The following is a 72,089-nucleotide window of genomic DNA, read 5'->3' as shown; positions in this document are numbered from 1 at the left end:
ATTGGAGTTTTATTATTTGGTCTGGTTTTATTTTTGTTGGGGGTAATTTTGGATTTGTCAAAATGGCATCATATCACATTCTTTAGGGTTCACCGTCAGGGTCTCTCTCTGTGATCAAGGCCTATGCACTAGCTCAGAGTTATGAACTCCTAATCATGGCCTTCATGCCATGAACCCTATTTAATCCTGCAAGCATTTCTCAGTCAGTTGGATAGGTTGATCAATTGGTATATGTCCTGCAAAAGGGAACCTATAGACTGTTACGGGAAAAGAAAATTACATTGTTTCTCAATCTTCCTGGCCTTGTTCTTTTCCCCATGACAATGTTATATGACTTCTCCCATCTCCCATTATTACTCTGCTTAGACTCTAGAACCAGGCCCTCTTCCACTATCATATCCTCCCTTCTGAACTGGATCCTCAGGTCCTAGACTCCCGAGTCATACCTCTGCCAGCCATTTTCCTACTGTAACTTTGGCCTCTAGGGGCTTTACAAAAACACAGCAAAGCTCAAACATCACTTCCTTTGGTAGGCCTTCCTCTGCCATCTCCAACCCAGCAGTCATAACCTTCCTCCTTAAGATAACCTTCTATCTCCTCTGCATATAACTTTTATTACCTGTTTATTGACATACCGTCTTTTCCACTAGACTGTAAGCAACTTGAGGTCAGGAATTAATTTTTGCCATTCTTTGCATCTCTAGCACTTCACACAGTCTGACACAGTCAGCTCTTAATAAATATTTGTTGATTGATTCATTATAAAGAATGGTGCTATTGCTCATCAGCTGCCTAATAGTCTTAATTCTGAGTTTAATTGGACCATTTTCTTCCTTCACAAACCTCTTGCCAGACAAAATAATGCTTCCTCCAGTGCATCTCCATATAAATCCACTCATTATAGTCCATTCCTAGAGATGTAACTCAAGTCTCATTCCTAGATACTATGTGACTACCAGCCTATTGTTGCTGTTGTTCAGTCATATCAGTCTTGCCCAACTCTTTGTGACACCATTTGACATTTTCTTGGCAAAGATATTGGAGGGGTTTGCCATTTCCTTCTCCAGCTCACTGTACAGATAAGGAACTAATAGAACTAGGGTTAAGTGGCTTGCCCAGGGTCACAGTCACACAGCTAGTGTTTGAGGTCACATTTGAATTCAGATCTTCCTGACTCCAGACTCTATACTCTATCCGATGAGCCACCTACCTTCCTCCTGAAGCCTATGGTAATTTCTCCCTATGTATTGTTTTCCAGTCTAAGCCTCTTAATCATGCATTTCATAATCCTATTGAATATCATCACTTTTCAAACTTATCCTGGAATCTGTATGAGATACTCAGAACTTGATGTATGGCTAGATCAGAGGATTACTGTCTGCTGTTTGTTGTGTTGTTTGTTTTTCTACAAACATATTTCCTCCATCTAATTGATGATACGACTTATGACAACCCAAGTTGAACTTTCCACTGCAATTAATCAAATGCGGTTACTATGCTTTCAGAACAAGTTGCTGTTACTTCCTAGTCTTCATATTGGAATTTGTAGAATCTTTGAAAGAGTGAAATTATCATTTGTATGAAGATGACTCACAGACTTATGTGCCTATACTAATTTCTCTCCTCATTTCTAGTCTACAATCACCAACTCCCCAAAGGACGTTACCCACTGAATGTTCTATCAGCATCTCAAACTCAGCATGTACTCATCATCGTCCTTCCAAGACCCAACACTTCTCTTGAATTCTTTATTTCTGTTGAAGTACCACCATCCTTTCAGTCACTCAAGTTAGCTTCCTCGGAGTCATCTTCATTTCTTCCCTGTCCTTTAACCATTCTATACTGTCAATCACCAAGATTTGTCAAATTTACCTCTATAAGACATCTTTATCTATCACCTTTCTCCACTCACATGGTCACCACCCTAGCTCAGGCCCACATGTTCTCTCACATACACTCTTACAAAAGCCTCCAAATTATATTTCTAGTTTCCAGCCTCATGCTCTTCAACTCCTCACTCCACACAGATTCCAGAGTAATCTTCGTAAAGCACAAGTGACCAGGTCACTTCCCTGCTAAAGCACCATCACCACTATTCCCGTACCTTAAATGACAAACTCATTTCTTATATTAATCTTTTATGGGTAATGGTTATCCATTTCTGGCCACTCCAATTATTCCAGAAATTCCCAGCCTCCCTCACCACCATGATAAACATAATGCTGACTGAATAACTGTATAATATATTATCAAAGCTGGAAGGAACTTTAAAAATCATTGGTTTGCTAGAAGGGATTTAAAGATAACTGGTTCCTAATTCTCCTTTTCTACCTGAGTCAACTGGGAATCAAAGAGATGAAATTATTTGTCAAAATTGCCAGAGACCAAAATTGGCAGAGCCAGAACAAAAGCTGGGGAGGTATTGAACTTCAATGTATTTTACTCAGTCCCCTTTGATTAAACTACCAGATGGAGTTCCATTATCCCGATTCTATTTAATGAGAAAAAATTGGCACCAGACATCCCATGATCACCCTGTTGGTTTTGGACATCTAATTCCTTGGAAGGAAGAAATTCCCAAGCTTTTTTTTTTCCCTTTATGATTTCCAGAGATAACTGTCTAACCCTCAACTCTACCTCTCTGTAGGTGGCACTGTTAACTTGTAACATCAGCGGTATGTAGCTTTTCCTAAACTGCATCAACCCTCAAGACCTCACATCAGAAAAAGGGAAATAAAATATAAGACCTGGAGCCAGAGGAGAAGTGTCAATTAGAAAGAGTAAAAAGGTCATAGGGGTTGTGAGGGCAGCATAATAACTATGGACTATTAGGTCCACTGGTCCATTTCTTATTTATTTATCTTGTTTGCAGATTGGGAGAGGGGCAGAGTTAGGGGAAGGCAATGCCAGAGGTATAATACATAGATATACATAATTTATTTATGTAAACAAATAGCAGATACCTGCTTATTGATCAGTCAAGTCAATTAGCACCTACTATTTGCCAGGCACTCTGTTAAGCTCTGGAGAGAATGGAAGAGAATATTTAGAGGACAGGATTGTTTCTCTTAACAGGTTGTGAGCTCCTTGAGAACAGTGGCTGTCTTTTGCCTTTCTTTGTAACCCTAGTGCTTAGTATAGTGCCTGGCACTGTGAGTCAAGGTAGGGTGAGAAATTCCTTCATAATTGAGACTATAAAAGAGACAATGAACCAGCAAAAGAAAGGCCAGATTTCACTCAGAGATATGAGGATAAAATTACTTTTTCATCCATCTGATGTACTAACCTCCATTGCTCTTATTTAGGATGTGAGGGAGGAAGAGAAGGAACGTGTATGTCCTGATCTAGCACCTCTTTAATACTGTTTGGAATTCTTCATCACTTTCTGCAAATATATGGTTGTTGCCATCAAGAAGCCTAGGATTCAGTTCATAATGGGTAAATGGTCAAAGGATTTGAAGAGAGAAACTGAAAAACAGAAAATATAAATTATAATTAACTTTTATAAGTGTTCAATCTCACTAATACTCAAAGAACACATTGAATTACTCTACCTAATACCAACTAAGTTGGTTAAAAAAATAAAAACAATGAAATCCAGTTCTGGAAAGGCTGAGGGGGAAAAAGACATACAAATTCACTACTGGTAAAGCACCAAATTGTAGAATCTCTTCAGAGAACAATGTGGTAGCCTATAGTAAAAGCTATAAAAATAACCTTACTATATGGCTGAATAATTGTGTTATTTGAGGGTATTTGTGTATCTTCCATGCCCTCCCACCCCAAACCCCACACACAGGTCCTCTGATGTCTCTTCAAGGCATTGAGTTGTCCCTGGATTTCTGAAAGTTACACTAGCAGGGAACAGATAGTGAATCAAAGTTTCTATCATGCTAAAGAGGCTTGCAATATATAGCTGGGAAAAGATTGAATCCATTTTTTCAAAGACCAGCCTATTTAATCCAAAAGAGACACATTACCAATAGGCTGGCAACCTAGTGATATAACGTTTTTGACTATGGCCAACCATGAAATAAAGAAAAATTAAACCACTGAAAATTGCCCTTATTTCTACATGCTCCCCTTTTGTTTCTATATTGATAAGATAGTGGATCACAGTTTTTAGACCATCAACAAATTTTAAACCTCTGATAATCTAAATATGGGACAGCTAGGTGGCACAGTAGATAGATTACCAGGCATGACATTATAAAGACTTATCTTCCTGAGTTCAAATCTGCCCCCACACACTTACTAGCTGTGTAAACCTGGCAAGACATTTAACTCTGTTTGCCTCAGTTTCCTCATTTATAAAATGAGCTGGAGAAGGAAAAGGCAAACCACTCCAGTATCTTTGCCAAGAAAACCTCAAATGCAGTCATGAAGAGTCAGACATGACTGAAACAATTGAACAACAACAACAAACCTCTAAATATGAGATCCCTGTCAAATGACCAACTAGTGGACATACTGTGGGAAGAATTAAATCATCGATCCTGACATTCTTGCCATAAATGAAACCAGAAGAAGAAAGTTAGAGTTAAATGGAAGGATAACTCATAGATACTTTTAGGGAGGAAAAAAGAGTCACTGATAGAGTAAATTCTATCATATACCCCCAAATTGTAAGAAATATTATTTTGTTGGATATTGGTCAACATATATTTGAATAATAATGATAATTATTTGCGAAAGACCATGATGAAAATAATTATAGCTTATACAACAACATTCATTGTTGAGGATGAAGTGGTAGAGGAATTCTGTGAAGTACTTAATAAGACCCTTGATATCAAATGAATAAACACTCTACTTGATCACTTCCAATGAAAGGTGGTTCAGGGAAAGACATGTGAGAGACTAAAGAACTATAAATTGTACAGAAATGTCATTCCTCTATATCATGATCACTTTATTAAAAAAATTCATGCACTTGAAATAGCAAGAACCAAATCACATAAAAAAGACTAAAATGGACTACATATTAGCAATCAGAAAAAAAAAACTAACTGTGGATAGAGAAGTTATATAAACTCTCTATAAGTCAGATCATTAATTTGTCAGAGCTAATATCAGAATTTACGCTACTAGTAATAAAGAGAGAATTGTGTGAACCAAAAGGACTCAGGTTGTAAAGTTGCTCCCATTTTGAGATTTGTTTCATTTTCCTGTAAATTACACCTGCTTGTTAATCATGGGAATTTAATGACATTCTGTTTCATATCTGGGAGTGTCTATCTGCTTACTTCCTCCCCCCTCCCAATTCCCAAAACTTGCTCATCTCCCTTTCATCTCAGATATCCCTAATCTTTCTTCCAATTAGAGATTATATTACCTAATCTTTTGTCTCAATTTATATTGTTAATTGTTTTTTTAAGGCATAAAAATCTATCTCCCCCTTAATGTGGCTGAATTTGCCAAGCTAAAGAAGCTTGGTCCCAATTTGTTAAGGAGTTGGCATGTATTGCTTAATAAATTGATGTGCTCAAAAGTTCAAATCTTTGTTTCCTCAATTATTTCAGATTTCACTCATTACAGTCTGTGGCAAAGCCAACCAGGTTGAGATAGGTCTCAGACCACCGGTATGGGCTTTCCAACTCTTCACAGAAGATTGCCCCTGCAGTTCTACTCCCTCCACAGCCCAATCTCAAGTTCTTCGGAGCTGAGCTAAGTTCCCATATTGTTGGGGCAGGTGTTGTCATAACCCCCCTTCACATTGCTGCCCCCCACTACATACATATAAACACACAAACATACACACACACACATTGTTGAGGGAGGTATTTCCTGGGAAGTCCCTTTGAAGGAACAGGTACACTTCAGTTAGAGAAGAGTGTACCACATGAAGAAGGGGCTAGAAAAGGTGTTCTAAAAATGGTCAGCTTCACCCAGCCTGGCCTGCTTACCACAGAGTTGAAGATTCCAACCTGCAGTTGAAACACACAAAAAAATGTAGAAAAATTTTTGTAGTGTAGCAAACTGGGGACAGGAACATGATGAAGACAGTCAGCCCTTCTCATGCCTTCCCATGGTCTTTTCCTTCATCAGTCTGAAGTGGAGTTAGCTTCTTCCACCTTTCTTTTCAAAGCTGAAAGCCAAAAGTGTGAGAAATGGCTTTAAGTTTAAGAATTTCAGAAAAGACTGAAGTTCTCCCACTCTAGCCAACTCCATCTCACAACTTATACATGGCAGTGCATTCATCTCCACTAACACATAATACTAGGTTTTGGAACTCAGATTACAATGAAAATAGAAATCCTGAAATTTCCCTTTTTATCTAGCTAGTATTCAGATCTTTCAAAAAAAAAGAGGGTGCTACTTTTTCTAGAATAACACTAGATCAGAGACAAATGCCCTAGGTTTTCTGGACTTAGTTTCATTGGAAATGTATTCAGGGCTCAAAGATTTGAGGCATCTTCCTCAAAGTCTCATAGTTCCATTGATCTTTTCTAGAGCATCTCTTGATCTGCTCCTATCTAGAAGCCTTTTTGGAACATCTACAAACAGACAAATAACCAAACACAAACAAATAAACAACAGCAACAGCAAAGCAGCATCCCCGTTGACTGATAGATCATTTCAGTGGTTTTTTAACTCACTCCTCCTAAGGCACTTAGCAAACTATGTAAATTAGATATAGGTAAAAGAAACAAAGAAACCAAAATGAGTTGTACCTGTACCTAGAGACTTAAAGTTTCTACTAAAAACCATAATAGCAACTAGCACTTATATAGGGTTTTAAGGTTTGAAAAGTGCTTTACAAATATTAATTCATTTTATCTTCTCAAGAAGCCAGGGAGCTAGGAGTTATTAATAGGTCCATTTTGCATATGAGAAAAATGAAGCAGACAAAAGTTAAATAATTTGCTCATGTGTGACCAGATTAACTGTGTTTTGCTCTTTCCAAATCCTATCCCCCTTTATTGAATTTTCTCCTTTGACCCAGTCCCTTTTCAAAATTGTTTGTTTTTGATTACCTCCTCCCCCTGTCTGCCCTCCCTTCTATCATTCCCCCTTTTTATCTACTTCCTCCTTCTTTCCTGTGGGTAAGATACCCAATTGAGTGTGTATGGTATTCCCTCCTCAGGTCAAATCCAATGAGAGCAAGATTTACTCATTCCTCCTCACCTACCCTCTATTCTCTTCCTGCAGAACCTCTTTTTCTTGCCACTTTTATGCAAGATAATTTACCCCATTCTATGTCTCCCTTTATCCCTCTCTCAATAAATTCCTCTCTTATCCTTTAATTTGATTTTATTTTTTTAGATATCATCCCTTCATATTCAACTCACCCTGTGTCCTCTGTGTGTATATATATATATATATATATATATATACACACACATACACCTACATATATACATACATAGACATACACATATGTATGTACACACACACACACACACACACACACACACACACACACACACATATATATATATATATATATATATATATATATATGCATATTCCTTTCAGCTACTGTGATACTGAGGTCTCATGAATCATACATGTCATCTTTGCATGTAGGAATGTCAACAAAACAGTTCAACTTTAGTAAGTCCCTTATGATTTCTCTTTCTTGTTTACCTTTTCATGCTTCTCTTGATTCTTGTGTTTGAAAGTTAAATTTTCTATTCAGCTCTGGTCTTTTCATTGAGAAAACTTGAAAGTCCTCTATTTTATTGAAAATCCATATTTTGCCTTGGAGCATGATGCTCAGTTTCTCTGGGTAGGTGATTCTTGATTTTAATCCCAGCTCCATTGACCTCCAGAATATCATATTCCAAGCCCTTTGTTCTCTTAATGTAGAAGCTGCTAGATCTTGGATTATTCTGATTGTGTTTCCACAATACTCAAATTGTTTCTTTCTGGCTGCTTGCAGTATTGTCTCCTTGACCTGAGAGCTCTGGAATTTGGCAACAATATTCCTAAGAGCTATCTTTTTGGGATCTTTTTCAGGAGGCAGTTGGTGGATTCTTTCAATTTCTATTTTACCCTCTGGCTCTAGAATATCAGGGCAGCTCTCCTTGATAATTTCTTGAAAGATGATATCTAGGCTCTTTTTTTGATCATGGCTTTCAGGTAGTCCAATAATTTTTAAATTATCTCTCCTGGATCTATTTTCCAGGTCAGTGGTTTTTCCAATGAGATATTTCACATTGTCTTCCACTTTTTCATTCCTTTGGTTCTGTTTTATAATATCTTGATTTCTCATCAAGTCACTAGCTTCCACTTGTTCCAATCTAATTTTTGAGGTAGTACTTTCTTCAGTGGTCTTTTGGACCTCCTTTTCCATTTGGCTAATTCTGCCTTTCAAGGCATTCTTCTCCTCATTGGCTTTTTGGAGCTCTTTTGCCATTTGAGTTAATCTATGTTTTAATGTGTTCTTTTCTTCAATATTTTTTTTCAGCATTTTTTGGGTCTCCTTTAGCAAGTTATTGACTTGTTTTCCATGGTTTTCTTGCATCATTCTCATTTCTCTTCTCAATTTTTCCTCTACTTCTCTAACTTGCTGTTCCAAATCCTTTTTGAGCTTTTCCATGTCCTGAGACCAGTTCATGTTTTTCTTGGAGGCTCTTGATGTAGGCTCTTTGACTTTGTTGACTTCTTCTGGCTGTATGTTTTGGTCTTCTTTGTCACCAAAGATTCCAAAGTCTGAGACTGAATCTGAGTGCATTTTCGATGCCTGGCCATGTTCCCAGCCTTGAGTTTTTCAGCAGGGTATGACTGCTTGTAAAACAAAGAGTACTTTGTTCCAGGCTTGAGGGGATGTGCTGTTGTTTTCAGAGATATTTCTATACAGCCCACTCTGCCACACCAACACTCCTCTTTCCCCAAGAACCACCAACCTGGACCTGATGCAAATCTTAAGCAGTCTCTGCACTCCTGCTCTGATCAGCCACTTAATTCCTCCCACCAGGTGGGTCTGGGACCAGAAGCAACTGCAGCTATAGTTCTGTAGCTGCACCACCCTCGCTGCCCCAGGGGTGGTGGCTGAACCTGGAACTCTTTTCACTCTGTCCCCCACAGCTTTTCCCACTAATCTTCTCTGTTGTCTTTGGTGTTTGTGGGTTGAGAAGTCTGGTAACTGCCACAGATCACTGATTCAGGGTGCTAAGGCCTGTTCTGCCTGGCTCCTGGTCTGGTTCATCCTGACCCCGCCCAGGCTGAGCTCCTCTCCCCTCCACTCCATGCATGATAGATCTCATCCAGCCACCATCCAGGCTGTCCTGGGCTGGATCCCTGCTTCCCTCTGCTATTTTGTGGGTTCTGCGGTTCTAGAATTTGTTCAGAGCCATTTTTTATAGGTTTTTGGAGGGACCTGGCAGGGAGCTCACGCAAGTCCCTGCTTTCCGGCTGCCGTCTTGGCTCCGCCCCTTCTTGGTTCTTTTAACAATTACATTTGGCCTATCAGGTTTCTTTTATCAGAATAATGAGCATAAATTAACAAGCAAAAGCCAAGAAGAAATATGGACAAAGCTAATCAGACAGGAGAGAGTAAAGGGAGAGTTCTAATTGGCCAACAAAAGATGCCATGAGGGTGGCCCAGGGCAGACAGAAGGCATCAACAAGCCACTGAAATGGGTGAGGGGACAACCAAAGAAATAAGGGATAAGTATACAAAGAGGGATGGTTGAGTACTAAAAACTTGGCTCCCCAGTTTTAGGCTTTTGTCCAAGGCTGCTCATAGCTCTAATCTCTATGAATTCAGATTTATGCAAGTTTTCTTTGTGAAATCTTTTTGTTTCTTTTACATTTACTTCTTTTCAGTGATGGCTAACAAAAGATACCTGGTAGAGACTCCAAAAGAACTGAATAAAAGAAAGAGGTAGGGGGATGGGATTGTCATGGTATTTAAAATTCAAATGTGACAGAACTGCCTTGGGAACAGAATTCCACAACTCAGAAATATTATAATATTTTATTGCTTTATTCTAACCTCACACCTTTCATCTGTGAAGCTCAGGGCACTTTTGAAACTTTAAAATTAAACATTTGGATTAATCCACCCAATCCTCTAAGGTAGTTGGATAGAAAGTTAATAAAGTATTTTGAACATAGACGGGAAAAAGGAAGGAAAGAATTCATTGATTCAATAGCTTATCTGCCCCTCTTGATATTAACCATGATTTGCCATCAACAATGTTTCTCTATAACTGAGATTTTGAATTCTAGCTTTGGACAGGATCATGGTATCCATATTGACATAGAGCTGAAAAAGACTTAAGAGATCTATTCTTATTTCCTAATTTCACAGATGTGGAAACTGAAGCCAGAGAAGTTAAGTGATTAGTCCAAGGTCACCCAGGTAGATCACACAGTAGCAGAGGCAAGACTCGAATTCAGGTCCTCCACCTGAAAATTCTGAATTATGCTCATTAAATCATACTAAAAAAAGGAAGAATAGCCAGCAACTGTCAGCAGATAGTAGGAAGCTCTACTGGAGTACATGTTGAACATGGCAAGCTGTTATTTATTTCAAAAATTAAATTAGGTCCCCACCTTGGCTTTCCTTTGATGCTTTTTTCTGGCCCAATTTCATGTTCCCATTCTAGAGTCTTCCTAATGCTAGACAATTTAGAGCCACTGTAATCCATAAGAATCATTCAATAAGCATTCTTAAGTATGTACTCAATTCCAGGCAGGTGAGTGTCATGAAGAAAGCAATGTCTTAGGAAGGTAAACTTGAGAATGAATTGTGGACTGGAGGTGGAGAGGGAATGGAAAGGGATGGATTAGAACACTGCTGCAATGAGCTAGCATTCAAATGATTATAGTGAACCATGCAAAAATCTCACTTGTCTATGTTCAGATCTGCTCTACAGAAATGAGTTTGATCTTGAAATCCACACCCCCTTGTTCTGGAGGCCATTCAGTTGACCTTCCATTCAGAAAATCAGATTAAATACTCAAAATAAAGGAAAGTCTGCTCTGGTATTGAATGTTATCCCTGACAATTCTTTGAAGGATTTGACAGCACAGCTCTGTAATCTCAAATCACCCATATGAAAGCCACTCATATATTATCTATGGTTCAGTAAGGGCAGAGGAATGGGAAAGGTAAAAAATAGAGGTTTTATTCAGACAAGAAAAATATCAAATTTAACATTAAATGTTAAGTTTTTCTATGAATTGTTCAATTAATTAAATAGAATTTATTAATGAGCTCTTACTGTGAGCTTAATTTAAAGACAAAAATGAAAACAGACTCCTCCCTCATGAAGCATACGTTTTTATCAGGCGAGATAATATATACGTATATAAGTGTATGTATGTAGTTCAAAATAATGCAAGGTAATTGATGGGAGATGGTACTAGTAATCAGATGGTTCATGCCAGGTCTTATGTAGCAGGTAGCACTTGAGTTGATTTTTGAAAGAAACTAGAGGGGCACAGTCAAGATGGCAGAGTAAAGGCAGGGACTCACTTGAGGTCTCCCCCAAATCCCTCCAAATGGCTATAAAAAAAGATTTTAAAGAAATTCTGGAAGAGCAGAACCCACAAAAAGACAGAGTGAAACAAATTTCTATCCCAAGACAACCTGGAAGATAGTCAGGAAATCTCTGTTGCAAGAGACTGAGAGAGGAGCACAGTCCAGCTCAAGCCATGCCAGCATAGACAGGGCCCCAGCAAACTCAGAGCAGGCCTCAGGGCATTGAATGACTGGCAGCTGTGGTGGTTTCCAGACTTCTCAACCCACAAACACAAAAGACAACTTAGAAGGTCAATAGAAAAGGTCTGTCAGACCTGGGTAAGAGAGGAGCACAGTCCAGCCCCAGCCCCAGCACAACATCAGGGCAGTGGCAGGGCCAGTGGATGGTTATAGAGTTCTCAGCCCACAGATGGCAAGGGGATCAAATAACTGATCAGAAAGAGATTACAGGGGTCTCTTTGCCAGCACTGAGGCAGGACTCTGTTGCTTTGCCCATACTTAGATCTGGGTGGCAGTCCCAGGTAGCAGTCCTGTGGCAAGGAAGAGCACTGGCATAGCAGAGTTTGTGGCAGCAGTGGAGTGGGAACCTCTTCATGGTTCCCGGAGAGAAAAGAGTATCTGTGGTTACTCACAGAACAGACTACAGGCCAGGAGAGGAGCAAACACCTCTCCTCAGATCATATTTTGGAAGAACTGAAGAGTTACAAGTCTCTAGAAGTATCTCTGAAGACAGCTGCACAAACTCCCTGAAGCTTGGTACAGTAGGCCCTCCACACTGGAAGCAGAGTCTTACCTTAGCAAAGAATTAAAAAGCCAAGTAATTGGCTAGGAAAATGAGCAAACAACAGAAAAAAACTCAGACTATAGAAACTTACTTTGGTGACAAGGAACATCAAAACATACACTCAGAAGAAGACAACAAAGTCAAAATTCCTGCATCCAAAGCCTCCAGAAAAATATGAATTGGTCTCAGGCCATAGCAGACCTCAAAAAGGATTTTGAAAATAAAGTGAGAGAAGTAGAAGAAAAATTGGGAAGAGAAATGTAAGAAAATCATGAAAAACAAGTCAACAACTTTCTAAAGGAAACCCCCCTTCCAAAATACTGAACAGATTAACACCTTAAAAAATAGACTAGACCAAATGGCAAAAGAGGTCCAAAAAGCCAATGAGGAGAAGAATGTTTAAGAAGCAGAACTGGCCAAATGGATAAGGAGTTCAAAAAGCTCACTAAAGAAAATAATTCCTTCAAAATTAGAATGGAGCAAATGGAAGCTAACGACTCTTTGAGAAATCAAGACATTATAAAGCAAAACTAAAAGAATGAAAAAATAGAAGACAATGTGAAATATCTCATTGGAAAAATAACTGACCTGAAAAAGAGATCCAGGAGAGAGAATTTAAAAATTATTGCGCTACCTGAAAGCCATGATAAAAAAGAGAGCCTAGACATCATCTTTCAAGAAGTTATTGAGGAAAACTTCCCAGACATTCTAAAAACAGAGGGTAAAATGGAAATGGAAAGAATCTACCACTCACCTCCTAAAAGAAATTTCAAAATGAAAACTTCCAGGAATATTAAAGTCAAATTTTAGAGTTCTCAGGTCAAGGAGAAAATATTGCAAGCAGACAGAAACAATTCAAGTATTGTGGAACCACAATCAGGATAACACAAGATTTAGTAACTTCTATATTAAGGCATGGGGGGGGGCTTGGAATATGATATTCTGGAGGTCAAAGGATCTAGGATTAAAATCAAGAGTAACCTACCCAGAAAAACTGAGTATAATACTTCAAGGGAAAATTGATATTCAATGATGTAGAGGAATTTAATGCGTTCTGGAGAAAAAACCCAGCACTAAATAGAAAAATTGACTTTCAAATACAGGACTCAAGAGAAGTATGAAAAGGTAAACAGGAAAAAGAAATCATAAGGGAATTATTAAAGTTGAACTGTTTACATTCCTCCATGGAAAGCTGATATTTGTAACTCATGAGACCTTTCTCATTATTGGGTAGTTGGAGGGAATATATATATATATATATATATATATATATATATATATATATATATATATAGAGAGAGAGAGAGAGAGAGAGAGAGAGAGAGAGAGAGAGAGAGAGAGAGAGGGCACAGAGTGAGTTGACTATGAAGGGATGATATCTAAAAATAAAATTAAGCAGTGAGAGAGGAATGTACTGGGAGAATGAGAAAGGGAGAGGTAAAATGGGGCAAATGACATAAAAGAGGCAAGAAAAAGCTTTTGCAGTGGAGGGAAAGAGGGAGGAGATGAGAGGAAATGAGTGAACCTTACTCATCAGATTTGGCTTAAGGAGGGAATAACTCAATTGGGTATGGAAATCTATCTTTACAGGAAAGTAGGGGAAGAAGGGGAAAAGAGAAAAGGGATGATAGAAGGGAGGGAAGATTGGGGGAGGGGGTAATCAGAAGCAAACGCTTTTGAGGAGGGATAGGGTCAAAGGAGAAAACAATAAATGGGGGGATAGTATGGAGGGAAATATAATTAGTCTTTCACAGCATGACTATTATGGAAGTGTTTTTCATGACTGTACATGTATAACCTATATCAAATTGCTTGCCTTCTCAAAAAAGGTGGGTAAAGGGAGGAAGGGAGATAATTGGGAGATCAAAGTTTTAAAACTGAATGTAAAAAATTGATTTTACATGTAACTGAGAAATAAGGTACACAGGCAATGGGGTATAGAAATCTATCTTACTCTACAGGATAAGGGGATAAGACAAAGGGGGCAAGATAGAATGGAGGGCAGATTAGAGGAAGGGATAATGAGAAGCAAAACACTTGAGGAGGGACAGGGTGAAAGGAGAAAGAGAATAGAATAAACAGGGGTAGGTGGAATAGGATGGAGGGAAATACAGGTGGCAATAGTAACTGTGAAAAAAAATTTTGAAGCAAAAAAAGGCACAGAAAACCTAGAAGGACTTAACTGGGCTGATGCAAAGTGAAATGTAATGGGTCCAAAGTAACAGCAATGGGATGATCAGCTATGAATGACTTAGCTGTTCTCAGAAATACAACAATCCATGACGGCTCTGAAGGACTTTGGATGAAAAATGCTATCCATCCCCAGAGAAAGAACTGATGGTATCTGAATACAGATTGAAGCAACTTTTGTGTTTTTTTCACTTTATTTATTTTCCTTGAGTTTTTTTAATTTATGTTTTCTTTCACAACATGACCATTATGGATATGTTTTGCATGACTACATATATATGTATATACATATGTACATATGTATATATATAATACGTATATATATAACACATATGGGAAAACAATTTTATGATATGTTTCTTTTTCTTTTCTCTATTTTGTATTTGAGTTTTGGTGTTTGAGTCTAAAATTAAAAAAAATTTAAAAGTGTATTTGTGGCACTGTCTGATGCACAGTGTAGCATTCTTGCAAATAAAATAAATTTTAATACAAAAAAAAAGAAACTAGAAATTTTAAGAGGCAGAATTAAACACTCCAGACTTGTTCAAAAGGACATAGATGGGAGATAGAATGATATATGTGTGGTCTGAAAATAAGACCAATGTGGCTGAACAAATGAGTCCATGAAAAGGATGGGAAGACATAATCTTATCTATGATTGTCAAAGATCACTTTGGCAGTTGAGTGGAGGAGAGACTGAAGTAAAGTCCATTGAAGTAGAGAGACACCAATTAGAAAACTATTGCAATAGAAAGTACAGGTACTAGGTCATGGTGGTGACCTTGAAGCAGGGTGGTGGTAGGGTCACAGGAAAGAAGCAGGTATATAGGAGAGATATTGTGATGGCAGAATCAACAGGACTTGGCAATAGATTGGATATAGGGGGTGAGAGTGAGGGAATGAGGAAGATGCCTAGGTGGCTAGCCTGGGTAATTAAGAAGGTGGTGGTAACTTCATTAATAGGTAACTTAGGAAGAAGGAAGGGTTTGGGTTTTGGGGGGGGTAGTGGGGGTGAATACATTCAATTTTGTATATGTTCAGGTTAACATATTTATCGGATATCCAGTTTCAGGTGTCCAATGAGCAAGACTGGAGGTGAGGAGAGAATTTGTACCTGGAGCCAGTCTGTTATTGACTTTAAATGCCAACAGAGATTGAGACTACAACTGATCCAGTTGACACCTGACATTTCAGTAGAGACAGGACCCAGAGGGCTTCAATATAGTTGAAGTTGCTAGAAGTGATGTTTACAAAGTGGAGAATTAGCCCACTGGTATAAGATACTAATATCTGGTAACACCAAAATAAAGTCCCTGAGAGTGACAGTCCCTGAGAGTGACAGTTACATAAAGGATGCAGTGCAAATGGATAGTGTTCACTTCAAATGATGAGAAATGGCAGGGAGGTGGCATTTTGTTTATCAAAATAGGAAATAAGGTCATTCTCATTAAGCCTAGGAAAATGACTAAAGATGAAAATTCCATAAGAGAGTGTGTCAGTTAATATAATATCAGAAGAGATGCAGCCTTTATTTAGGTCAAATAGGTTGTGTTGGGAGAAGAGAAGGAAAATCTTAACATTTTCCCAATAAAAAGTTATAGGATCCCATAGGGCATAGAAGAAGAGAGTAGAAAGTAAAGTGGTCACCAGGGGAGAGATTTATTAGACACCAAATGACTAATCTATGGTAATAATGACATGTATTGATTGAATCAAAGCAGGTATTCCTACCCCCAAAGGTCAGACAAAGCTCCAGGATTACTTTACTTTTACAGATATTCATGAAATAATAATACCTAACAAAAATGGTACACTGTGCATGAATATTATGGAAACTGAAATCAGGAGTATAAATTAGGTAATACTGTGTTTATAATGAAACAATCAACTAATGTATCCCATTAGTCTGTTTATAATTAGTGAATGAGCATAGTACATAAAGCAAAGAAAACATAATACAAACAAAATTATGTTAATAACCAACCAATAAAAATGAAATCAGCTGATGTTTAGATTCAGTTCTTGAAACTCATTGGCCTCATTTTTAAATCTTCCACTGGTGTTTTCTGGGTTTGACTCCATCAGTCAACACCAATGATACTATGATTATAGAACTCATTTCTATTTTTAAAAATACAATCAAAATATTTTGAAACATCAAAAACTTGGCAATAGAGGATATAGAAAACAGCAACACACAATGAATGGGAGAAGTGGAGTGAGGAAAACTCCAGTAATATCACTCTGGAGACCCTTCTATTAGCACATCTGATGTCCTGGTATTGAGGGTGGGGGGCAAGGCAGAACTGGTTAGGTTGGTAGTAGGAGTAAAATAGGAAATACCATTTTCTTTTTTTTTTTTGGCAGGGCAATTGGGATTGAGTGACTTGCCCAAGGTCTCACAGCTAGTACATATGTCAAGTGTCTGAGGCCGGATTTGAACTCAGGTCCTCCTGACTCCAGGGCTGGTGCTCTACTCACTGCACCACCTAGCTGCCTCTGAAATACCCTTTTCAATCTTGCCATGAATGGTAGCAGCTGCTGTTATCAGTTTGAGGAAAGGTAAAAGCTGGGGCCTGTGAACCACTTGCGCTACTTTTAGTTCACAGAATCCCAGATACTTAGAAACATACATCAGGTTGCATGTGCTATTTATCAACTAACCCAATTTAATGTACTTGGCAAACAAGTTCTTTTATACAATTCAACAAACATTTATTGTCTACCCTTTGCAGTAATCGTGCAGTTTATAGAGAGCCAAACTGGAAGTCAAAGGGTCTTGAACTGATGTCTGGCTTCTGGAAAATACTACAAAGTACTATGCCCCAGGCACCGTCAGTGACATACGCATTCCTGTTCTGTGTTGGTGGGAGTCTGCACCCTACAAGGTCATTATCTTAATAGAATCGTGGATATTGCCAATAAAACAAAAATAAATAAATATGATAAGTACTGGAAGTACAAAGACAAAAATGAAACAACCCTATGCTGTTTTTTTTTAAATTTTTATTATTTTATTTTTATTATTAATTTATTTATTATTTAATTATTATTTAATTATTATTTAAATAAATAATAATTTAAATAATAATAATTTAAAATAATTTAAATAAATAATAATAATTTAAATAAATAAATAATAATTAAATAATTATTAATTATTATTTTAATTTATTATTTATTATTTATTTATTATTTAAATAAATAATAATTTAAATAATAATAATTTAAATAAATAAATAATAATTAAATAATTATTAATTATTATTTTAATTTATTATTAACATCCTTTTGAAATTTGTCTCTGTGTCTTGAATCAGTGGTCATACGGAAGATACTTTTAGCCCTGGAAGGCAACTTATAGATAATGATTAGTGAAATCTCTGTACAGCTACATGGTGCAGTGGATAGGGCCTGGAGTCAGGAAGACTCATCTTCCTGAGTACAAATCTGTCCTTAGACACTTATCAGCTGTGTGACCCTAAGCAAGTCACTGAATCCTGTTTGCCTCAGTTTCCTCATCTGTAAAATGAGCCGGAGAAGGAAATGCCAAACCACTCTTTGCCAAGAAAACCCCAAAATGAGATCACAAAGAGCCCGAGATGACTGAAAAATAACAACAATGCAACCCTCTAATTTAACAGGTGAAAATTTTTTAAAAAAGCAACTTAAGTTCACTGAGGCAAAATGATCTATTGCAAGTTCATAGTACTGATATGGGCCATATAAGTAGTCCTCACAGAACCAGGACTCTTGAAGGACTTGCTTCAGGTCTCTAAGAAACCTTATCCACGGATCCTACGCTACACTGTGCTATTGCATCTCTCAATTAGCAAACTTTACAATTGTAAAAACAACCAAAACAAGACACAGTTTGATTGTTGTTGATGTGTTTTTGTATCATTAAAATTACCTTCAATATCCCTCTTCTAGCTCCTCCCAGGGAATTAGCCCATGTAACATATAATAAGACTAAAAGAAAAAGAAGAAAAAAATCAGTAAAACTGAGCAATAGATTGAAAAAGCCTGAAAATATGTGTAGTGTGAATGTCCCAGTGCTGCAAAGGGGTGGAGTGGGGTGGGGGTATCTTTTCATATCTCTGCTTTCAAAACATGTTCATTCTTTGAAATTTCACAACATGCACTTTTGATGTTTTTGTTATTTTTTTCCCATTTATATTCTTGCAGTCAATGTATGTATTGTTTTCATGGCTCTGCTTAATTCACTCCATATCACTTTATAGAGATCTTTCTATGCTTCTCTGCATTCATATTTGACATTTCTTACAGCACATTAATATCCTATTGCTTTAGTATATCAACATATGTTTGGCTATTTCCCAATCAATGGACATCTACTTTATTTCTAATTCTTTATTACCACAACAAATGTCGCTAAAATATTTTGGCATGCATGATGACTTTCTTGTTATTAATGGCCTCCTTAGGCTATAGGCCTGGTAACTGAATCTCTGGGACAAAGGCATTGGCATTTCATTATTGGAAAATTCCAAAATACTTTCCAGACTGGTTTTACTGATTCATAGGAACACCAGCAATGTACTAATTAAAGTGCCTGTTTTCCCTACAATCTCTCCAACATTGAAAATTGCCATCTTTCATCTTCTTTGCCAATTTTCAGGGTGTGACATAAATTTTAGGGTTGATTTAATTTGCATTTATATTGTGACTAGCAATATGGGACATTCTTGCATGTGATCATTAATAATTTTCAATTCTTTTTGAGAACTATTTGTTCATATCCTTTAAGCACTTATCTCAAGGAAAATGGCTTTAGTTACATATCTTGACCTAAATGTATTGATAAATCTTTTAATGGTTTAGACACTTTGGACACAAAAGTCTTATCAGAAAAATCTGATGAAAGTATTTTTAATGCTTCCCCTTTTTATATGAGTATAGATAGTTTTGATTTCTTCACCTGAAAATTATCTGATGATATCTTTTGAATATCAGTTGGGAAATAACTTGTATTCCTATAAAATTCTCTCAGTTCTCTATATATTTGAGAAATTAGACCTTTATCATAGATACTTGCTTTAATTCTCCCTTCTTCCCCAGCTTTCTGCTTTCTTTTGAATCTTGATGTATTGGTTTTGATTATGCAAAACCTTTTAAATTTAATATAACAAAAATTATCCATTTCATACCTTGTAATGCTCTCTATCTCTTGTTTGGTCTTAAATTCTTCCCTTACCCATTAATCTGACAAACTATTCCATGCTCCCCTAATTTGCTTATGGTATCACTCTTTATGTGTAATTCATGCACCCATTTTGACCTTTTCTTGGTATACAGTGTAAGATGGTCTATACCTGACTTCTGCCATACTGTTTTTCAGTTTTCCTAGCAATTTTTGTTAAATATTGAGTTCTTTTCCCAAATCTTGGATCTTTAGGTTTATCAAACACTAGATTCCTATGGTCATTTCCTACTATGTATTGTGTGACTGATCTCTTTCTCTGATCCACCACTATTTCTTATCCAGTACCAAACTATTTGGTAATTACCACTTTGTAATACAGTTTGATATCTGGTACAGCTTATCCCACTTTCCATTGATATTCCCAACCTTTTGTTGCTCTGGATGGATTTTGTTATTTTTGCTAGCTCTATAAAATAATTTTTGGCAATTTTATTAGTATGGCACTGAATTAATGAGCAATTGATATTTTTCAAGTTTTTTAGATCTGACATCTGAAAAGTGTTTTCTAATTTTATTCATATAGTTCTCAAGTACTTTATATTGTCTACAGATATTTTACATGGAATTTCCATTTCTGTGTCTTGTTTCTGGACTTTGTTGGTAATATATAGAAATACTTGTGATTTATGTAGGTTTATTTTATATCCTGCAACTTTGATAAAGTTGTTAACTATTTCAACTACTTTTTTATTTGATTCTCTAGGATTCTCCATGTATACCATCATATCATCAGCAAGGAGTGATAGTTTTGTTTCTTCCTTGCCTATTCTAATTCCTTCCATTTCTTTTTCTCATATTATTATAAGTTGCATTTCTAGTAAAATATCAAATAATAATGATGATAATGGACATCCTTGCTTCACTCCATCTTATTACTAAGGTTTCTAGCTTACCCCCCATACAAATAATGCCTGCTGATGGTTTTAGGTAGATAACTACTTATCATTTTAAGGAAAGCTCCATTTATTACTATGTTCTCTAGTGCTTTAGTAGTAATAGGTGGTGTATTTTGTCAAAAGCTTTTTATGCATCAATTGAGATAATCATATGATTTCTGTTGGTTTTCTTATTGATATTGTCAATTATGCTGATAGATTTCCTAATATTGAACTGGCTATGCATTCCAGGTATAAATCCCACCTGATTATAGTGTATGATCTTTTTGATATATTGCTGTAATCTCTTTTCCAGTATTTTATTCAAAATTTTTTCATCAATATTCATTGGGGAAATTGTTCCATAGTTTTTTCCTCTTTTTGCTCTTCCTGGTTCAGGTATCATCATTATGTTTGTGTCATAAAAGGAATTTGGTCGGACTCTTTCTTTTGCCTATTTTTGAATTGCATTATTTTCAAAAGATATTGTGTCATTTAGCTCTCTGGTTAGCCAACCTCAACATGGAAACTTCATGTGAGAGAACTTAACATGTCCTGAGACAATTAATTCCAGTTTTAAGAGCTTTAATTGTTAGAAATATTTGCCTTATACTGAGCCATAATATGCCTCTGAAATTTTTACCCATATGCTTTCACCCATCTTTTCTGGGGCCAAGGAGAACAAGTCTAGTCTTCATTCCATGTAATAGTCCTAAAAATTATTAAAGATAGTTATCATGTCTCTGCTTCATCTTCCCTTCTCCAAGCTACACACCTCTCAGATATTTAAGCTAATTTTCATATAGCATACATATCCAGCATTCATCTTATTTCTTTGCCCCTTGCCACTCAGTTTGTCAATGCTTTTCCAAAGATGTGACTATGGAGACACATGTTCAATTCTCCTGACATGGTCTAGCAAGGTCAGAGTATAGCAGAATTAGTGTCTCCCTCCTACAACACTTCACTTAATGGCATCCAGTTGGCATTACCTTTTATTGATTATCAGGTCACATTGTTGATTTATTAAGCCTACATTTAATGATTAAGGAGACAGAGACCCAGAAACATCTGTTGACTTGTCCAAGGTCACTCAGTGAATTAGTGGAATAACCAGTGCTAGAATCCAGTTCTTATTCAGCCCAGTCCAATGCCTTTATTACTATACTGCATAAAACAGATTTTTCAAGCATAAAGATAAAATTATAGAGATTCATATTACACATGTTCAATGCTTGAAAAACTGAACATTAAGTTGAAGTTACTATAGAAAAATGTATAAACATATGTATATATTTATATGTACAAAAACATTTATCTATATATACTGATGCCTTTTAGTATGGTATAATGCATAAAGTACAGACCTTAGAGAAAAGGAAACGTGTTAATTCCTGTCTCTGACACATATTAATTGTGTATCCTTGGACAGACTATTTAACTTCTCAGTCCCTTCAGAAAATCTCTAAGATGATCAATTACAGAATATCTGTGCTGAACTGCAATGATGAATGGAGTTTTCATGTAGAAAGTTCCTTGAATTGATTAAAACATAAGTTTGACCCTTGGATTTCTCCCTAAAAGGTAGACACTATGGGTCCACATCTCTCTCTCTCTCTCTCTCTCTCTCTCTCTCTCTCTCTCTCTTCATATGTGTGTATATGTATATATATATGTATATATATATACACACATATATATGTATATGTGTGTATGTATACATATGTATACATATAACACATGTATACATGAAAGAATGATAATCAGTCCTGGATATCGTGCTTTGCTTTATCCTTGTTTGTTAAAGTAATGGTCATTATTAGATTCTTTATCCTATAAAAGTTTATTTCCTGAGCCTGATTGTCTGGTACAAAGTGTGTGACTTACAGGAATGAGGAAATAACCCAAGTGTTAAGTATTAATCAAGGGAAGAGAACTTATTCAATTAATCTTAGGAGTAGAAGATGAAACCCAAGGATTAGACATGAGCTCACAGACTGCTCATCTTTCATTGTAGCCAGATCTAAAGATAAGTTTTCAGTTATGACACAGGCAGATATTGCTGATTTTGCTAGAGATATTTAAACAAATATAAAGTTGCCTCTACTGGCAAAAAAATGGAATTTTGATTTTAGGAAGGAACAAAAAGAAAAAAAGGGAGGGAGGGAAGGAAGGAAGGAAGGTAAAGGTGGGAGGAAAGGAAACAAAAGGAAAAGAAAAGAAAGAGGAAGGGAAGGAAAGGGAAAAGATGAGAAGGGTAAGGAGGAGGAATACTTGTACCTTTGGGGGCCAGCTTTTATGCAACTTCAGGCACCAGTGTTGGTATGTGCATGAACTAATGTATTAATGTCTCAAAAATGGAAAACAGGAAAAATGAATCCTATTTCTATGAAGTGCTTTAATACCTTTAGAGACCATTATTGATTTTTAGGTACACACATTACATACAGGAAGGAAAGTAGCAGTAGCTGAAGCAATACATCAAGATTTAATCATACCTTCCAGTCGGGCAGTACACTCTGGTATTAAAATGTCATATTTTTACTGGACTTTATATATAATACATCATTCTGAGTTTATTATTCTTACCTAAAAGTAGCCAACAGGAAGATTCTGACCCAATACATTGATGATTGCCTCCGTTAAAGTTCTGGCATGGTTAAGCTATGTCTACACAGCCTAAGCAAAGTCGATGCATTGCTGAATTCCTGCAGAAAATGTGTTCATTATCATTTATTCAAGCTATAAGGCTTCCACAAGGATAATAGTATCTCACATATATAGAACATATGATGATTTATGGAGGGAGCACTTTCCTGAAAACCCCCTTTTGGGATTGCTAATAGAACTATTATTACTGCCATTGTACATATGAAGAAACTGAGGTTCAGAGATAAAATAGCTCCTTCCCTGGCACTTACCTGATATCAGAAAAGAGAGGCAGATCCATTATGTGCTTCTAACACCAATCATTGTTCCATTTCCACTATATCACTCTACTGTTGTTTTGTTCCTTATTATTCTTTTGAGCCCCTTGAAGAAAGTTGCATTACTCCAAGCAAGCAAATCAGATCCACAGTTCAGAACCCCAGTGGTCCAAGCCAGGTTCCACCCCGGATTTCCCACTATTGACTACACTAAATTGAAAGGCTTAAGGATTATTGAATAATGAACATCTTTTCTACTTTCCTATCTTAACAGTAGCTAGTAACTGTTTTGGAGTGCATTCTGAAAGTTTGCATGTTTTTTACAATAATGGTGATAAATTGAATGGGAATCCAGCATTGCTAACACATTTTCACTATCCCAATAGTCGTATCTTATTTGGCAGATCAATAATCCCAGGGACCATATGATTTCTGATACACTTGTTTCTGCATTTAGCAGAATCATTGAAGTTGTTTTCAATATATTTCCTTTAATGATCTCATTTATTAATCCTTTATTGAAGATATACCACACGTAAGATATTGGGCAAAATACCTCAACTGACATATGGCAATATTAGAAGTATTATTCAGAATGATAGAATTCTGGTTTTGGAGTCAGAAAGCCCTGAGTTCAAATTCCTCTTCTGATCCTTATTAGCAATGTGACCCAGAACAGTTCACCTACCCTATTGATTTCTCAGGTAACCTTAGAAGACTAATCTATTAAACTATAGAGAAGTTTCTATATGCTTCAGTAGAGAGACTTTCTTTACCACAAAACCACAGATCATAGATATTTTAGAATATTGAAGTGTTTTACAGTGGCTTATAATAAAGCGTTAGAGTCATGTCAAAAATAAAATTCACATTTATTTAAGATTTCTTACCAATTTATAGGATACGAATCTGTTGTAAGCCTACCCAGAAAGGAAGTCATTTTCTTTAATTATGATACCTTTCCACCCTCAGTATTTCCTGGAAGGGTCTATATGATTCTCAGTAATTGAACATCTATATTGGCCTATTATCATTTTATCATGTGAAAGTAAGATACAGGTAAAGAAATGTCAGAACCAGTAAGTAAGATAAGGCCTTACACTCAGTTCTTATGTATAGTTCCATGACTATGGCTTGGGATCTAGTCCTCTTTGCCCTGAGAGATGACACATTCTCCTCAGGGCTGATTTGAATCGAAGATTTCGTATTTCTCTTGAAATAAGTGTGCTTACTTAACTTATACATTCCAGATGAAACCAATAGTCACTATTAATAATAGCCACAAAATATAGTAATTTAAGTTCTGCATCGTAAACAGAACTCTGAGTACTGAGGATTTATTAAATCACAGGAGTAGAGTTTAAAGGTACAAGGATAGTCCCAGGACAATAAAGTTTCAGGGATGGTAAGGGTAGACCACAAAGTAGTCAGTCAATAGATTTTTTTAAAGCAATGGTTTTATATTTGTCCTTTTTCTAATATGCTATTTCTGTGTCAGGGTTTAGTTTTAGTTTTGATTTTTTAAGTTAAAGCAGAAGATCTGAGATTTATGGCTTTCTAATAGAAAAAAATGATATCCATCTTCAGTGCAGTTCATTTTAGATAAATAACTTAGGCCCCAAATTCTATTTAAATCCTACATCACCTTAAGACATGCCAGAAAGTCCCTATCAGACTAAACCAACAACATTACAGCATTTCCCTCGAAAAGGAAACCTAGAGATAGGAGGAGGATGATACATATTTTATATAAAAATAGCATTGCTGGCTCATTACTGCTATGCATGATTAGCTGCCTTTCCAGTAACAGTTTAGAAATCATGTATGACAAACACATCTTCAACCTCCTCCTTACGTGATTACTAATGTGAATTTGCAAGATGTTTGGCTGAAGTTAATGTTACATTCTATGGGTGAAGCAATCATGTTTTCTTCATGAACTAAAGAAGTCCATAGTAGGTCAGGACCCATTATATCACGCTCAGTAGAACATGTCCTGACAAACATGTTATCACTAAGGATTTACATTTTATATATTCTCTGAATATGGCTATATTTGGAAATGACTTACCTACCATTTTTGGGTCACTCACAGTTTGTGCATTTTTGATAATCAGTGAATATTAATATTTTACAATGAAATGGAAAATAAGATAACATTGTAAATACTGATATTCTGAGCAAAACGTATGATGAATATGACTAAATATATATATGCATATAGATAATATGCATACACACATATATTTACCATGTGTGTTCCTGTGACCCTTTGAAATATCCCTCTTCCCACCTCTTCTCCATTAGATCACCACCTACTTATAATCAACATCCAGGAAGACACAGTTTTTAGTCATCTTCTGAATCTAAAAAATATTTTTCATGTGAATATTTATTAAAAAATAATTTCATCCCATTCAATATCTATGCACTCCCTCACTGGAGAACTGCATGAAATCCTTTCTTGGATCCTTACTTTCTTATCTTCAAAACGAATGTTTTGCTACTGCACCAGAAGCTATGTGTCCCAAAGGTCATTAAAAAGTTTAACTTAAGTCATCTGTTGGTATTCATTTATCAAACCACTGGCTATGTTGTTGTTGTTAATTTTAGGCTTCTAAGATTTTTTTCTTACCTAGTGTCTTAATCAACTTTCATCCCTGCTGGTTTCTTTATTTTCATTATGACAGTATGCACTGGAGGTGCAATGGGGCATAGTGAATAGAATGTTGGGCTTAGAGTCAAGAAGAATTAAAGTCCAATTCCTCAGGTGCTTACAAGAGGAATCATGCTAGGCAAATCACTCAATTGCTATATGTCTCAGGAAACTTCCCAGGACTCAACTACTGAGATGTAATGGGGTTAAATTTGATTTTATCTTTTTTATTGGTGAAGGGAATCATTTCACTCAAAGCACACCACAGAATTAAATCTTATCAGTTCATGCCTGGTTAGTCTCCCTCAGGTCTCACCAACACCAATTCATTATCTAGTCAGTCAATAGGCAGTTATTAAGTACCTATTACTATATGATAGGCATGGTGCTAAGTGCTAAGGATGCAAAGGCAAAATAGGTCCTGGCTTTCAAGGTGCTCACAATCTAATGGAGGAGACAACATCCAAACAACTATGTATAAACAAGGTATATCCAGCATACATTGGAGGTAATCAGCAGCAGTAAGACATTAGAATTTCAGGGGATAGAAAGGCTTCTCTTAGAAAGTGGGATTTTAACTTGCACTTGAAGGAAGCTAGGGAAGCCAAAAGGTGGAGATGAGGAGGAAGAGTGTTCCAGATATATGGGAAAACTATTGAAAATGCCCAGAGTCTGGAGATGGAGTATCTTATTTGAGGAACAACAAAGAGGTCAGTATCACTGAATTGTAGTATGTGGGTGGGGGAGGGGAATAAGGTGTGAAAAGAGACAGAAAAGTGGTAGGGTACATGTTATGGTGGGCTTTGGATGCCAGAGGACTTCATATTTGATCCCGTAGGTGACAGAGAGCCCAGAGTTTATTAAGTAGGAGGGTTACATGGTAAGACTTACTTTAAGAAGATCACTTCCTAAACATGACGGTTGAGTGGGAGATGGACTGAAGTAGAGAGAGACTTGATTTTGATTTCTTCTGCTTTGTCTCATTATTTCATAAGCAGTTAGTTGCTAGAGTTAGGAGATTGTGAATAATTGTTATGGTGATATCTATTAAAATTCTATTTTTGAAATATTTATGGATTAATGTTATTGCTATGTATTCACAGAAAATATTGCAACAAAATACCAATGTTTCTTTGTTGTTATCTGTTCATTACAGGGATTAGAATTCTATATACAAGGTCTCCTCATGAGAATAAATCCATTTACTTAATTTATCACATACAATTCTCAGATATTGTTTTGATGGTTTCTTAGAGCTTTTTAGCCAGTTTCAATCTCTTTTGCTTGGAAATAGATGTCTTTTTTTTTCCTATTCCTAGTCACTGATGATCAATTCGTTTTAAAATGACCTCCATAAAAGTACTCCTTTGTTCTTCAATTTTAAGCAATAGCCATCTAATTGTTGGTTTTGTTTTGTTTTTTTTAATTTGGTTGCCCTGCAAACAAGTAGCTCCTGAGAACTGGATATCTTTTGTGAAAGAAAGCTCAGCCACCCTCCTCTGCTATCTCTTCTCTCCTAAGGAACACAAAAGGATTTTTTTTAAGGAAAAAAAACATTGAAATAGCATATCATTCACATCATATGTCTAATTTTTTTTAATTTAAATTTATTTATTTAACATATTTAGTTTTCAGCATTGATTTTCACAAGAGTTTGAATTACAAATTTTCTCCCCATTTATACCCTCCCCCCGACTCCAAGATGGCATATATTCTGGTTGCCCTGTTCCCCAGTCAGCTCTCCCCTCTGTCACCCCACTCCCCTCCCATCCCCTTTTCCCTTCCTTTCTTGTAGGGCAAGATAAATTTCTATGCCCCATTGCCTGTGTATCTTATTTTCTAGTTGCATGCGAAAACTTTTTTTTTTGTTTTTGAATATCTGTTTTTAAAACTTTGAGTTCCAAATTCTCTCCCCTCTTCCCTTCCCACCCACCCTCCCTAAGAAGTCAAGCAATTCAACATACACCACATGTGTATCATTATGTATAACCCTTCCACAATACTCATGTTGTGAAAGACTAACTATATTTTGCTCCTTCCCAACCCATCCCCCTTTATTGAATTTTCTCCCTTGACCCTGTCCCCTTTTGAAAGTGTTTGTTTTTGATTACCTCCACCCCCATCTCCCCTCCTCTCCATCACCCCCCCCTTTTTTATCTTCTTCCCTCTTCTTTCCTGTGGGGTAAGATACCCAATTGGGTATGTATAGTGTTCCCTCCTCAGGTCAAATCTGATGAGAGCAAGGTGCACTCATTCCCCCCTCACCTGCCCTCTCCCCTCCTCCCACAGAACTGCTTCCTCTTGCCACCTTTATGCGAGATAACCCACCCCATTCTAGCTTTCCCTATCTCCCTCTCTCAGTATGTTCCTCTCTCATCCCTTAATTTGATTTTATTTCTTTTAGATATCTTCCCTTCATCTTCAACTCACCCTGTGTCCTCTCTCTCTCTCTCTCTCTCTCTCTCTCTCTCTCTCTCTCTCTCTCTATATATATATATATATATATATATATATATATATATACATACATACATACATACACATAGATATATACATGCATACACATTCATTTATATATATACATACATACACATAGATATATACATGCATACACATTCATTTATAGATATATAGATATATATATAGATATATGCATATTCCCTTCAGCTACCCTTATACTGAGGTCTCATGAATCATACATGTCATCTTTCCATGTAGGAATGTCAACAAAACAGTTCAACTTTAGTAAGTCCCTTGCAATTTCTTTTTCTTATTCTTTTTCTTGATTACCTTTTCATGCTTCTCTTGATTCTTATGTTTGAAAGTCAAATTTTCTATTCAGCTCTGGTCTTTTCACTGAGAAAGCTTGAAAGTCCTCTATTTTATTGAAAATCCACATTTTGCCTTGGAGCATGATACTCAGTTTTGCTGGGTAGGTGATTCTTGGTTTTAATCCTAGTTCCATTGACCTCTGGAATATCGTATTCCAAGCCCTTCAATCTCTTAATGTAGAAGCTGCCAGATCTGGGGTTATTCTGATTGGGTTTCCACAATACTCAAATTGTTTCTTTCTGGCTGCTTGCTGTATTTTCTCCTTGATCTGGGAGCTCTGGAATTTGGCAACAATATTCCTAGGAGATTTCTTTTTGGGATCTATTTGAGAAGGTGATAGATGGATTCTTTCAATTTCTATTTTGCCCTGTAGCTCTGGAATATCAGGGCAGTTCTCCTTGATAATTTCTTGAAAGATAATATCTAGGCTCTTTTTTTGATCATGGCTTTCAGGTAGTCCAATAAGTTTTAAATTATCTCTCCTGGATCTACTTTCGAGGTCAGTGCTTTTTCCAATGAGATATTTCACATTGTCTTCCATTTTTTCATTCCTCTGGTTCTGTTTTATAATATCTTGATTTCTCATAAAGTCACTAGCTTCCACTTGCTCCAATCTAATTTTTAAGGTAGTATTTTCTTCAGTGGTCTTTTGGACCTCCTTTTCCATTTGGCTAATTCTGCTTTTCAAGGCATTCTTCTCCTCATTGGCTTTTTGGAGCTCTTTTGCCATTTGAGTTAGTCTATTTTTTAAGGTGATGTTTTCTTCAGTGTATTTTTCAATACTTTTTTGGGTCTCCTTTAGCAAGTCATTGACTTGTTTTTCATGGTTTTCTCTCATCCTTCTCATTTCTCTTCCCAATTTTTCCTCTACATCTCTAACTTGCTTTTCCAAATCCTTTTTGAGCTCTTCCATGGCCTGGGACCAGTTCATGTTTTTCTTGGAGGTTTCTGTTGTAGGCTCTTTGACTTTGTTAACTTCTTCTGTCTGTATGTTTTGGTCTTCTTTGTCACCAAAGAAAGAATGCAAAGTCTGAGACTGAATCTGGGTACGTTTTCGCTGCCTGGTCATATTCGCAACCAACTAACTTGACCCTTGAGTTTTTCAGTGGGGTATGACTGCTTGTAGACTAAAGAGTTATATGTTCCACGTTTGGGGGCCATGTTCCATCCCTGCCATACCAGCACTGCTCCTTCCCCAAGAACCCCCAACCTGGACTGGGCTTAAATCTTCAGCAGTCTGTGCACTCCTGCTCTGATCTGCCACTTAATTCCTCCCACCAGGTGGGCCTGGGGCCAGAAGCAACTGCAGCTGTAGCTGCCCCACCTCTGCTGCCCCTGGGGCTGGTAGCCGAACCGTGAACTCCTTCCACTTGAACTGCTTCCACTCCCGCAACTTTTCCCACTAACCTTCTCTGCTGTCTTTGGTGTTTGTGGGTTGAGAAGTCTGGTAGCTGCTGCAGCTCACTGATTCAGGGTGGTAGGGCACATTCCGCCCAGCTCCTGGTCTGGTTCGTCCTCACTGCTCATGCTGGGCTCTGCTCAGCTCCACTCCCAGCTCCCAGCTCCCAGCTCTACGATAGACCTCACCCAGAGACCATCCCGGCTGTCCTGGGCTGGAGCCCTGCTTCCCTCTGCTGTTTTGTGGGTTCTGCCATTCTAGACTTGGTTCAGAGCCATTTTTTATAGGTTTTTGGAGGGACTCGGCAGGGAACTCACGCTAGTCCCTGCTTTCCAGCCGCCATCTTGGCTCTGCCCCCATATATGTCTAATTTTTAAGTAGTATCCTTACCAAAACTACTAATGTGGAAAAATAACCCAGGTAGAAGACAAGAGCAAAAGGAACCCTCCCTTTCATAATAACTCATTTCACTCAATTAATATCCCAAGAGTATATTTCTTTTTTTTTAATAGTTGCAATCAATTTATTAAAAGAGATGATTGGTTCGGCATCTGCAATGGTGACTTCAACTTCTACACCTGGTTCAGTGCTGATAGAAGTGATCTGTTTAACAATTTCAGAAAGACTATGCAAATCAATAAGGCGTTTGTGGATTCGCATCTGGAACCAATCCCAAGTATTTGAACCTTCACCTCAAGGAGTTTTTCTAGTTGTAACCCGAAGTGTCTTAGTGGGCATTCAAAAAGGTCCCTTCAGTTTCAAGTTCTTTTCTTTGGCTCCTCTAATTAGGTCAGCACACACTTTCTCAAGCAATTTCACATTGCAGCTGCTGACGGTGATCCGGTGATCCAGGTCCAGGGAATGGCCACTTCCGGCTCCACAAGGGTCTTGCCAGTGTCTTTGAATGCCATAACAATGTAGCGGCTTCCTGACCAACTTATTCCCCAGTGAGAGCGAACAGCTGTGAGTCAGGAGGAGGAGAGGCAGGGAGTTCCGACTCCATGCGGCTGTAGCAGCTATACCTTCACCAAAGAGCCCAAGGGTATATTTCTTACTCTCAATACACATGGACAAGACTCAACAACTTTCCTACTTCTAAATTGTATTTGATTTTCTGCGTTTGGACAACTCAGGAACCAGAAAGTGAAGCACATATTATATGTAATTCAATTAATAACTATTTTTTTAGTCTTTATTAGCCGTTTAAAAAGACATGCAAAATGTTGCCAGCCCAATTAAACTTCGTCAAATTGCTCCTACTTTATAGGAGAGAGACTCTGTAGGTAGCAAAAAGGGTGAAAAAAAGCTGGCAGGAATGGAAAGGTTTATAGTTCTACAGAGATATTACATCAAAAGAAAATAAACTGGATCTGGAACCCTTATAATACTACTGTGAAGAAAGATTTATTTTCTTTGCAATCCTCTTTGTTGGTTCTCTGCCTACATTTATAACTAATCCTTAATCTCTTTTGCGGGATTATCACCTACTTGATTTCCCCTAACCGCACATTTACCTCAAAGACCCTTTCCTGAGACTTAGTCCCTCTACATTCTCTCACTTGGTGATCTCTTGTAACCTCTCATCAGAGTAATTAGCACCTCCTGGCCAATAACTTTCAGATGGATTTCTCTAGCCCCAATCCATCCCCGAAGCCCAGGTCCCAGATCACCCACTGTCTATTGGACACAATTGCCTACAAGGCCTTTTCAAACTTAATGTGTCTAAGACAAACAACATGCCCAATTCACTACCTTTCCCTCAAACCTACCCCTCTTCTGAACTTCCCTATTTCTGCTGACATAACCACCATCTTTCCAGCCACCCAAGTTCACAATCTGAATTTCATGTTTGGCTCCTCTTTCTCACATTGTACATAAGCAAATGGGGGCCAAATCTCCTTGCTTATACCTAAACCACAACATAATTTGCATAATCTTCTTCAGTAAATTCCTATAACCACTGCCCTAAGTCATGGCCTCATTAACCTTCAACTAAACTATTGGAACAGCAGCTATTTTTGGTCTCACCACTGAGGCAGTTAGTTGTCACAGATTTCAGGGCCTAAAGTCAAGAAGACCAAAGATCAAATCCAGCCTCAAATATATTCTAGTCGCATATCCAGGGCAAGTCAATAAATATCTGACCGACTCAGCTTCCTCAACTGCAAAACGAGGATAATAAATGGCACCAACCTGCCCCACCCTCCCAAGTTGTTGTGAGGATCAAACGAGATAATATTTGCAAAACACTTATGTGCCTGGCACATATCAGGTGCTTAATAAATGCTTGTTCCCCTCCTTAACAATTCCAAGTTTGAGTTGTTCCCTATTACAACCTGACACACAAACCATACATTATCCCCCTGCATAAACTCTCTAGGCCAGCCAAACTAGTCTAAATGCTTGTCATACTACATGCCACTGTTTATCTTCCTAGCTTTCTCTGGCCATCCCTCATGCCTGGAAAGTATTCACTTCTCACTTCCTCCTCTGTGAAATACCTGGTTTCCTTCAATGCTCATTTCAAATACCAACAGGATTTGGAGTCAAAAGATTATGTAATTCCACTTCTGCCTATGCAATGTACCACCTTTGTCACATTTAAATAATTATTTTACTTATTCCATTAAATATTTCCCAATTATATGTAAAAATATCATTTTTTTTTAAATTTTGAGTTCCATAATTCTCTCCTTCCTTCACACCCTTCCCCAGGCCTTGAGAAAGCAAGCAACTTGATTTTGATTATGCATGTGAGATTATGCAAAACATATTTCTATATTATCCATGTTGCAGAATTTAAAATGATAATAATAAAACAATAAAAATAAAGTTTAAAAAAGTATGCTTCTATCTGCATTCAGAGTTCATTGCTTCTTTTCCTGGAGGTGGACAACATTTTTCATCATGGGTCCTTTGGAATTGTCTTGGATCATTGTCTTGACAAGGTTAGCTAAGTCTTTCACAGTTGATCATCCTTACAATGTTGCTGTTACTGGGTACATTACTTGGTTCACTTCACTTCACTTTGCAGGAGTTCACATAAGTTTTTTGAGGGTTTTTCTGAAATCATCTGTTTTGTCATTTCTTATGACGTAACAGCATTCCATCACAATCATATACCATAACTTCTTCAGCCATTTTCCAATTGATTGGCATCGTCTCAATTTATAATTATATCACCACCACACAAAACAATGTCGCTATAAATATTTTTGTACAAATGGGTCCTTTTTCCTTTTCTTTGATCTCTTTTGGAAACAGAGCTAGTAGTGTCTGAGTCAAAGGATATGCAAGGGTTTTTTTTTTTAGCTCTTTGGGCATAGTTCCAAATTGTAAAGATTATTTGGACTAGTTCCAACAGTGCATTAGTGTCCCAATTTTTCCACATGTCTGCCAGCATTTGTCATTTTCCTTTCCTGTCATGATAGATAAACTGAGAGGTGTGAGGTGGTATCTGGGAGTTGTTTTAATTTGCATTTCTCAAATCAGGAGTGATTAAGAGCATTTTTTCATGTGACTATTTATAGCTTTAATTTCTTTTTCTGAAAACTGTGTTTATCTCTTTTGACCATTTATCAAGTGAGCAATGATTCTTATTTTTATAAATTTGGCTCAGTTCCACATATAGAGAAATGAGATATTCTTGAACTTTCCCCTTATCAGAGACACGATACAAAATTTTCCTAGTTTCCTATTTTTCTTCTAATTTTGGCTATAGTAATTTTGTTTGTGCAAAAACTTTTTAATATGTAATCAAAATTATCTATTTTACTTCCTATAATTTCTTCTCTTATTTGGTCATAAACTCTTACCTTACCCATAGATCTGACAGGTATATTTTCCCATGCTTTGCTAATTATGATATAACCCTTTATGTCTAAATCATCTATCCATTTTTACCTTATATTAGTATATCTGGTGGTATATGTTGGTCTATGCATTTTCTGCCAAACTGCTTATCAGTATCTCCGCCAATTTTTGTCAAATGTTGAGATCTTACTTGAAAACCTTGGATCATTGCATTTACAAAAACCAGATTAGTCTGGTCATTTACTACGGTATATTATATACTTAGTCAACTCTACTGATCCACCACTCTATTTCTTAGCCAGTAGCAGACTGTTGTGATGTAGTTTGAAACCTGCAACTGCTAGGCTATCTTCCTTAACATTTTTTTCATTGATTTCATTGATATTCTTGAACTTTCAGATGAATTTTATTATTTTTTATTACTTAGCTGTTTGGTATGGCACTGAATAAGTAAATTAAGTTAGGTAGAATTGTCATTTTATTATATGGGTTCAGTCTGCTCATGAGCAATTATTATTTTCCCAGTTGTTTAGATATGTCTTTATTTGTGTGAAAAGTATTCCGTAATTGTGTTCATATAGTCCTTGGGTCAGTCTTGGCAGGTAGAATACCAAGTATTTTACATTATCTGCAGTTATTTTACATGGAGTTTTTAATTTTTTTACATATTTGTTTACATATTTTAAATATTTTACATAGATTTTACATAGATGCTGCTAGACTGTTGATAATATATAGAAATGCTTATGATTTATATGGATTTATTTTATATCTTGTAACTTCACTAAAGTTAATTATTTCAACCAGCTTTTAGTAGATTCTTTCTAAGTATACCATCATATCACCTATAAAGAGAAATAGTTTTGTTTCCTCATTGCCTATTCTAATTCCTTAAATTTCTTTTTTCTTGTCTTATGACTACAGCGAGAAATTCTGGTACAATATTGACTAATAGTCATGATAATGGGCATCCTTGTTTCATTTCTGATCTTACTGGGAAAGCTTCAAGTTTATCCCTAATACAGATGATGTTTGCTTTTCTTTTAGATAGATACTCCTTATCGATAATTCAAATATTTCATATCAATAATGATTTTGACAAATATATTGAACTTCCCTTCTCTTCCATTTAGTGAATACTTCAGTGACCTTATATTATACCATAACAGGGGCCAGAGCTGATTAAATGCATACCTGTCAGTGTCTTGTGCAGTGAACAAAAGTATTCCCAATTAGGAACTACATTTCCTATGATGCCCTAGGCTCTAAGAATTGGGCTTGAGAGCAGGCAGCCTGACACTTCAAATTCTCATGAGATATTGTGCCATTAATAGGGGAAATGATCATTGCAAGGAGACAGGGAGAGGAGGAAGTGCAAGCTAAGCCATGTGCTGGAGTTGTCATACAGCAGAATAGGAATGAAGCTTCAGATGAACCAAATGGGCCTCAGCAGAACTATAAAGAAAATCCAAACCAGCAGAGATGTGGAAGCTGCCAAAGTCGATCCCTATTCTCTATAGGCTGGTGATAGTTGCAGCTGTGGTCAGAAAGACTAAGGATAGCTATGAAAGTGGCTGAGAGCAAGTAGAGGCAATCCATCATCTGTGTACTGATTTATGAAAAAAGTGGCAAGGCTGTCCACAGAAGTTCCTTAAATTACAGAGGTTTTGCCTTTTCCCCCCAAATTTCAGAAAGAACCCTGAAAGGGCCAGAGGGAAACTTCCTTCTCATACTGTGTTGACAATGAGGAAAGTAAGTTAGTAGTCATTTGAGGAAAAGTGCTTAAAGTTTCTTTTATTTTGCATTTCTGTGATTCCATTTAAATGGGTTTGTTGATATATATTCATCACAGACCACAGATTTAGAGCCAGAAGGGAGCTTAGGTGTCATTTAGTTCAATCTCTATAGAATATAGATGAGGAAGGTGACAACCAGAGAATGGCTTGTCCAGAAGTCACAGAACTATCAAATAGATTGAGACAAGGGGCTCTACTAGGAAATCTGAACTTCTGAGTAAGAGTCCCAAGGTCATAGACCTAGAAAAAGTTACGATTCAAATCCATACTATTTGACTTTGACTCCAGGGCTCTTTGCTTGGGTTTCTATTAGCATGTTAAATTTAGAAATTCCCAGGCTTTTATGGGTGAGCGCACAATGAGCAAAAAAGAGAGTTTAATTATAGAGAATTTTACTCAGAACATGAGCAGAATTCTGCAAGTTTAGTGAAAGTCAAGTTGGCAAATTAACAAGCATTTATTAATCACCTAGTGTGTCCCAGGTACTCAGGAACTGTGCTAATGGTAAGTATACAAAGAAATTTTTTTTAAAAATTCCTGATTTCAAGGAGATCACAGTCTAATGGAAGAAACAACATATAAACAACTATGTAAAAACAAGGTATGTAAAGGATAAATTGGAGACAATTTTAGAAGGATATTGCTATGTTTATGCAGGACTGAGAAAGACATTTTACAGAAGTTAGGACTTAAACTGAGATAAGAAGGAAGCTAGGGAAGCCAGAAAGTGGAGATGAAAAGGGAGAAAATTCAAGACAAAGGGTCACACAGTAAAAAAGGTATGGACTCACTAGAGGAGATTGAGTGTTGTGTTTGAAGAAGCTTGTTCATGATGATTTAAGTATTTTGTATAATTCTTTTTTTAAAATGTCTTTCTGATTGAAAAAAAGTACAACAATGATATTTCTCAAGACTTGGAAAGGAATTTCATAAGAATGTTTCTCTGAAGGAGATAGCATGTAGTGAATGGGTGGGTGGAGCACTAATTTGTTTTAACCACAAAACCTAGATTTAAATATCACCTCAACTTTTTGTTTACAGGAGCAAAATTACAAATTTTGCAAATTGCTTAATCTTCCTGCACCTCAGTTTCCTCATCTACATAGTAATGGGTTTGTACTAAAAAATCTTGGGATTCCTTCAAACTAAAAATCAAACATCCCTAAAATTTGGAATGGTTTAACAACACCCAAGCCAAGGGAATTATCTATTTGACGTCACTCCGAAAAAGATTTATGTAGACTGGTGGATTTCACTCTTCCGTTAGGCTCCAAAAGCAATTGCTAATTTGAAGACCAAGATTGAGCCAGTAGATAATGCCATTTGTTTGCTCGCTGTCCATCTAGAATGTATAGTACTGCTAAATTCTAAATCCATTCCAATGAAGCAACACTTGATTCTACAGACATAATTTACTACCTTAGAGTGGAAAGCATCATACAATATTTAAGCTTCCAAATAAAAGACATCTATCAAAAGGCTTCAAGGTTGAAGAAGATATCATCAAGTGTTCCTTATGCTCTAAAAAATGCTTATGTATATAGTGCAAGAGGAAGAGAAAAACTGAGGGCAAAACTGAAGCATACTGGAGCCTGAAAGTCTTTTTCCCTGGAAGACTATTCAACCCTGTCTAGAAAGTAAATGAAAAGCAAACATAATTCATTGAGTGTCAAGGTCCTTTCTCCCTCTCTCCACAAGAGTGCAAGATGCTATTACCAGCAATCACCTGGGCATGCCATCACTCTCTTGCCTTCTGCATCTTACCTTTAATCCTTCAGGAATGCATATTTTTCATTAGATGTCAGGGCTTTTTAGCTTCCAATTTTTAGTGTTAGAACATTCTTTGCTTTTACTGTTCATATGATAACTATCTTGGGTGGACTCATTGAAGCATTGTGAATGAAGTAGCTAAAGACTGCTCTTATTCAAAGGGAAAGATGTCCCAGATAATGCACATTTGAAATGTCTTTTTTTTGTCTTTTTTTCCTCAAGAGATTAGATGCCTAGCAGACAGAAATTTTGCATTAGGCTTGTCTTGCCTATAAATCAACAAGCATTCATTTAGCAGCTACTATGTGCCAGGCATTGTTCTAGATACCGTGGTCACAAATGGAAAAGGGAGATAGTTCCTGACCTCAAGAAGCTTACATTATACACATCAATCAATCAATAAACATTTATTAAATGCCTACTATGTGCCAGATACTGTGCTAATTGATAGACACGTGACACATGACATATACTATACAGAAAAGGCTCAATTCATATTGACTTGCTCTACCAAAATATTAGATAAGCTCTATGGGCGCAAGATGTTTTTTCTGTTAGTGGTTTCTCTTGATTTTCCCTATTTGAGAAAATTTTAGTAGTGATTTTCTAGAATGTGCAAAATTCCAAAATGTTTTCAAAGCAGTATTCTTTTGAGTTACAGTTCAAGGGAATGTGATCTTGGCAAGAGTGCTGCCTTTACCAACGTCCTTGTCTTTCCATGAATTCTTTATGTGCTATAGTCATGGTTTTCCTCTGGTTCTTTAAAGATTTGTAGATAACAGTGAAGTCTCCAGCTAGCCACCCATTATCCCTCATTCTCGCTATGTAGTCATGCTTGCCACATCCTGTTCTGGTTGTACAGGTCCCTCAAGATGTCATCTACTATATTAATGCCTACCATGTATTTTTCCATCGACCTTTGGAAAACCTGCAATTATGAAAATGCCCTAAGATTACCAATGATCCTTAAACTGCTAAATCTGATGGCCTTGTCTTTGTCTTTATTATACTTGACCTTTTGAGTCATTCTGACCTATGTCTTGCCACTGGACTCTGATGATTTTACACAGCTGTACCTCACTTTCAAGTCAAGACATCACCCTCCAGATGTCATTGGTCCTTTTTGAGAATGAAGGATGAACAACAACATTTGACTTTTCAAAACTGTTGACTTTGTCCTCTCTCCTTACTGGGTAATTTCCCCACCTTTGGCTCAGAAGATTTTTTTTATTCTTTTCCTTGCCTTTTTGACTGTTCCTCAGTCTCCTCTGATATATCATCATTCATCTTCTCCCTAGAAATCATGAGTGTACCACTTGGCTTTTTCCTGAATTTCCCTTCCTCTTTCCCTTCCCCACTGTATCTCTGGATAATCTCATTAGGGCCTATATATACAGCTTTCATATTTCATCTTTATGCTGATAATTTACAAATATGAATGCCTAGCCCAAATCCTCTGTCTTGAAAACTAATCCCACATTACCAGTTGCCTGCTAGGCCTTTTCACTCATATTTTCAATTATCATCCTTAACTGAACATGACCAAAATATAACTTAGCCCTCACAAGAGCTTCCCCTCTAAAATTCACTTTGTCTAATGAGAGAAACAATTCTTCCAGCCACTCAAGTTTTCAAAATAAAAATCATCCTCAAATTTTCCTTCCTTCTTATGTCTCAAATAGAATCACTTGCTAAGTTTATATCTATCCCTTGCTCTCTATTTAATGGCTATCACTCTAGCGTAGGTTGATAAGACCTCTGAAATGAATTATTAAGGTAGTTTCTTAACTGGTCTCCCTATATCTACTTTCCCTGCTATCTAATTCCCTCTCCATGGAGATGCAAAATTAACATTTCTGAAATAGAACTTTGACCAATTTATCTCCCCACCCCCTCAGAATATTTTGTAGTTACCTATACATCCTTTTGGATAAAAGACAAATTATTTAACTTAGCATTTAATGTCATTTACAAACAGTCTTCTTTCTAGAATTATTTCATTTATCTTATTTTCATGCACTCTACATTCCAGCCAAATCATCTCATTTTGTATTTCCAAAACCCAACATTCTAGCTCCCATTTCTTTATCTTCGTACAAGCTGTCCCCCATGCCAAGAATTTACTGTAATTTCACCGGTATCTCTTAGAATTTAGAGCTAGCTTCATGGTTCAGTGGTATTAGTTTCCTCCTCCTATGTGAAGCCTCCTATGCCCCCAATTAGTGTTCTCCTCTTCATCAAATTTACCAGCATATTGTAAACATATGTTTTTGTGCCTGTTCCCTAGGAGTATGTAAGCTCCTTGAGGATAGTGACATCTTTTTTCTTTGTATATCAAGTGCTTCAAATAATACTTTATGTATTTTAAGTGCTTATTGAATTAAACTGAATTGAATCATATGGTCCAGGTGAGAATACTAATCAAATGGCTCTCCTGTAAGTAACATAGTAAGACAAACAAATGTGAAGATACGAGAATGTTAATGGATTTGGAATGGGGAAATATTGAGTACCTAGTGACTTCAGAAAGAGTGGAGTAAATTCAGCAGAAGGAGTACAATAGATAAGATAAAATGTTGCTATAGTCAGAGAGGGGCATTTTAGAATTTGAGGTTTTCTTGGTAATAATGAGTTCTAACATGTGGCTATCATTTTGTTTGGGTAATTAATATCTAAGTTAAGTTAATGTCATTGGAATTTTACACATTGAGGGGTGCTATGAATGTAACCAATAATGATAACATGGGATGAAATGGAAAGGAGAACTATAATCCAGTTGTTTGGTCACTGCAGAAAACGGGAGACTACCCTAATAATCAAAAGATGAAAGTAATGAGTATAGGGAGAAGACAGACACATGATGAAAAATTTAAAGCAGAAATTTTTGAATTGTGGGATAAGAGAATAAACATTGGAAACAGAGTCAGGAGATCTGAGTTCAAATTCTCCCTCTGGCATTCACTATCTGTATGACTTCCCTCTCTCCCTCCCTCTCCTTCTCTTTCTCCCTGCTCTGCCCAAAGGAAGGTACATTTCGATGGCTGAAGGCTGCCTCCTTAACTTCCTGTTTACCGCCTAGATTTCCTTCTCAAAAACCAAGCCTTAAACCCAATTCACTTGGGAACTCACAGATTGGACAATAGGTTGCTGCCCTCCAAGCACAGAGTGAATGTAAAGACTAAATAGTAACTGTTTCTCTTTTGGCCAGAGCCCTGAGGGTCTTCCCCTCCCAATATGATATTTTTTGAGTTTTGATTAAAAGGGCCATCCCTTGGTTAACTTCTTAAAGAGGCCTATTCACTGAATGGGCATTACCTCACTCTAAGTGAGTACATGAAAAGGTATTAGCCTGAAAGGGCCAGGGTCTCCCATTGCATCCTGGGTCATCCCCAGTCATCCTGATGAATATCTGGTCACTGGATCCAGATAACTCTGGAGGAGAAAGTGAGGCTGCTGCACAGCCCTCCCTCACTCAAATCAAAATCAACTGCAAGTCATGTCATTATTTCTCTGGTATCGTGGACCTCTTCAAAAACGAAGGATGTACATAATCTGTATGACTATGGGTAAATCATTTACTCCATCTTCAAGCTGTTTTTTTTAATTTTCCTTCTACAAAATAAGCACCTAACTCCCAGGACAACTATGTGGAAAGAACCTCATATGCCTCAGAAGTGTTGTAGAAATGTAAACTTTTATTATTGAATTACAGGGCAATTGTCTGAAAGTCATAGTAGGAAGTCAGATCTATTTGCCTAAGCATGTGAAGTTTTAGTGTTAAGATGGTGGCTAATCTAATAACTTCCTAGGCATTGGCACCATTACACCTGAGAGGAATGGAGAATACTAGTAAGGCAAAATTCAGACTCATCTGCCTGACTCCAAGTTTGATACTCTCCACTGGGCAAACTTTGTTATAATCCTTGAAGAATCAAAATTTAGGATGACCAAGCAGGCAGTGAGAAGAAGCAAAGATGTACCAAGTTAACACCAGTGCATTTCCAGTGATAATATATGCACAAGAAGTATTGTAGTGAGTATCGTCATCAAGGAAATACATGATTAGAAAAGGAAGTGAGTCACTCAGCTATTGAGATTAAAATCAAAACCCAGTGCCTACACTGGTACCCCAGACTTGCAAAAAGACCTAGAAGAAATCCTCCAGGATGTTGGGAAGTTCCTCTGTGGTAGATCAATAGGAAGTTCTGGATGCAAGTTGTACATGTTAAGAAGAAATGGACTAGAGTCTATATCACTGGAAGGAATATGCACACAACAACTGAAGTTGCTTCAACCATTTGAAATTACTTCAATCACCTTAATAAAGAGATTAGCTATGCATATTCCCCTTGATGTGCTGACTTGCCTAGCACTTCTTGCTGTAAGACCTTCATAAATTTATCAAAACAATTTAATATAAATGCTTTCTTAAATTTGCTCTGTAGCCAAACTTTCTGGAACCTATTTCATAAAATGTGAAGTCTTTGAATTATTTTTAGATATCCCATGGTTAAAATAACCTTTGCCTCCTCCCTTTCATTAAAAAATAGCTTTTTGAAAATGATCTGTAAATCAATCAATCTGTATATTATTTAGTAAGCCTAAGAGCCCTGGAAATGGCAAGACTACCCAGACCACCCATCTTTCTATGAGCTTGGTCCCCTTTCCCCCAGGCCATCATCTAAGGAAACAAGTTTTGAAGAAGTGGCTGTTCATACCCACCAACTTCCACCCAACTGTCACCAGCTTCCAATCAAAGGAACCCCAAGGGAGAGGCAGGATGTGGGATATTCCAGAAAAGTTAAAGCACCCTACCACCACCTTAACCACCATCTGCCCTCTGACCTCAAAGAGGGAGATAACCAGGATCCTAAACTCAAAAGCCTTTGGAATAGCCATGTCTTCAAAATCTCCAGCCTGCTTCTGTCCTGGTTCCCACTGTTATTTTTGAAGAAAGACAAAATTATACAGAAGTGGCCCACCTTTCTCATTATCACCTGCTAGGGTCTTGACCAGCAAGTTGCCCTATCTCAGTACGCAATGATGAGGCGGGAGCAATGATGGTTATAACTCCAATTTATTGGAAGCCATTATCCATATTTATAGGTTTTTGCACTACATAAGCAGAAGCAGGTGTTCAAGGGGATGAAGGCATGGGAAAGAAGGGATACCCTTCAGTAATGTATTGTTGCACTTAGATCAGATGTAAGTAGCGATATCTGGTGGGAAGAATCTAGATTGTTGTAAACTATGTTGCCTACAAGCGTATGGGAAAAACTAGGGCTGTGGTAAGGTGGTTTCCATAGGAGTACGGGAACAGGAGGGGAGTGCTATTCTACAGTGACAGGGAAGGCTGGGAACAGGAGGGGAGTGCTGTTCTACAGTATCTAAGGAGGCCTGGGAAGGCTCGGGCAGGATACAAACTGATTATCAGAACTGTATGAGCTATGTGAGGCACAGGGCAGGATGCCCTTGTAAAGTATCAAAGAAGTTCCCATTAATTAAAGCATGTTTGTGTTAGGTACTGGTTCAAGAGCATTAGGTAGTGGCCAGCTGTGTTCCTCCTACTGGGCTTGTGAGTCCTTGGTGGATGGACTCTGCCTGCATGAGAAAGGATGGCTATCAGAGCAAGAGGGGGGTGCTGTTAAGGGGGGCTGTTAGGGATGGAAGTCTTTCCTCCAGGCACCTACTGTTCAAACTCCTACTAAGCCTGTCTGGCTTTACCCAGGAAACAGGCCAAGCGCTAGGGTCCGAGCAGCCCTCGGGTCGGCACTAACTCCCTACAATCACCAAATGCAGTTATTGATGAATTACTACCAACAGACTGGCAAGACCAAGAGCCCTGGGAATGGCAGCACTGCTCAGACTATCTATCTGGCTTCCAGCACAATCTCTGGAATCAATATTTGTCCTGTATAGAAGAGTCCAACCATCCCAATCAACTTGGTAACAAACTGTGGGTCTAGTAAGCTTGTATGCACTGAGAGAGAAAGAGGAAGCAGCATGTGCTAGGCAAGTCACCTAGCCTACCACTGACCACCACTTCAGCTACCACTTCCTTTAATACTTCAATGGATATAGCTCTATATCCAAAAGCCTTGGGAATATCAGTACTTCCAGCCCAACCCCACAGTTTGTTAAGGAAACAATCTCAATTAAGATGTGCTCTTCTGTGGGTACTACAGCCACAGCTACTAAAGATCTAGAAAAGAAAGCTACTCCTACTAAAATTGTGGGTATTGTCAAATATTTTGATATCAGAAACTGTTATGTTTTTACCAGTAGAAATTATATTAAGGAGGCATTACCATGTGCTTTGCTGCTTCATCTTAAGACCATGAAACATTTACAGCTGAAACCTCTTATATATGTCACCCCCCCTAATTAGAATATAAATTCCTTGAGAATAGACTGTCATACTTTTCCACTGGTATCCTGAATACTTAATACAGTGCTTTGTACTTTGTAAGCACTTAATAAGTGTTTTTTCACTCAATGATTGATTTTTCCCATTTGTGAAATGAAGGTATTGGAATGAGGCAGATTTTGAGGTCATGCCCGGTTCTTCATTTGTGACATTTACAATACCACACAAAGATTTGATTTTATATCCTTTGTTACTTACTGCTGCATTACTTTGACCCAGTCCTTTCACCCTAGTTTTCCCATATCTAAAATGAGAGGGATTAAACTGAGTCCTAAGATTCCTTTCCCCTCAAGTTCTAAGATCACATGACCCAATGATGTATAAAAATCACAACTATTACAGTCTTGCTCCAAAAGCCTACTGCTACTAATACAACTATGAGATTTGTCCAGGTTCCAAGTTTATGCCTTCCATTTTATATTTTCATGAAGAGCATATCTACATACTACTAGCTTGGTCCAGAATATGACTTTTATGTAATAAACTGGGGCCTCTGGCACAAGGTGTGTGAGAAACATGAAAAACAGGATTGACTGCCTAATGGGACTCTGGCATCTTTCAATACAAGTGTTGCCAGCATTCCAAATTCTTGTAATGGTGAACCACTTGGTTAGAAATAAGCAACACTATACTTTTTTTAATCACTGCAAAAAAGAAAGCACCCTGAGCTCTTACATGAAACTCCTATGTGGAACACATACAGCAAGCATTGTGAGGGTTGCTACTCATTGCTAGAGATGTAGCCTAGAAAAATTAGAAACTTGTCTTAAAAGGCTATATTTGTATTTTATTCAATTTTTTATTTCTTTCATTTCAGTGTCTAAATCTCTGAAAGTATTGCAAGATGTTCTTTTTAAAATATCAAAAGGATCCATTCAATGTCAATAAGCAAATATTTGTTCAGATAAGAGTGTTTATCATTTTGGAGCAAAGAATATTGGGAAGGTAAAAAAATGGACTACTTCAGACATCACTTTGCTAATATAGGAAATACTCTGTGAGGAACTTCACTCCACAAATGAAGATCTGCAACTCTTGCCATTTGTCATCTTTGAAAGTTGCTTCAGGTAAAGGGCGGTTAAGTGACTTGGCTAGCTCTATAAGAATGTGTCAGAGGCAATATTTGAACCTGTCTTCCTGTCTCTAAAATCACCTCTCTACACATTATATATTGCTACTACTAAAAGAAAAAGATATGTCAAAAAAGATCAAATTAGGATGTGTTCCAACGAGATTAAGAATTATGTGACTTGCTGGGTATTCAGAGGTTCTTAAGAAGAGTATTTATTGAGAGGTAAGTTGTTTACAAGGTTAGTGTTAAGGATATACACACACACATGTGTGTGTATATATATATATATATATATATATATATATATATATATATATATATGTGTGTGTGTGTGTGTGTGTGTGTGTGTGTGTGTGTGTATGTACATATGCATACATATGTATATATGCGTGTCTGTATATAGCCTAATAGTACATATTGATTGGTTAAAAACTGTATATTTGCTTAGAAATTTTATCCCCAAAGTCTTCTATTATGGAATAATTTGTCTGTGTGTTTTAGCTAGGATAAAGGTAATAAGGCTGACAATGGTTGTAAGATAATTATATCAAGTAATGGAGCTAAAGCAGACTCAAGATGGTGAAGGGTATCAACTTTGCCATAGCCACTCAAATATTTTTTCACAACAATACAGAAAATTTGCCAACCCAATTTTATGTCAGAAAGACAAGAATAGTCATACAGAGTGATTTTTTCCAGCCCAAAACATCTTACAAAGATTTACAAAGATAGACAGAGAGGTCCATGGGGTGGAGAATTAGCAATCAGAATCCAACAGTGGGTTTTTTACAAGAGACATATTAGAAACAGAAAGATAAACAAGGAGTTAAACTAAGGAGCTAGAAGAGAATCTGGTTCAGCTGAAGTAAAAAAGGCAGGACTAGAAATCATGATATCAGAAAAAGCAAAAATAAAAGACATAATTAACAAATAATTGGGGAAACTGTATTTTGAAAAAAAGATGACATAAATAATAAATTATTATCAATTCTACACATGTATACAACAAATGGGATAGCATACAAACTGTTGAAGGGATAGTTAAATGAGTTACAGGAAGAAATAGGCAGCAAAATTATACTAGTGGGAAACTCCAGTTTACTCTTAATTTACTCTTCTCAGAACTAGATAAATTTAAACACAAAATAAAGACTAAAGAAGTTATGGAAATTGTGTTAAAATTTCATCTTGCTCTGATCCCCCTGACAATCACCCCTTTCTTCTAGGAAGTATAGTAAGCAAGTTTATAAGCAACCAATTTAAAGAAGTCAAAAGCAAGAAGTAAGATTGCAAAGGAGAACATAGAAGTCGTATACAAACCATCCCAAAGATCAAAAGAACATACTTTGCAAATTGTATCATACATTAGCCAAAACTCATATCCTTGTAATATGTAGTGAATCAGCAGGAGCTATCTAGGTGCTGTTATCAGGTTCTAGTCCTATGATATGTAAATTTCCAGACAAATTCTGGGTATCCACAGTTATAGATAAGCAGAATATTTAAAAAGTACTGATAACTTTGACTCAATGTAATTAAAATAATTCTACCTAAGTCATACACACACATACGTTTATGTGTATGACTTCGGTAGAATTATTTTAATTACAATTAACACATACATGTATGTACATATAATATATATATATGTATACATATATAGTATGTATGTGTGTGTGTATAAAATTGTTCTATACATACTTCTAATTACTAGTTCTTTCTCTGGATGCAGAAGAAATCTTTCTTCAGATGTTCTTTATACTTAATTGGGTATTCATAATGGACAAAATAACTTATTTGCTCGTTCTTAAAATTATATTGCTTTTACTGTATACAGTGTTCTTTGTTTTGTTCATTTCACTCTTCATTATTTCATACAAGTCTTCCATGTTTTTCTAAAATCACTGAGCTCATCATTTCTTATAGTGCAGTAGTATTCCATCACAATCATATATCACAACTTGTTCAACATTTCCCAGTTGATGGGATCCCTACAATTTTCAGTTCTTTGCCACCACAAAGAGAGATGCTATAAATGTTTTAGAACATACTGGTTCTTTCTCTTTTTTCCTAATTATCTTTGGAAATAGACCAAGTAGTGGTATTGTTGGGTCAAAGCATATGGGTAGTTTAATACCTCTTTGGGCATAATTCCAGATTGCTCTCCAAAATGGTTAGATCATTTCACAATTCCTCCAACAACGAATTAGTGTCCCAATTTTTCCACATCCCTCCAACATTTGTTGCTTTCCCCTTCTATCACTTTAGCCAGTCTGGTAGGTGTAAAATGATATCTCAAGTTTGTTTTAATTTCATTTCTCTAATCAATAACGATTTAAAGTATTTTTTCATATGACTACAAATTGTTTTGGTTTCTTCATCAGAAAACTGCCTAATTCTATCCTTTGACCATTTATAAATTGGGGACTGACTCATTTTCTTATAGATTTAACTAAGTTCCTTATATATATTTTTATATGAAACCTTTATCTAATAAACTGTCTATAACTTTTCCCTAAATTTCTGCTTTCCTTCTGTTCTTGGCTACATGCATTTTATTTGTACAAAACCTTTTTTGTTTCATGTAATTGAAATGATCTATTTCACACCTAACTTTGTTCTCCATCTTGTTTGTCATAAATTGTTTGCCTATCAGTCCACATTCTTCTAATTTTCTTGTAAAATCTCTTTCTATCTAAATCATATATCCATTTTGGCCTTATTTTGGTAAATGATGTAAGATATTGTTCTATGCCTAGTTATGTTTACTCATTATTTTCCTTCTCAGCCTCTCTTTTCACCCTATCCTTGTTACTTAATCTTCTCCCCTTACCCTCTTATTCCTTATTTTACTCACTCCAATTATCCAAGACAATTTCAAAGGAGTCATGATGATAAATGATATCTACCACCAGAGAGAGAACTGATGAACTATAAGTGCAGACTGAAGCATCCTTTCTTCACTTTCTTAATTTTTCTTAGTTTTTTGGTTTTTTTTCAACATGTCTGATATGAAAATATTTTTCATGGCCTTACATGTATAATTAAATCATATTGTTTTTCTTCTCAGTGGTTGAGGCAGGGGCAGAAAGAAGGGAGAATTCATTTAGAACTCATTTTTTTTTTAAAAAATGAATGTTTAAAAATGCATAATTGGATAAAAATTTAAATTTAAATAAAGAAATTAATGTTGGGATAATGTTGTGATTCATTGTGATAACTTGAAATTAAGTTGGGGATTAGAGATAATTAGGAACCTTAATCCTCAAAGGGTAAAAGTTTCTTGTTAGGGAAGAATGTAAACACAAGGAAATTTGGTTCATGAAATATTACATCTTTCTTTCATTCCCTAGTACCTATAATGAGTCAGGAAAAGGTTTGTGAATGCCTCAGGAAAAGAATTGATTGTAGGTGATAATAAGTTTATGGCAGTGTCAAGGAAGAAAAAAAAACTTATGTGCCACAAACTTTATCTTAGTAAATACTTTAATCTTCCTGTTTGTGTCATGGCCTCCCAAATTAGACTACCTGCATGTAACTTGCAGAAAAAACAAAACAAGTTATTTTAGAGATGAAAGTTCAGCAATTACATTTAATCAAGCTGGGGGTGTTCTGAAAAATCTATACATGGATATGCTTTTTCCAATGATTTTCATGTTTGCACCTATCTTGAAGTGAGGGTTCTAGGAGCCATGAAGCAGTCAAACAAATCTCTGTGGGAATAATGTGTACATCAATCAAACCAATCTTTAAGCATTTATTAAGCACTGTCTATGTGTCACTAATTGTACAAGCATTATCTCCTCAATAAATACCAGATGATGGTAATAACGTGAGGGAATAAAAATAATTGAACAGGTATAATTTTTAGTGGCATAATAGCAGTTTGGGAAGTGACTGTTATCCATGAATTTGAGGCTTAGAGGGACAAGCCTTCCCTCTCACCTCTGAAGGTAGTATTGAACTATTCTGATCCTTGAGCCTGGTGCTGGACTTTAGCCATACATGGGGATATTTAAAGAAAAACACACAAGCTTCTACAAAGTAGGCAGAAAGGAACTAGAATTATAAAGCTGAGCAGTTCTGGTATTGCATTGCTATGAGATTCCCAGTTCCATCAATGCCTTAATCGACTGAGCTTCAAAGAATCAGCAGCACAGGAGACAGTGGGTGAACCAAGAAACTTAAAGCAGAACTGAATTGGAGCAGAGAAGTGAGAGATTGAGGTGAGTCATCAGGATCCTGTAGGCTTCTGGAAGCAGAGAATTCAGACAGAAGATGCCAGTTACAATCACCTCTTCAAGGACTGAGGAAAGTCCTTTTAAAATCTACTATTTCTGCTTCTTTTGTCTGTCCAATTAAAAGCATTTTAATGTGTTCTGCTTGATTCTTCTAAGAATTTCCTGTATACTGATTTTTATTCAGACTTAAATCAGGGATTATCTGGATATACATGTAATTTGAATTAAGTTAGAGGGTCAAACTTCCACAAGAATATTAGAAATTTTCCTAACTGGGGCTCTAAACTTGTATCATTCTATTAATAACTTTGCAACAAATAAATAAAATAAAAATTAATAAATAAAATGAAAGGTAAGAATGAAAATAAAAATTCCTACAAAATAGTAGAAAGAAATCATGTTAACCTGAGAGCTATATTTTGCACCTTAGGCTAAAGGGCAAGCTGATTTTTGTAACTGGATGTGGCTTATTAAGTATCTCCAGAAAAAGGTGGGGGGCAGTTATTTCAGAAAAGACTGTATTCTGAACTCCGTTGCAGGGAGGACACTGAAAACACCTAAATAAAATGCAGCTCTGGTTCTTCCAGAGAGTCAGAGTGATCAGAAAGGATCTTGTACTTTCTACAATGCCACCCACTGATACTACATTAGATCCTAGTTTCCCAAACATTCTAAACCTAGAGTATCTAGAGTGGAGATCTAGAAACCTTTCCAGGAGAGGTAAACATGTGGCCCCTACTAAGTTTGTGAAGCCAAATTGCCAGTCTATCCACTGATTGCTAAAGACAGAGGCATGAAATTCATTTCACCCATACTTCTATTATCAGTTGCCTAAAACTTCTTCCCTGATCACTCCCCCTACTTTAATATTGAAATTGACATAATAAAATGATATAACAAATAAATATGATCTCTGCTTCTTCACACAGTATGATACAGTGGCAAAGTACACAAAGCAAGTATTTGCAGTCACAACCCCTGGATTAAAATCCTGTTTTGTCCACTTACTACCTAGGCAAGTCATTAAATAAATCCCTGGGTATCAATTGCCCATGTGTAAACTGAACATAGAATAGATTAGTTGTAATGTCAATTATAACTCTAATTCCAGTTCTTTTAATCTATGACTTCTGAGCTTTAATATCTGTCTAATCCTGGATAAGTCACTTGGCCACTCAGGTTTTTCTTTTCTGTAAAGCAGGGTTAATAGGTACACTAGCTATCCCACAGGTTTGTTGTGAGGATCGAAATATAATGTGTTTTGCGTGTCTATGCTTATTTATTATATGGGAAAGGAGGCTTTGGTGGGGAGGGAGAGAAGGAATTGTTAACAGTGCAGAGGTGGGAAAAAGGAAGAAAAGTGTCAGTGAAACAATAAAAATACAAAGAAGATAAATGAAAAAATTCAGAAAGGGAAATAAATAAGCAGTGGCATTTTCGTTTTGTACTGTTTTCTATTTTACAACTAGATAAAATTTAATATGTAATTAAAACTATATAAAAACAGATGTACATATGGAATCTCTATTCTGTTCTTTGTGTATCACAATGCTTGTACTGCTTGATATTAAAGTCCATAATCAAAAATATTAAAGAGGTAATTATTGAGAGTTTATAAGGTTTGCTGATAGAACCTGAGGTTAGTGTGCTGATTGCTAAACCCACACCCACCATGATATTAAGGGGAAACACATTTCAGATCAATGAAAGGAAGAACTGGGCTGAAAAGCTAGTCTTAGACTTCAGAACGCCTGATATCTGCTCAGAATTGTTCCTATTACTCCTGGTTCTAAACAGAGTATCTAATTCAACTTATTCAATAGTGCAAAATACTAAAGAGCAATTTGTGGCTTGTAGTCTTTTGACTCATCTTCCTAGCAAAAAAATCCACAAGGAAAAGAGCATAGAAGGAGACAATAAGCAAGGGAGGTGGATCAGCAGGAGGAAGGAAAGAGACAGAGAAAGACAGAGACACACAGACAGAGACCAAGAGAGACACAGAGAGGACTGATGCAGAGAGAGAGAGAGGGGCAAAAAGATTCAGAGACAGAGAGAAAGAGAAAGCAGGATGGGAACAGTTTGAATAGGCAGTGTCCAGGCCAGTGACAGAAAGACAATCTCCTTTCCCAGGGCACACCAAATACTATATTGCTACATTTTGACAATGTGGGCAATTCTAACAGGATAGATGAATGTAGGGATTTCATTAATTTTGTTGCCATTATAGGGCATTGCAACTACTATACTCAATTTAGGATGAGATCTGGGTATGAAAATTAATAGTATTATACATGATAAACATGTCTGCACATACATATGGAAAATACATGTGCCTTGAAAACCTCACATATATGTCTCATTCCCTTGACACTTCAAAAGTAGCTTAAATTTAGAGATTTTACTCCATTTTACCCAACTGTATTTTCCTTATTACATTTTCTAATATACTGAGACAGGACAAGACCCTGGGTTATAACTAAAGAAAATAAATGTTCATTGTCTATCATAAGCATTGTTGTATAGCTCCATTGTTAAAGAGATGACAGATAATCAGAAAGACCCACTGGTCTTGAAAATAAGTAAAGAAAATGTATTTTACCAGGAGGAAGGTAAGTTAAGTAATTGAAATCAGCTTACTAATGATCCAGCTTAAGTCTTTATGCAGTCTGGGAAAGGTGGGGAGTAGCCATTGGCAAGTGTACAGTCGACAAATCCTATAATCTGAATATCCTTCCCTGTTGTTCTCTTTCAGCCTCTACAGTGTCTCACCCCCCTCATTTATTACAAAGTTAATTTGATATCATGAATCTTGGCATATTACAATGATGGCCTTCTGTTAGCATGTCAGTTTTATTGTGTGAATGAAAGTTGCTGCTCTCTTACCCTCTGGTATCACTTTCAGTGAAGAAAATGCAGTATTTTTTTAATAATGTGTGACAGGTTTCCTAGATGGAATTTATGGAACTTTTCCAAGGAAACTAGCCTAAATCCTTAAATATGGTTCCATGTTTGAGGTCATTATTGAGTAACCACAAGTATAACAACACAGACAGTACTGTTCCTAATGCATATGAAATAATTTATAGGAGACTTAATGTCAGATTTTTATGAGAAAAATATATATGTTGGCAAATCATTTTAATCCACATCTTCAAATTCCCTCAGTTACCTTCTTCCTAGCAGCAGAATGACAGATTGCAATTAAGGAATGGGAGAAGAGAAGAGCCCACCAACTACTTAATTAACTTCTCAAACAAACTAAATTTAAGCACTGATGCCAATAAAAGTTTGTCATTTATTCTATCACAATGAAGTATGATTCAAGACTAGAAGATTATTAAAGGACTTGGTTTTAGAGAAACTGCTGCCTCTTCTGGGAATTATTTTTTAAAAAGTAGGGAATTTTAAAATATAGTAGCACCCACAACCACCGTGGTATTAAGGGGAAACACATTTCAGATCAATGAAAGGAAGAACTGTGCTGAAAAGCTAGTCTTAGACTTCAGAATGCCTGATATCTGTAGTGGAATGATTGCTTAGAATTGTTCCTATTACTCCTGGTTCTAAACAGAGTATCTAATTCAATTTATTCAATTCATCGCGTATCTGTTAAGCACCTACTATATAGCTATAGGGGCAGTGAGGTGTCCCACTACTGAGGTGTCCCACTAGATAAAGCTAAGGGCCTGAAGTCAGGAAAACCTGAGTTCGAATAGAATCTCAGACACTTATTAATTGAGTGATGCCAGACAAGTCATTTAACCTCTGTCTGAGTCAATTCCTTCTTCTCCAAAATGGGGATAATAATGACATCTATCCCGTAGGGTTGCTATGAGGACAAAATTTGCAAAAATATCCACAAAGTGCTTTGCAAAACTTAAAATGCTATATGAATGCTAGCCATTATTCCCCAGCACTAGGCACTGGAGATACTGAGGCAAAAATGAAATCGTCACTTCTCTCAAGGAACTTTCATTATTTCCAGCTTCTTGGTTCTTTATATTCCTTCTGCATGGAGACTGGTGAAATTTATTGACTGAACCCATACATTTTCTTTACTTAGAACTTTCATTCTACTAGAAAAGAAAGGTTAGGTAGCAAGATTGGAGAAAGCAAGAGAGAAGAAGATAGACACAGAGATGGAATAGGGGGAATGGGTACAATATTCCTCTAGTTGTTTTTAAAATAAAAACTGGAATTAGATGTTTTAAAAATCAAATCTAGTCTTTGCATGTAGGTGAAGGGATGTCAGAAGTGATATAGTATGAAAAATAAGAGTAATGGACATAAAGCCAGAGGACCAAGGCTCTCTTCCTGGCCTTGCAAATGACTATATTGTTAATGTCATATTTGGACATCCTTTATCAAATTACTTAAACTTTCTGTGTCTCAACTTCTTCATCTGTACAATTAAGGAGTTGGAGTATGTTTCCATTCCATTTCCAAATCCAGGATTCTATGAGCCTAAATTGTCCTCTACCTTTGATCAAATACTTTCAGTGTTGGGGAAATTGATACATCTTGACTAATGATGAAGTACCTACCTATCTACTGACAAGGAAGTGATGCACCCGAGATGAAAAACAAGACATTTTCAGACATGGCCAATGTACGAATTTATTTTGCTTGACTATGTATATTTGTTACAAGGGATTTTTCCCCCAGTGGGAAGAGGAGGAGGTTTGAGAGAGGTATGATAAAGATAGGGTAAGAAAAAGTTTATATAAAAGAAAAAAAAAGAAAATGAAAAGATGGCTAATGAAGCATCATTTTGTAGTACACAGGAGAGAACAGAAGGAAATCAAGAAGAAATCAAAGACAATGAGGATAGCTTTGAAAGTCACGTATTGACTGTATTATATGTGTAAAGGCAAGCTGTACATTATATATATATGTATATATATATATATATATATATATATATATATATATATATATATATATATATTCAGTTTGTGCACAAACCTCTTCTGCTATGCTATATATTAGATATGTCCATTTTGTTTGGTGTTAAGTTTGGAAAAAAATTACCCTGAGGAAGTCCAGTCCATTTTTAGAACACTGACATCATTAGTATGTTTTCTTTTACAATTAGCCAGCATATTTTCTGCATCTTCTAATACACCAGCTTTGGGTTTTACCTCTGAGGCCCATATAATAAATTTAATTGAACTTCTTCATAAAAACCCTTCAAATATTTGACAACTACACATAAATTCTTCTCATACAGCTTGCCTTGATCATGATATGCTCCATCTTGTCAATGTCCTATGGAATATATGTTGTCCAGAAGTGAACAAGAGAATCTCCTCTCCTGAAATCACTTTCACCTGACTCTGATTTTTTTCCTGTTGTCTAATTCCTGTAATATTGCTGAGTTCAGTAGTTGTTTATGCCATCTGTCACGTTCAGCTGTTTTAGTGTAGGGGTATTTAATGGGATAGTGTTATTGTTGTTAACCCTTTTGGCAGTCTGTGGAAGTCTATGGACCCTTTCTCACAATAATATTTTTAAATATATAAAACAAAATATGTAGGATTACAAAAGATCAATTATATTGAACTGATACTTATAAAAATGTAATTCCACAAACTCATGTAAAAAACTTATTTAGTGCCTACCCTACACATAGTAGGTCATTAATGAATGTTTGTTGAATTGAATTTTAGCAGAAAGCTAAGTTAAAACTCTTAAGCAAATAGGACCATCAGGCTATATGCATATACTCAACCAAACCCATATGAATGGGTCGGTCCCTACAAAGAAGGCTCCTACAAAGTAGGAAAATGGCCATTTTCTTTTCTTCTTCCTTTCTTGTCTTTTTTTTTTTATTTTACCATCCAGAAAAAAGACAATGAGTCCAAGGGAAAGGATGAGAAAAAAATGGAACATAAGTAAAATTAGAATGATAATGCCCCCAGGTAAATCCAGTCCTCTGCTTTGTCAGTTTGCAAAGGCCTTAGACTAATTTATTTGCTGCTTCACTTGTTTCCAGATTTCCCTTTATTATCTATCACAATGACAGTCACTCAGTCTCTTCTTTCTTCAACTGCAAATGAGAACACAATGAATAAATCATGCCTTTTTCTTCTGAAGTACTGACTTAATGTGGACTCAGCACAGGGTTGGGACTTACTCCACCTGAAATATCTTAACACAGCACTTCTAAATGGCATTGCTGGCTCCAGAAAAATATAGGCCACATTGGTGATAGAATTTTTGTAAAAAGGAGTTTTGCAAAAATATTCAATCCAACTTATGAATCTGAATAAATGCTGCAACTGTTAAAGACAGCGTCATTTTGCTTGCTTATTATGAGATTTGTCTTCACTTTATAGGTTTGGGCTTACATGATTTCATAAAGGTCTTTTTATCTTTGCCTCCAATTAAAGTAGAATCCCATCAGATGGACAGCAGTGTCTCAGTGTGGGGAAAAAAACACTATTGTAAAAACAATGAAGAAATGGTTGATTTGTTCTGGTGCACCAAACTAGGTTATGCCTGAAAAACCAAGTTTGAAACATCTTGCAACAGTAGTAAATTTTACTGACAATAAAATTTCCTCAACAGATGACAGGGTGAGGAAATAGACCCCAATTTTTTTTATTTAAATTTTTTTTTGTACATAGTAACAGCAACAGTGTGCACTGACCAACTTTGATAGACAAATCCAAAAGACTTTTGATGGAAAATGCTTTCCACATTCAGAGAAAGAACTATGGAGTCTGAATGTGGATTGAAGCATAGTATTTTCTCCCTTTTTTTTCTTTCTCATGGTTTTTCCTTTTTGTTCTGATTCTTCTTTCATTACATGAGTAATGTGGATATATTTAATAGGATTATACATGTATGACCTCTATCAGATTGCATGCCATCTTGGGGAGGGAGATGGAGAAGAAAGGGAGAAAATTTACAACTCAAAATCTTATAAAAGTGAATGTTGAAAAATAAAAATTAATTAATTTAAAAAATCTTATCACAATTCTTAGTATTTTAAAATTAAAACTCTGAGAACCCCACAGAGATCATTCCCACATTATAACAGCAAATTGTGAGACATTTTTTTAGAACTAGGAACACAACCTTCAATATTTACTTCCCCCACTGCCCACCCCTCAAAAACCAGTATCTATATACTGTATCTGGAACTAGAAGTCCCAAAAGATTTTACAACACCACTAGCACTTCTCGTCTTTGAGTTTCCATTTCTTTCACCTGTGGTATTCTCGCCTCAAAGAGGCAGTAATTCCTTTGCTTCTCAAATCTCAGCAAACACTTTATTTACAACCTTATCTAATACCTTAGTATTCTATAATATATATTAGAGTTATCTGTGTTATCTTATTACTCCACAAGATCATAAAATCCATAAGAGCAGGGATCTTCTGTGATCTAAACTTCCTATCTTCTCCAAGGCCTAGCATAAAACTTCGTACATAGTAAGTTCTTAATAAACATTTGTTGTATTGTACTTATGAAAACTCATGATCATATTTTTTAAGTCCATTTTTCTAAGTTGCTTCAAACTTCCAAGCCCTCCAACTATCTCATTACAAAATGTATACTCATTAGCAATGAAATTAACACATATTATTATTTGGCATTTATTTACATTTTTCAAGTTGATTTTTGAGCTAGCCTGGGGCCTTCTGCAAACTCTTTTCCTGTAGTGTTGTTCATAAAATTATGTGCTTTTTAAAAGCAACTTTTACATTTAAATTTAATAGAAGAGTACTGGATTTGAAATTAAGAAATGAGGGTGCAAATTCTGGATCTACTAGTTACTACCTATGTGACTTTAAAGGAGTCACTTCAAGTGGAAACAAATGGCAGAGTAGAGGCAGCTACCCAGCTGAACTCTCCCAAAATTCTCTTCCAAATAAGTTTAAAATAACACCTCAAATCAAACCAACAAAAGGTCAGAGTGAGATATTTTCCAGCCTAAGACAATTTAGGTGGCCATTAGGAGAGATCTGTGACATCAGAGTGGGGCCTAGCTCAAAGCCAATATGGTGGTAACACCTGCAGTGGGCCTTGGAGCCTACCCTGACAGCGGCAGGAGCACCTTTGGGAGCTCTCAGCCCGAGGGATGATAAAGGGGTTGGACAACTCACCACAAAGTAATTATAGAGGACCTTTTGGTGGTATTGGGTGTGGGACTTCGCGTTGTTTGGCAACTTTATCATGCATGTAAAGTTCTGGGTCACAGTTTTGGGGCTCAGAGGAGCACTTGTGGTTGGTGGCAAGGGAGTAGGGGCCCTGGTCACAGTTACAGGGCTGAGCTAGCACTTGCAGTTACAAGAGAGCAGGGGCCTTATTCACAGTTCTGGGGCAGAGGGGAGGACTGGCACTTTCAGCTGCAGTCATAGGGTTAAGGCAAACAAAATCACTTGCAGCTGGAAATAAGGAGGGGCCCTTCTTGAGATGTGACAACTCTTTCCATCTCATACCACCGTGGAAGCACCAAAATACTTTCAGACCTCCAAAACTAGCACAGCATAAAAAAATCCTCAAGTTTTTAGTCAATGCCTTCTTATCCCTGGGTGAGTAGAGCCCAACTTTGACATAAAGTTCAAAGTCAAGAAATAGGTTGGAAAAACGGGTAAACAACAACAACAACAAAAAAACAACCATAAAAATCTACTATGGTAGTAGGGGAAGATCAAGACACAGTCAGAAGAAGACAATGACATGAAAACAGCAACAAGCAAAACTTCAAAGAAAAATTTTAACTTGACACAAGCCCAACAGGAATTATGGGAAGAGTGAAAGAGAAAAGTGGTAGAGGAAAAATCCAGAAAAGAAAGGAAAGTGATGCAAGAAAATTATAAAAAGAGAATTAATAGCTTGGTAAGAGCCGCAAAAAAAAAACTAACACTCTAAAATACAGAATTGAACTAATGGTAAAAGAGGCACAAAGGCAGCCCTCAAAGACTCATGATGGAAAAAGCTATGCACAGCCAGAGAAAGAATTATGGAGTCTGAATGCAGATGGAGGCAAACTACTTGCTTTCTTTTTTTCCTTCTTTTTTGGTTTCATTTCTCCTTTCTCATGATTCATTCCATTGATTATAATTCTTCTATACAACTGGACTGTTATGTAAACAAGTTCAATGTGAGGGTAAATATAGAACCAACATTGCCACCTTGGGGGGAAAAGGGGGAGGACAGGGAGGGAGAAAAAATTCAGAACCCAAAACCCAGTGGAACTGAATGTTGTAAACTAAAACTAAAAAAAGAAATTTATTCAAAAAAAAAGAAAAAAGAAAGAAAAGCACTCTTTGAAAAGTAAAAAAGGCCAAAAAAAGGAGGTACAAAAGTTCACTGAAGAAAAGAAATTCTATCAGAAATGATGAGTGCTGGAGGAAATGTTGGAAAATAGGTATACTAATAAAGTGTTAATGAAGCAGTGAACTGGCCTAACCATTCTGGAATTATAAAGTGGTCCAACAATTTGGAATTACGTGCACATACTCTTTGACACAGAAATACTAGTATCAGGTCTGAATCAAAAAGAGATCAAAGAAAAAGGAAAAGAACCCAAATGTACAAAAATATTTATAGCAATTCTTTTTTTTTTGTGGTGGCAAAGAACTGGGTATTGAGAGGAAGCAAATCAATTGGAGAATGGCAGAACAAGTTGTGGTATATGATTGTGATAGTATATGATTGTGATGGAATACTATATTATTATTATGCTGTAAGAAATGATGAAGGGGAATGGTTTCAAAAAAACCTGGAAAAGCTTATATGAACTGACACAAAGTTAAATGAGCAGAACCAAGAGAACTTTGTATGTAGTAATAGCAATATTGTAATGATGGTAGATTGTGAAAGATTTACCTACTCTGACCACCAAAATGATCCAAGACAATTTAGAAGATCTAATGATAGAAATTTCTATCCTCCTCCAGAAAGAAAGAAGTGGTGAACTCTGATTTCAAATTGAAGTGTAATTTTCTCTTTGTTTTTCTTGTTTTATTGGTAACATGGATAAAATGGAAATATGTCTTCCATGACTTCATACGTATAAATGGCATCATAGTGTTTGCTTCTCAGTGGGTAGGGGAGGGAGAAAATTTGGTACTGAATTTTTTTTTAAAAAACTGTTAAAAAATGTCACTTCAGCTCTCTGGGTTTCAGTTTGATAATTTGTAAAATAAAGGGTATTGGACTAAGTAACCCAAAACCATTATGATTAGAAGCTGTGTGATTTACTCAACATGCAGTTCTTACTTTCATCACCTCCGGAGTGGGGTGGGGAGGGAAAGAGAGGTTTAAAATATTGTGTGTTGACCAAAGTTACATGCTAGGGAAACCAGGATTTATAAATCAGGTTTTGCTTGTATCCTCTGTGCCTAGAACACTGCCTGGCACATTGTAGGTACTTAATAAATGCATATTTATTGATTGATCCTATCTACAAGTCTAATAACATTTCTGCTACATCATATCTACTACACTATTTGGTCTCTGTTATTTCTGGATTGATTTAATATGAGATTACTAATATTTTTAAATGCTCAAAATGTAGTGGTGACATTTAAGAGGACTATCAACCCTATATCTTATTTCCTGCCACATGAGAGTTGAAGCAAAAAAAGTAGAATTCTGCTATAAAATGGCTCATTGAGCAGATATCTATGTATAACAGGTCAAATATCCACCAAAACACAATAGCCTCCCCCCACCACACACAAGAATTATAAAGGAATTCAAGTGCATTTGCATATTGTTTTTCATTATCATGATGTCGTATTATACAAACACACGTGTGTATAACATGCACATATTTATATACATACTACCATATCTATATACACACATATACACATATGTGTACATTGTGTATGTGTGTATATGTATGTATTAAAATTATAAAGGAGTTCATTTTAATATCATTTTCCATCATCGTAATATAATATATCTAGGTCTATGTAAATAACTTACAATTTCTCACTGTTGCAAAACAACTTTTAATTTTCATTTCTTACTGGATGTTTTATTGTATAAAACATGTATGACCATATCTTCTATTATTTCTCTATGTTTACTCCTGTTTTCCACATTAAAAATTAATTATTGTTAGAAGATTAAGGTAACATGAAGTCTATTGCCCAATTACATAATTAATTAAGGAGTTTACTAATATCAGGCATAATACTGACCTCTTTAGCATTTCATTAGACATCTCCCTCCTGCAGACTGTCATTTATTTTGTTCATTATTAATGGTCTTCCTGCTAGGCTTCAGTTTGTGATGGTGCACATTCTAAAGCAGGCTGAATGAAGTTTTCAGACAAAATTTAAAACACAGGCAAGAATATGACAACATAGAATCCCTAGCCTCCCTTCAATTGCCTAGTTTTAGTGTCCTCTCTACTACTAGTGAAATGAAATGACTTCATTACCATGGGGTTTCTTATGTAAACTTCATCTGAAAAAGAGTCCAAGAAAGAAAAAAGAAGTAAGAACTTAGAGGCAGGAAAGTTTTACACTATAAGGCACCATGGCCAGAGAATACATGACAGGTATTAATCTCTGGTTCAGGACAGAAATGACTCCTGGGCCACAGATTTATGATTCACCCCCCTTTCCCATGGGGAGCTGATTGAAGAAAGGAATATGTTCACATGATTTTCGGTGCTTTCCTGCTGAGATAGTTCACAGATGTTTTATTGCTCTTAACTTGCTAAAATGTGATTCCAAAGAAAGCTCATATCAATATCTATTGTATTATAAGATACAAATAGTAAATCTTAAAGGGATGAGCATCCTCCCCAATAAGTTATGAATACTGTATATCATATTATTCACTCAACAAAGCGTTGGTTTCTGAAAGGGAAAGAAACAAGGTAATAGCAAAAGAATGTTCAGGAAATGTGTCATGGGTAGAAGACTCATTATTAAATTGTTAAAAAATGAAATTAGTTCCAACCAATTCAACAGATTTATTAAGCATAGATAGGTCCAAGGCTTAGCAACAGAAAGATGAGGTAGATGAAGTGTTGATACCGGAGTCAAAAAGACCTAAGTTTAAATCCTGTCTCTATTACTTACTAGTTAGCTGTAGGACCCTTGGCAAGTTACTTGAATACTGTGTCTCAGGCAACTCTCTAGGGTTTATCTACTATGTTTGAGTTTGACTGCATTCTACTTTGATGTAGAAAATTCCCAACAGTGATGAAATCACAAATTCTTCACATATTCTAATATGGTCCAGATATTGTGGTAGGCACTGGAGAGAAAAAGACAGTAATCAGTTATGAAATTAAGTTTCATACAATATTTCATCCTATTTTATCCAAGTTGTTAAACCTCCATATGACTGTGGTTATTTTCCTTTCTCTGGTGTCTGTATTTTCTATAGAGACTTTAAGCTTGGAAGACCTTTATTCTCTTGTCACATATCACTCCTCATCCTTCTCACCTTTGAATCTTATGTTTCTTCCGAGTATGGGAGAAAGTAGGAATCACAATTATTCTGCAACATCTTGATGGACTAACAATGTAGAAATCCCCCAATCACCCAGTGGCTTAATATTAGAAGCACCCCAATCCAGCAAAAGCATGATAAAGCAGATGGTCATATCCATTGTTGTAACAACTACTTGCTGTTCTTGGATAAGTGATCCTATTGTTCTGTCTAAAAGAGATCAAGAGAATTATTCAACACTAGGAATTTTCAATTTTTTTCCTCACAAATATCCCAATTGTATTATCTTTTGTTTATGTCGAGACTCATAAATTCTCAGGAAGTCATCTTAGTGGTTCTATGCCACTCTAATTCCACCTAGTGCAATGCCTATCCAAACCATTGGTCTAGCAAACAACATCCCCAACAAGTAGTCATCTAGACCCATGAAGGTCCCAATGAAAGGGTACTCGTTTTTTCCAAAATCTCCATCTGTTCCATCTACTGCTGAAACATCTTGAATCCTTAGCTTTAAAAAAATTGAACTGAAGTTGTCTTCACACTAACTTTTATCTATAAAAATCCAATCCTTCTTACACATAACATGCTTTACAATCCTGAAAAATTGCCATCTTGTCCTCTAAGTGCTTTCTTCTCCAAAATCAACATCCCTGTTGGATTTTTTAAGCCAAATCCTGAAAGAACACGTTTTCTAGCCTATTCACCATCTTGCTTACCTTCCTCTAGACATATGCTCATTTTCATTGTCCCATATGTCATGTTTAACATGTATCACTCAGAGCTGGACATAATAATGTAGATGTGTTCTGGTTACTGCAAAGCACAGGAAACTTGTTATCTTTTCCCTCATCCTGGACACCAAATTTTATTAATGGAATTTAAGATTATATTTGCTTTGTTGTCTGCCATATGTTTTGGAATAATCAGATGAACTTATAGATATTTACAGCCCCTAGGCATCTTATACATATGTACTATTTTCTAGCCATGTGTCCCCTACCCCATAATGAAGCAATACAATTTTGAAACCCTGGAGCACAAATTTACAGGTACCCTAAAAGACCATTTTTATTAAAATATTAAATTATAAAGGCCAAATATTGATGACTGTTGAGAACTTTTTGGATCCCCATTATACCAATTAATTATTTATCTATGTCTCCAAACTTTGGTGTCATCTGAAAATAGCATATGACATCTATGTCTTCATGAATGTTGAAGAGTCAAAAACAAAGTCTTGCAGCATCCCCCTAGGAATCTCCTTGTAGGCTGACTTCAGCTCCTTAATCAATTTTCTTTTAATGCAATAATCATAATAATGATAAACTAATCAGTTCTGAACCCACTTATCTATAGGCTACCATCTTGTGTTCAAGCAGGTTTGAGGGACTTTGCCAAATGTCTAAATATCAATAAGATTCATAGAAACCTGGTACCCAAAGTTCATTCTCAAGGGAGAAGGGTGAAATATTTCTTTATATAAGTGTGCTTTCTATTTTAAAGAAGGTGAAGAATTATGCGGGTATCTGTTTCTTAATTCACTTCCACCCATGGAAATTTTCATTGGACTTTCAGATACTTGTATCCATTGACTGAAGAACAATCAAGTCAGAAAGCATTCATTAAGTACCTACTATGTGAGCACCTTTGATGTAAGGGCTTGCCAAACCATTTTCAGAGCTGCACATTCACCTTTGATGTCTACCTGGTGTTCAACTCTCATATGTGGCTCCAAGAAGCTATATATAGCATGTGCAGTGGCCATACCCTGGTAAACCATCTCTGCAAATGGGCTAAACAAGGTTGAAGATAACCGATGAGCCTCAAACCCGTCAGTGAGTTAGGAGGTTTCTATGCCAAGCATGTGAAGACTTCTCTTGGTAGAATGGGCAGATAAGAACAATTTGTTCCAACAGCCATGAAGGTGACTAAAGCAGGTGCTATGGGAGTACTTAGAGCTTGATCGGGCAACAGAAACACCATGGTCATACACTGCATCCCAGGTCATCACCAGTCATATTGACTTTTGTCTTGCCACTGGACTTCAGTGACTCTGGAAGAGAGAATGAAGCTGAGGACTTCGCACAACTCTCCCTCACTTAAATCCAATTCACATACAAATCAACATTGCCCCATAGTGTCATTGGTCCTCTTAGAAAGCAAAGAACAAACAACAACAACCACATGCCAGACATGTATTTAACAGCAGGAATGCAAAGAAATGCAAAAACAGTCCATGACCTCAAGTAACTTACAATTTAGTAGGGAACATGACATTCAAACAACTATTTATAGACAAAACATATAGAGGATAAATTGGAGATAATCTCAGAGAGAAAGCACTGATATTAAGGGGAACCAGGAAATGGTGCTTACAGAAGGAGGGAGTTAGCTTAGACTCAAAGGAAGCAATGGAAGGCGGAGGGCAAGGATGAGGAGGGAGAGAATTCCAGGCATGGGGATAGCCAGTGAAAATACTGAAAGAAGAGAAATGCAGTTTCTTTTTTGAGGAACAGCAAGGTATAGGTTGCTATATCATAGAACACATGGAGGTGAATAAAGTACAGGAAGACTGAAAAGGTAGGAAGGAGCCAGGTTATAAAGGTCTTTAAAGGCCAAACTGGATTTTATATTTCATCCTTGAGGTAATAGGGAGCTACAGGAGTTTACAGAAAAGGGATGGTGACCTGATCAGATCTGTGCATTAGTAAGATAACCTATAGTTACACAGGAAACAGAAATAACATAAAACTAAGTGCTTCATAACTATCTGTATGAATATAAAATATTATTACTGTTAATGAGTGATTTTGTTTTGTTTTTACATATGAAACTACTTTTATGGACCATTTGCTCTAAAGAGCTTTTTACACTTTACTCTCTCTCCAAAATCACTTAGCCTGCAAATACCAATGAAAGAGTATTTTATGGCTTATAATTTGGAAAAAGAACACATGCACATTAGGTGCCTCTCTGTTTTCCCCAGACGACAAATAGCTGATCCTACTTTGCTATATTTCATTTTTTTCTCAAGTTTATCAATGAGCACTTTTTAAATGGTGCTTTATAAGTACCTTATTTGACAAATAAAAAAGCCATCTTTGTTTATTTAACTTTACCCTCAGGCATCCTGGAAGCTCTCTCTTACGAGCTGGATCCCTTGTGATTGAAGGAAAAGGACAAAGTACATATTGAATAAAATATATTGAGTTAGGTAGGAAAGACAATTTTCATGTAATTAAAATTCCATTTTAATGTATGGAACACAGGCCACAAATTAAAAATGAGTTAGACTATTATTGCTTCTTTCTCCAACTTTCTTTTTCCCTTTATTTTTGTTTCTTTCTCTCCCTCCCTCCCTCCCTCCCTTCCTTCCTCCTTTACTTCCTTCCCAGAGCAGGCCTGGAATTCTCAGAATGAGAGATCTAATCTTGTCTACTGTACTCAGGACCATGCAGATGCTTCTCTTAGCTTTGGGTTGCAGAACGTGACTCAAAGAAATCAATCTGTCATAGGAAAACCAAGGAAAACTCCAAACACTATGAAGAAATACCTTGGCTATAGAGATGTCCAAGGAATAATCCCTAAGAAGACAGAGAACTAAAGCTTTAACATTATGGATCAGGTCTTATTCCAAATGGTGAAAAATGCATAAAATAACGTATGTCATTTCAGAATCAACCTCATTAGATAAGTACTTAATGGCAACCTTCCAAAAATCTAGGAGGGTACAGAATCCAGGGACATACACATGAACCAATTAAATGAAAATGGCAATATATAATGAACTGCCAGGGGCAAAATGATACAGTCAATAAATACTGTGTGAGTTCAGAGAAGGTATATTACAATGGACATTCTTTGGAGGAATGGATTTGACTAGAAGACCGCTAAGGTCCCTCCTAACTCCAAATTCTATGAATCTGTGAAGGGTGAGATTAAGAATATCACACTTATTTCAAGATGCAACTCAAGCACCACCTACTATATGAAGTCTTTCCTGGTTCTCTCAACTGCCCTCCCTCCGAAACTACCACGTATTTAACAAAACTTTGTTTATTCAGATTTATTCTCTTTACATTTATTTAGTATATATAGGTTTATATATACTTGTCTCCTTCATTAGAACTTCAGCTTCACATGAGGAATTGTTTTGTATTCATATCCCCAGCACCTGGGAGTTCCTGACACATAGTAGGCCCCTATAAAAGCTTATTGATCATCTGAGAGATTCAATATGATCAGTAGTCAAAGTATACCCTCAGCTATACTTTTGAGGATTTGGAAATTTAGCAGGGAAGAAAAAGGAGATTTGGAGATCATGAGGCTATGAGGATAAATACCTGAAGTGAAGAATAAGCCTGAAATGTCATCCTAATCAACTGTCAGAGAATTATTTTATGCATCTAGAAAAAAATAAAATTCATCTGGAAAAAAAAGGTTAAGAAGATCAAGGAATCAATTAGAAGAAAAGTGAAGGAAGATGGTCTAGCAGGACCAGATTTCAAACTATACTACAAAACAGTAGTCACCAAAACAATCTGGTACTGAGTATGAATAGAAGAATTAATCAGGAATAGATTAGGTACACAATATACCATAGTAAATAACCATAGTGATCTAGAGTTTGGTAAACATAAACATTAAGTTTTGGGCACAAGAACTCACCATTTTAAAAAATTGCAAGGAAAACTTGAAATCAATCTGTCAGAAATGAAGCAGAGATGAAAATTTCACACTGTATACCAAGATAAATTCAAAATGGGCACATGATTTAGACATAAAGGGTGATATAAACAAATCAATGGAATGTAGAAAATTTTACCTGTCAAATCTATGGAAAAGGGAAGACTCTAAAACCAAACAAGAGATAGAAGGGATCACAGGAGGTAAACTGGATCATTTTGATTACATGAAATTAAAAAGTTTTTGCAAAAACAAAAAAAGCTGGAGCCAAACTTAAAAGGAAGACAGGAATCTGGGTGGGTGGGGGGCAGCATTATAACAAGATTCTCTGACAAAGGCTTCATTCCTTAAATGCATAGGGAACTGAGCCAAATTTATAAAAATAGGCCATTCTCCTATCGATAGTCAAAGAATATAAACAGAAAGTTTCAGAAAAATAAATCAGATATCAATAATCATATAAAATGCTCCATATCACTAAGTATTTAGAAAAAGGCAAATTAAAACAACTCTGAGATATAACCTCACCTAGCAAACTGGCTAACAACTAAAAAGGACAAATGACAGAGGAGATGAGAGAAAATACAGGCACTAGTGCACTGCTGGTAGTGTTGTGAACTGGTCCAACTATTCTGGAGAACAATTTAGAACTATGTCAGAAGGGCAATGAAACTATGCAAACCCTTTGATTCAGCAATACCACTACTAGGTCTGTAGACCAAAGAGATTAAAGGAGAAGGAAAAGGAGCTATATGCACAAAGTAGAGGACATGTGCACTATAAGGAGAAGCACCACAAGCTGATAGTATATACTGTTCAAATTTATTTTTGCCCTGGGAATTTTTGAGTCACTAGACATATAGATCGTCTCTAGAATCTTCTTTAATTATTGCATGGCTAGATAAGCTAGGTAACACAGTGAATACAGTGCTGGAACTGGTCAGAATGACAAATTCAAATTCAGCCTCAGAAACTTACTTAGCTGGGAGACCCTGGAAAAGTCACTTAGCCTCTGTCAGCTTCAGTTCTCCCATCTATAAAATGGGGATACAAATAACACTTACCTCCCAAGGGAAATGTTAGGATAAAATGAAGTAATATATTTAAAGTTACTATGCCAAGATGGCACAAGTAGAAAAAGCAGTCAGCTGAGTGGCCAGAAGTGAAACAGACTTTAGAGGATATCCAGGACAAATACAAAGAGAGAAGGATAAACAGAAGAAAATAGGATGGAAGGAAATACATATCTAGTAATCATAACCATAAATAATCAAAACACAAGGTCAAGAATATCAGGAAATCAATGGAAAAAAAAGGGAAGAAAGGTGGCAAAGCTGTACCAGATCTCAAACTGTATTAAAAAGCAATAATCATCAAAGCAATCTGGCACTGACTGAGAAATAGAGTGGTGGATCAGTGGAATAAATTAGGTACATAATATACCTTAATAAATTACCATAATAATTCAGTGTTTGATAAACCCAGCTCTTAGAGTAAGAACTCACCATCTGACAATAACTGCTGGGAAAACTGGAAAGCAGTTTAGTGGAAACTAGGCATAGAGCAACATCTCACACCATATACAAAGATAAGATAAAAATGGATACATAATTTAGACACAAAGGGTAATATAAGTAAATTAGGATAAAATCACAACATAGCTCTCACAGGTACATGGAAAAAATGTACCTGTGTGAGCTATGTTGTGATAAGGAAAGAGTTTATCAGTAAACAACAGATAGAGATGATCACAGGAAGTAAAATATTTGATAATAAGAAATCAAAAAGGTTTTTTTTACAAACAAATATAATGCAGGCATTAGATTGAAAATAGGAAACTGGGAATAATTTTTCACTGCAAGTCTCTGATAAAACAATCGTTTCTCAAATATATAAATGGAACATGACCAAATATATAACACTAAGAGCCTTTCCTCAGTTGATAAATGATCAAACAAAATGAACAGGCAGTTTTCAAAAGAAGAAATAAAAACTATCAATATTCTCACAAAAACATGCTGCAAATCATTACTGATGCGAACTGAAACAACTCTGAGTTGCCCCTTCATACCTATCAGATTGGTTAACATGACAGAAAAAGAAAATGGGGATGTGGAAAAGTAAGTATACTAATGCACTTTTGATGGAGTTGTGAACTATCCAACCATTTTGGAATGCAATTTGTGAATTTTGCCCAAAAGACTATACCTGTGCATACCCTTTGACTCACCAGTAGTACTACTAGGTCTGTAACCCCAAGAGATCAGAAAAAAGGGAAAAGGGCCAGTCTGTACAAAAAAGCATTAATGGAACCTCTTTTTGTGATGACAAAAAATAAGAAATCAATGGGAAGCACATCAATTGGGGAATGGCTGAACAAGTTACAGTATATGATTATGACTGAATACTATTGTGTTATAATAAATGACAAGCAAGATGGTTTCAGAACAACCTGGGATGACTTGTGTGACTTCATGCAAAGTATAGTGAGCATAGCCAGGAGAATATTATATACAGGAACAGCAACTCTGTAATCACAATCAACAGTGAAAGATTGAGCTACAGTGGACAGACAATGATTCAAGACAACGCCAAAGGACTCACCATGAAAAGTGCTGTCCACTTTCAAAAAGAGAACCTATGATCTCTGAATGCAGATTGGAGCAGGCTTTTTCTTGTTTCTTTTTTTTTGTCTGTTTTCTTTTGCAACATGACTAATATGGAAATAAGTTTTCATGACTTCACATTTTTAATCGATAGTGGAGGGGGCAACAGGAAGACAATAATAACCATGTAGATGATAATTGTCAAAATGCCTATGTAGTTCTATATCACAAAGTATATGAGACTCTCCACATAGAAGGTAGAAGTAAACCATTTATTCAGACACCAGAGAACCATATCCCATAACCAAATGCTCAGTTCCCACAGCCAGTCAGTTCACTTCATCATAACAGCGAGGAACCCAAAACATTCAATACAAAATATCACAACATGGAGCCTCTTCATCTCAAAACCTCTCTGATCCCTTGCTGGAGTCTTCCCCAAAACAAACTCACAGTACAGCTAAGTCACCTGTTCAGTTCTAACAATCACAAGGGTGGCCATTAGTAGCCATTAGCAGCCATACCCTCTCTCCCTCTCTCTCTCTCTCTCTCTCTCTCTCTCTCTCTCTCTCTCTCTCTCTCTCTCTCTCTCTTTCTCTCTCAGCATTTCCAGTGACACAACTTCCATTTCCTGTCAGGAAACTCCTCCTACCACATATGTCTTAGGCTTCCTGTGGTAAGCAGATCACATGGCTTATTAATGGGTGGGAAAGATCTTCAAATCCAAATTGCTACTACAGAGGAACAAGAGGAAGGAAGTCAATTTAGAACTCAAATTTTTAAAAAAAAATCATTTTTAAATGTAATTGGGAAATATTTAATGAAGTAAGTAAAAATATATTAATAAAACAAAATGCATTGCCAACCTTAGAGTGATATATAAATGCTAGCTATTATTATTTTGTTGCTCTTTATTGATGCTCTTTGTTTTTAAACCACAGTCACACCTTCCCCGAAAAAAAGCTCCCTCTACTCCTCAATGAATCTTTCTTACAACAAAGAAAACCTGTTAAGCAAAACAAAGCAACAAAATACCTGTATCTGACAGAATATGTATGATTCCACATGGTAGCCCACCACCCTTTCACTATGAGCAGGGGAAATACTTCATCAAGTGTTCTCTAGGAATAGAACTGGCCTTTATATGTAAATTGAGTCTGGCTTTCTTTTAACATAATTTTCATTTACATTATTTTAAATCTCTGTGTCATTTTAGGTAATTTGCTTAACCTCTCTGTGCTCTAATTCGATCCTAGAAGACTGCAAGGAAAGTAATGAATTCCACAGGTAGAGGAAGTTTTCTCCTATTCCTACTTTTAATTTTTTAGATAGCAATTTTTTTTAATTTTCATTTTTAATTACAACCGTACAATAGACCATTTTATTCTTGTATCTTTTCAACGGTTTCTTCTTTATATTTGCCCTTCTCCTTTCCAACTTGTCGGGATTTGGCTTTACGCTCAAGAATCTTTTTGAGATCTTTGTCCAGTTTTAGTCTGGTGATAAGTAAGGTAACTAGGGTGAATTCTCACATAGACAGTTGTGCCATTAGCTTTTTCACACTATGCACACGCTCAATGTAGATGACGTATGTGTTTCTGTAAACCTGGACTACCTTGCCAATTTGTTGACCTTTGTAGTGTCCACGAACTACCCGGACCTTGTCATCCTTCCAGATGGGCATAGAGCAGACTTTGAATTTCTGCCTCAGCTCCTGGAGAGCCGGGACGACGAGATCTTACACAGGATGTGTGAGGGCGCATTGAAGTGTCTCTTGCGGTTCTTGCTTTGGTTTGAGGTCGGGAATGGATCGAACTTCATTTTGGCAAAACAAGGGCAGTGGGGGTGGAGGGGAGGGGGGAGGGGGGAGAGGGGCAAAGAGGGAAATTGGGCTTCGGCCTACCACTCTTTAACATTCTCCCAACCACCGCAGAGAGCAGGTATAACTCTCCCTGTGACACTGGGAAAAGACCTGGAAGCAAGGGGAGGCTGGGTAGGTGCCTCTGGCCTCTGCGCTGGGATGGGTCTTCATCTCACAGGGCTCTGATAACAGGACTCCCCTCCCACCCCCATGCCCTTCCCGCGACTGGTGAGAGGCGGCCTTAGCGCCCCTGACAGGAGATAAAGGGAAGACAGATCGATAATAAAGTTTTTTACAAAGCAGTAACTTCCATTGCATTCATATTCCATGATTTCTTCAGCCAGTTCCCAACCAGTAGAGCACTCATTTTGCACTTTTGTTACTTGGTTTTTTACTTCGTTTTTAATTTCTGTTGTGTTTTTTTTTTTTGGCTACCACAAAAAGTGGCTCGCTGTTTTAAGGTAGAAAAAAGATCAATATGCTATCCCTTGCTTTTCTCCTCTTCTTCTCTTTTGTCTAGTAGACAAAAATGCCATGTACTCAAAAAAAAAACATTTCATTCTCAAGTTATTCCTTTTGTCATGTTTCTGCCCCACCCCATTTTTTAAATAGGGGAGCCTATGTTACATCCAAAACCCAGTCCCCTGAAAGGAAACCTTAGCATGAGAAGCAGCATGGTAATGGGGATGTTCCATTGTACTTAGAGTCAAGAGTTTAAAATCCCTCCAGCAACATGTTAGGCCTTTGCCAAACTGCTGTAGGTGTTTGAACCTCAGTTTCCTCATCTATAAAATGGAGATTAAAATACTGTGCTTGTACTATCAACCTCTTGAGGGTGTGGGAAGGAGAATGCTCTGTAAGCTGTAAAGCTGTATATAATCTGGAGCTATTATTCTTTCAAGAGAAGAGGAATGAGTGGGGGGAAAGACAATTTAAATATTGAAAGCCTGCTCTCAAACCATGCACAGTATACAAAGGATGAATGGTTTGAGTTTGAAAAACATCTTGTGTTCTGCAGCCAGATTTATGATTGCAATAGAATGCACACAAAGAAT

The sequence above is a fragment of the Trichosurus vulpecula genome, chromosome 9, assembly GCF_011100635.1.
Source record: "Trichosurus vulpecula isolate mTriVul1 chromosome 9, mTriVul1.pri, whole genome shotgun sequence".
Classification (NCBI taxonomy): Eukaryota; Metazoa; Chordata; class Mammalia; order Diprotodontia; family Phalangeridae; genus Trichosurus; species Trichosurus vulpecula.
The sequence above is the reverse complement of the archived record's forward strand: the minus strand, read 5'-3'. Positions refer to the sequence as shown.